General features: G+C 31.6%; 6 non-coding genes across 6 annotated transcripts; 1 reads left to right on the top strand and 5 right to left on the bottom strand.

Moving 5' to 3' along the window:
- Positions 1 to 30,073: 30,073 nt before the first annotated feature.
- On the bottom strand, positions 30,074 to 30,155 carry TRNAS-UGA (transfer RNA serine (anticodon UGA)). Its single transcript has one exon. It is a non-coding gene; the product is annotated as a tRNA-Ser (tRNA).
- A 3,765-nt stretch (positions 30,156 to 33,920) lies between these two features.
- TRNAG-UCC (transfer RNA glycine (anticodon UCC)) lies at positions 33,921 to 33,992 on the bottom strand. The gene has a single exon. It is a non-coding gene; the product is annotated as a tRNA-Gly (tRNA).
- Positions 33,993 to 35,712: 1,720 nt separating this feature from the next.
- On the top strand, positions 35,713 to 35,784 carry TRNAG-UCC (transfer RNA glycine (anticodon UCC)). Its single transcript has one exon. It is a non-coding gene; the product is annotated as a tRNA-Gly (tRNA).
- Positions 35,785 to 35,913: 129 nt separating this feature from the next.
- TRNAG-UCC (transfer RNA glycine (anticodon UCC)) lies at positions 35,914 to 35,985 on the bottom strand. The gene has a single exon. It is a non-coding gene; the product is annotated as a tRNA-Gly (tRNA).
- A 673-nt stretch (positions 35,986 to 36,658) lies between these two features.
- On the bottom strand, positions 36,659 to 36,730 carry TRNAG-UCC (transfer RNA glycine (anticodon UCC)). The gene has a single exon. It is a non-coding gene; the product is annotated as a tRNA-Gly (tRNA).
- A 1,347-nt stretch (positions 36,731 to 38,077) lies between these two features.
- On the bottom strand, positions 38,078 to 38,149 carry TRNAG-UCC (transfer RNA glycine (anticodon UCC)). The gene has a single exon. It is a non-coding gene; the product is annotated as a tRNA-Gly (tRNA).
- Between the last annotated feature and the right edge of the window lie 33,940 nt (positions 38,150 to 72,089).

Below are 72,089 nucleotides of genomic sequence, written 5' to 3'. Positions count from 1 at the left end.
CCCATTTCCAATTCGTATTTTCTTATTAATTTATTAATAATTTATTTCTTATAATTTCAATTTATTCAATTTTCAATTTCGGTTTTTTTTCATTTCATTGGATGAAAAAGTTTGTTTTTCATTTCTAAATTTTGAATTTTTCGGTTTTAGGCCTTGAAAAACCGCGGTTTCGGTTTTGGTTTCGTTTAAAACCGAACACGAAACTCTAGTGACTAGAGATGCTAATCGGGACTGATTTTTGAAAATCCCGGGGATCGGGATTTGGTAAAGATTTTCGGGAAATTTAAAATCCCGAAAATTATAAGAAAGAAACGTACATAATTATGTATTTAAAAAAAAAAGAAATTTTTTTATTTAGCAATTAATTTTTATTAGACACTAAAAAACATACTATTGCATCTATGGTTTCGTCTGCTGCTGCCGAATAACATCTTTCATATTGGCAAAACCATTTGCAAATACTTATAACAAATCTGCAAGTATTTTCCTCTTGTTCCTTCAGAAATAAAGTGATCTATTTCTTTTACAAGTTGCAAATCTACATTATAACTTTGTTTCGTTATTGTTATTTGGGTTTTTTACATTTATTAATAATGTCTTTTAGCCTTTGGGCAATCGAAATATTTTCATTTTGTTCGAGCTCCTCACCTGAGATAAAATCAATTTCGTTTGAAGAGGATTTAAATTGAGTTTTGTTAGATAACTTACAAAAAAAATGTGAAGAATTGATTTTCCAGAGCCCCACTCTAGGAAAACCAAAAATACCGCTTCCTTTATTAACTACTAGTTGACCGCCCCGGCTTCGCCCGGTAGCATTTACTAATGTTAGTTCTTCAACTTTCTCGAACCCACATACGCCTGTTCTTATATATTTGCAAATAAAATATCTAAATTTGTACTGCATACTTTAGGGAACTTTTTTATTACTGTTTACTGGACTCAAAAGAATAAATTTCGAGTTTTACCTGGAATTTTTGATTTTTTTTTCTTTACAAACCATCTCCTGAAAATTTCGAATCGAATAAAAAAAAATTAGCCAAATCGCTCCAGCCGTTCTCACGTGATATAGAAGATAGATGTTGTAGCAGGAGTTGAGCTTAACAACTATGCTGAACATAACTTTGCGATATTCGGACATGTAGAATGTCAAAATGCATAAAAAGGCACACAAAAATTACAATTTCCCCTACATATTTATGAAAAACGGGATTTGGAAAATCCCGAAAATCTCGAGATTTAAAATTAAAAAATCCCGGGCTTCGGGGTTTAAGAAATCCCGAAAACCCCGGGATTTTCGGGAACGGGATTCCCCGTTTGGCATCTCTACTCTAGTCCCAACTATTCTCTCTATGTAAATTATTCTGTATTCTCAAACTTAGGTGGGGTACAGGGTGTGGCTGCAAGCAATCAGTTATCTTACAGATCCACATGTCAGCTATTCTTAAGAGAATTTTTCAGAAATACAGACAACTTACGAACTTAGATGTTGAACATACCTCTCGTATATCTTTTGTATGTTTGTCTAAAATTTCATTGGATTGGCCTATAAATTGATCTGATATAGTAGCAGTTATTTTAGCACAACATCCCGGTTTTACGAAGCACATTTTTTCATAAAATCCGAAAAATATTTAAGATTCGAATATAACACTTTAACTTGTATAGCTTTAAATGTACGTGCAGTTATTTTGTTATTGTTTTCATTTTACTAATTTTCACAATAAATAGTTTTAATACATTATCCAACAATAACATTTTATTTAGAGATCAAATGAATAAAACAAAAGAAGGAAGAATACTAATACAACGGAAGTTATAATTTAGTTTTATTTTTGGTGGCGATTGGAACGAATATTAAGTGAGCTTTAACGGGGGGAAAAATATTACTTTTTTCCGTATCTCTGATACTTTCGAATATTTCGATACTGCTCATTTCATATTTTCAATACCAAACAAACCTTCTTTTACACAGAGAGTATTTGTGTAAAATTTCGGACAGTTAGATCTTTTCGTTTAAGCCCTTTTCAAATGACAGACGGGCGGTCACAGCTAGATCGTCTTAGATTCTTTTGAGGACCCAGAATATATATAGTACTAATGTGGGTCTGAGACAAATATTGCATATTGTTGCAAACATAATGACAAAACCAACTTTTTTGATGGTGGATATAAAAATTTAAAGCGTTTCAAACAACCAGAACAATTTAATAGAACGTCATCCGCTATTGCAGGACAATAAAACGAAACAATGGAAATTGCAATTATTTTTGGGTTGCACCCAAAATAATATGACTGTAAAGGGAAGTCACTTAAGAGAATAAAATAGAATTACCATATCAAATTTTTGTTATTTTGTTTTCTATTATTGCTTTGTTTCTTGGCTTAAATATATTATTTACAATAGTTTTGAATTATTTAGTTTTAGAAAATTGGCATGTTTTTCGAAAAATAAAAAAAAAAACATAAACCAACCCAAACGCTGAACATTAGAGGAAAAATTAAAAGAAAATGATGACGATGTTTGAATACAAGTGCTGTAAACGCCATAATTGAGGTGGGGGTGGGGGCTTAGGGGGTTTATTTGTTGGAAAAGAAGCAGCAAAAGTTGTGAGTGATATTATTATTGTCAATTTAAGTATGTAATTGTATAATTGTAGTTTTGTTATTTTGGCAGACATTTGCTTTCCAACTCCCTTTAGCCGTTTAATTTGAATTTGTACGAAATGAAACAAAAACAAAAAAACACTAGATAATTTCAGTTGTTATTTTATTGGGGCGGAATATTATTGTTACTAATATTATTGTTGTTGTTGTTCTTGTTGTTTGAGTATAAATGGCTGATTATTTCTTTTAAACTAATCAACTGAATTACAATGTAAACTTATAGTCTTAGATAATGGCCACCAACCCCCCTAACTAAGAATTCAATTTTCGTACAACAATTTTGATGGCTCAACATGAAATATTAATGTTTTCTATAAGTGGAAACAATTGATATAGTGGCATGTTCAATTTTGTTAAATAGAAAATAATGGTTTGCTATTCCTTTAAATAGTAACAATAATAAATGTTGCATTTAAAATTCTAGCGTATGTGTTTTTTTTTCAATATTCTATAACAGTTTCGAAATTTGAAAAAAATTATATTTTCATAAGATCCCTGCGGGAAATTGGGGTCTAAATATGTAAAAAAGTTTACAATTTATCAATCAATTGATTAATTGTGTAGCACCTGACATGTCACAGAGTAATTGAGAGGTAGCTCTATCCCCTCAATAACAAACCTGCGGGAAATGGAACCGTATCTGTGTCATTTCTTTTCCTTCTAGGGACATAATAAAATTGATTTCTAGGGGTTTAAGCAAGATAAGCTAACGTTATCTCTAAGCTATCGTTAGTTAGACAAATAAATTACCAATTCTATAACCACATGTTCTATAACCCCAAAGCAGGGATCAAAACACGGAAATCAGATTTGGAAACCTTGATGTGTTCGCTATTTATCTCCAAAGTATTTTCCTAGCCCCGAAGGAAATGTGAACCCTACAGGAATTGCGGGATTCCCTTTGACCTTTTGAAAATTGAAAATATCATTAAGTTTTGTTAATAAATAAAGAATCTATTAGATATTATATATTTATATTTTATTATTTTAAAACTAAAATTTGTATCAAAATTTTAATATGATTGCAAATATTAGGAACAAATTGATTAACATTTATTCCTAATTGTTTTTTGTGTAGATAAGTTAATTTTTGGTCTTACAAAAAAAATTTCAAGTCAATATCTCAATTAAAAACAAGTAAGAAAATATGGTCGGTCATGCCCGACCATATAAGTAAAAGAGCAAAAACATTTTTCTTTTAAAATTTCAATAATTTATATTTTTGAGTGATTTTCGGAAGTGGGCCTTATATGGGAGCTATGACCAATTATGGACCGATCACCATGAAATTAGGTCTTGTCATTTATGTCTATACTAAAGTCAACTATGTTGAATTTTGTGTGTATACCAACATTTTTAAGGGATTTATGCACGTTAAAGTGATTTTCGGAAGCGGGTCTATATGGGAGCTATGACTAATTATGGACCGATCGAAACAAAATTTGGTGACATGAATTTTGTATATATAAAACTTATTTGGAGCGGAATTTGTGGAGATACATAAATAAATTTAACATTTATGACCGATAAAGTCCAATTTTGGAAGGTCATTTGTATGGAGGCTAAATAATGGACCGATTTCAGCCAGTTTCCGATCACCATGGAATTAGGACCGATCACCATGGAATTAGATCGTGTGATTTGTGTCTATATGAAAGTTTACTATGGTGAATTTTGTGAGTATACCAACATTTTTAAGGGATTTATGCACGTTAAAGTGATTTTCGGAAGCGGGTCTATATGGGAGCTATGACTAATTATGGACCGATCGTAACAAAATTTGGTGACATGAATTTTCTATATATAAAACTTATTTGGAGCGCAATTTGTGGAGATACATTTATAAATTAAATATTTATGACCGATAAAGTCCAATTTCGGAAGGACATTTGTATGGGGGCTAGGTGAAATAATGCACCGATTTCAACCAGTTTCAATAGGAAACAAACAGTTTCGTCCTATTGAAACAAAAATAATATGTACCAAATTTGATCGAAATATCTTCAAAATTGCGACCTGTACTCTGCGTACAAGGTTTACATGGACAGCCAGCCGACCAGACGGACGGACGGACATCGTTTAATCGACTCAGAAAGTGATTCTAAGTCGATCGGTATACTTTAAGGTGGGTGTTAGACTAATATTTTTGGGCGTTACAAACATCTGCACAAACACCCCACTATGGTGCTGTAGGGTATACAAATTTGTATAAAAAAAAGTCTGAACCAATCACTTGTTGTTGAATAAAATCTTAAGAAAATGTATACAAAAAAAATTAAAAAGTGCAATATTTTTAAAGGACTGAGTTTTAAAAAGTGTCATATTTTTGAATCTAATTGAGATATTGATTTGACATTTTTTTTATCCCGATCGGACCAGCCGTTTAGAAATGTCAGATTTATTTCCAAAACATTTTGATTCTGCCCCACTGTGGTTTATTAAAATCTACAGAACATGTAATAAATTACCATTTTTGTCAACGTATTTTTGAATTTTATAAATTTAATTCAGGTTGAAATTGCCGTTACCAAAGTTACAGCAAATACCGCTATGGAAATAGGCCTCACCCTCAAGCATATTTTCGATTTTTTAGGGCAACATTATTTGAAAATAACACGTTATACGCTTATAAATTTTTAATTATAACGCAATTTTCAATGGTTAAACCTAGAGTGGACAAACCGGTTTTTGAATTATTCAAAAAACCGATTTTTTTTTCCAATTTTCCGGTATTTACAAATGGACGGTTTTTAAGTTTTTTTGCCTTCGACTATTTTAGGTCTCATTATACCCTTCACCTTCGTGAGAAGGGTATATATAAGTTTGTCATTCCGTTTGTAATTTCTACATTTTTCATTTCCCACCCTATAAAGTATATATATTCTGGATCCTTATAGATAGCAGAGTCAATTAAGCCATGTCCGTCTGTCTGTTGAAATCAATTTTCTGAAGACCCAATCTTCAGTAATTCAGTCAGACATGCTTTCGAGAAGTTTGCTATTTAAAATCAGCAAAATCGGTCCATAAATAACGGAGATATGAGCAAAAAACCGGGACAGCCTGTTTAAATTTCATTGTTAACAATTTAAATGATTTATTAACACAACACAACTTAATAAAATGTCCAACAAATTAAGACTTTTTGATTGGAACAGAATAGCGACCCTATAATTCTGAAAGGGCATTTTGAGTAGATCATTTTTGTAGAATAAACTTATAGTTTGTACACATGACACAACAATGTAAGGTACACTCGGTAGAAAATAAATTCTCAATTATACAATTCTTGTAAAGTCAAACAAAATAAAATATGGAAAAATATGAAAAAAATCAAAATCAAAGTTTGAAGTTATGGGGGTTAATTCATGAAAGAATTTTTATTGTTATATTGTGAAATTCTATTGTTATATTGTGGAATTTTATGTTGATAATTTTTGCTCCTCTTTTAGAGATCAATTTGAAATTTTTTTTCGAGAAAATCCAAAAAAAAAGTCCTTTTAAAAAGGATTAATATATTAAAAAATCCATTTATGCTCCGAATGAGCTGAAATTTAAAATATAAATAGTCCTTCAGAAGATCTGTAAAAAGTACCCTTATATCTTTTAGTTGAAGAGGCATTTAGGTTTATTTTTTTTTTTTTGCTTGATTTTTTTTTTCGTTTTTTAGATATGGCGGGCCTACGGATGGTCGAAATTTTTTTAGAATATCAACTATATTGATTATAAATTTCCGAATAAAACAAAAACAACTTGCTAACAGTTATCTCGTCCCTATAAAAAGTGACACGAATACAAAATTTGAAAATATTGGGCCATATTTTTACGTTTTTCCCAAAAACAGTCCCTTTATTTTTTTATTTTGAAAATTTTTTTAAAAAAGTGTTAGGTTTGAGTAAATAATTATAAAAAACAAAAAGCACTGGTAGTCGAAAAACCTCCATAATTGTATAGCTCTATATGTTACTGAATTAAATGTTTTTACTATCAAACTGTAAATAACGTAACATTGTACTGTGAAAAACAATCTTTAGGGAGATTCAATAAACAAAAGTTGGCAAAAAATAAAAACTGTATTCCTCTGTACCAAATCCATGATTTAGGTATATTTTCCGGTAAAGATTAAAAGCATATTTTTTGCTAAAACATTTTTGGATATAAAAAATTAGTTTATAAAAAAATTTTAAAAATAAATATAAAATTAGAACAATTTATTAACAAAGGCAAAATATGCTATATAAAGGGCAATATGCTCTTAAAAGTCAAAATAAATATGCTGTCAAAACTAATAAATGCACAAATATGGTCTTAACCCTTAAATGCATGATTTTTACTTTTATTTTTCTATAAATTATCAAATATTTAGTTGATTTTTATTTATTATATTGAGTTTAGCTTTAGGTTGATTTAGAATTTCTTTAACTGAAACTTTTCGTACTCCATTTGATTTTGCTGAACTAGAATCTGAATTAGTATCAAGGTTATATTCGTCTCAAATTAATTGGAACTGGAATGTAGAGAATTGACAACAATATGCATTAAAGGGTTAAAAAATGTGCGCTAACAAATATATGCCAACATTCTTAAAATATGCTGAAACGGTCTTTGGATAAAAACATGCATTTGCAGGATTCCGGTGTTATTAACACTTTATAACTTCAACGATTCACCACTTATGTTTATAATTTACCACCAAAAACCATGCAACTTATACAAATGTATATTGAACACCACATGAAGTAAAAATCTTCCAACTTCAATCTTAATACTTTTCCAAATTTATTTTCCGTCGGCAAAAGTGTTTACTATCTTGCCTTTAATAAATGCATTTTCAATTTCCGACGGTAAGTTTTTCTTTAACTCAAACTTAAGGAAATCCATAAAAGCAAAAGAAAAAAAAATACAGGAAACATTAAAAAAGAAAACACAAAAAAGCACCGGCAAATCTCAATGCAACCAAATGAACGAAAATTGTACAGAAAACTCTCATTAAATGCGTGACCAAAAAAAACAAAAACATGGAAACAAACACAATGAAATTGAATGAAAAACAAAGAAAATTCAAGAAAAACTCACTGCAAATGCAGAAGAAACTTTGTACAAGAAAAGAGCACCACTGCACAAATTTAATGTGCAGTTTTATGAGGCAGAGTAAAAACTGCATACTAAAATACTCATTTGAAAATGAGTATTGAGTACATATTTGATTTGACTGTTTGTAAGAGAAAACCATGCAGGAAATTAAGCTTAATAAGAGTATTAAAGGCAGAGCACATGGTAAACAAACCTTGCAGATTTTGATGTAAAAGAGTAAGACACAAATAATGAGTAGCTGAACAGTGTGCAGTGAGAAATGTTGGACTCACTGTAGGGTTTTGCAGCTCTGCTGCACTACTGTCCATCACTATTTGAGCTTTATAGTTTAGGGTCTTGGAGAGCTGCAACTGTTGGTATTTACCATGAGTTATTTAAGGTGCAAAAGGGGCATTTTTGTGTTTGCCGCACAACAACAATGTGTGTAATTTTGGCTGATAAAATAAACATACGCATTTGTAATGAAGTAAAATCAAAAAAGCTACGACCTAGACCACGCCTACCCTACACTTGTGCAGAAGAACACCCACGCAGCTTTTTTTTAAGCTTAATTTCCGATTGGCTATTTTGAGTTAAATTTTTGATAGATTTGAGGGCCACAACACACTACATGCACTGGTGAGAAGGGAGTTCAGGGGGAACGAGGTTGGTGGTAAGTTTTGAGTCATTTTACAAATGCGTTGGTGTCATACGTAGCAAATGAAAACAAAAACAAAACCAAACACTGGGGCCAAGTGCAGGGAAAGGAAAGTTATCCTTAGTGGACTGCAACGCAGCAAAATACTATTTCATGTAGCCGTCTTTCTTTCTATAATGCTTCTTTAGGTTTTTATTTCATTTTCATGCTTTCTTTTTATTTTTTTGTTCTGTTGTTGGCCAAAAACGCAGTCGACCTTTGTAAACTCTGTGTGTGTGTGTGTTTTCTTTTTTTTTGGGGTAACGAAATACAAAATGCAAAGAAAAAAAATTCAGGATTATTGATGGCAGCACAAATACATTTATATCCGTCTTTTAGGAACAAACAACATAAAATTCTGAAAAAAACACACAAAAAATAAAATAAAACTAAGAAGGACAAAACAAAGAAAAAAAATGCAACTCATAGAATCGGAGCAAGAGGACTCTAAAGGCCTTAGATGTACGTACATATATACTCTGCCGACCAGGCAGGCAGGCAGTCAGGCTGTTAGACAAACGGTAGAGAAGAAAGAACGTAAGCCAGGAGGGAAGTTAGATGGACAGAGGGAATATATTTACAGGCAACATAAGGCAGCAATATGATATTTCAAAATAAAAGATTTAAAAACGATGGCAATGATGATGTTTTGCCAAAGGTAGAGGAGCTAAGAGAGAGGGCCATCACACACTATTGAAGTGAAAAAATAAAATAAAAACAGGCAACTAAAAAAGTAGTTTACGTATGTGTGCTGTTTTTGGTAAGAGATTGCGTGTGCACGTTAAAACACACACACACACAAATACATTTTTACACAACAACAATAGCAACAAAACTATATTGATGAAGGATATTTAGAGGATTTTTTTGTTAAAAGTTGAAGTAGCAGGCAGCACAACATTGGAAAATGTAAGTCTACGAGTACAGTTACTAACTACAATATTAGGGTTATACATACTTTTACATACTTACATTAGGATAGCCCCGTTTTTAGCGAGGGCAAAAAGCTATAGATGTTCCTATCGAATGAAAGTTTAGATTGTTTGAGGAGAACATCTTTTAAAATGTTTATCCTGCCTTTATTATCCTTGACCTGATTGACCTTGTCCCATCTTTCTGACAACATATGGATTCCGAGCCAAAAAAAATCATCTTTTTAGGCCAAGATCGAATCAAAACAATTTCGGATACTCTGTTCCAAAGTGAAGCATATCACAGAGATAGAGTTCTGCATAGATCGAAAGAAATATTAGTCGGACGGGGCATGGTCTGGACTATAAAGCGACTGAGGCAAAAAAGTTTGAAGACCAAGAATTGGAGACATTACTTCATGAAGATTGTTGTCAAACTCAGCAAGAGCTTGCGAATCAATTGGGAACAATTTCAAGCAGCAATTTCAAAACGTTTACGAGCAGCAGGATTAATCCAAAAGCAGGGAAATTGGACACCTTGAAACACGATTTTGCATGTCCGACACGATGCTTGAACGCTATAAAAGAAAATAATTTTTGCATAGAATCATTACTTGCGATGAAAAATGGATCCATTACGATAACCCGAAGCGTAGGAGATCGTATGTGAAGCTCGACCAACCAGACGAGTCGACATCAAAGTCAAATAAAGTCTTTGTATATGGTGGGAGCAAAAGGGTCCTATCTATCATGAGGTGCTGAAATTTGACCAGACCATCACGAGGAAACTGTATCGAATGCAACTGATTATCGAATGTAACTGATTAAGCGAGCATTTGCCGAAAAATATCCAGAATATGAGGCAGGACATGAAACCGTAATATTCCATCATGACAACGCTAGGCCACATATTACAATACCTGTTAAACACTATTTAGAATGAGATTGGTTGGGAAGTTTTGCCTCACTCGCTTTATAGTTCAGACCGTGCTCCGTCCGACAGATACAGAGGATCAATATTGCTACATGCATTATTGCTCCATAACCATCTGATAAAAAGTTATATGGTGCTAAATTTTGAACCCAACAATTTGGTGATTTTAATTTTTTGACGAGTGTATCAAAATCAGACCCAAAGCCAACTGTTCGCTTTTGGATGAATCCAAACGTTTTGAAATTGCTGCTTGAGTAGGTCCCAATGATTTTGCAAGCTGTTTTTGGGTTTGACAACAATCTTCATGCTGTAATTCCTCCAATTCTAGGTCTTCAAACTTTTTTTGGCTGGCCTGAGCGATCATTGTCTTCCGTGTCAAAATCAGCAATTCTAACCCCCACACAAAACCTCGCTCGAACGTCAAAGCCGATGGAACACAGTTGCCATAAGCTTTGGTGAGTAACCAGTGTGCTTCAATGGCACTTTTATTCAAATTAAAGAAGAACAATCTTCATGGAGTAATACTTCCAATTCTTGGTCTTCAAACATTTTTGGCTAGCGATCTTTGTCTTCGGTGTCAAAATCAGCACTTCTCGTATGATGAAACCAATGGAACACATTCACCATAAGCTTTGGTTAGCAATCGGTGTGCTTGAGCGGCACTTGTTTTTATACCCTTCACCTTCGTGAGAAGGGTTTGTCATTCCGTTTGTAATTTCTACATTTTTCATTTCCGACCCTATAAAGTATATATATTCTGGATCCTTATAGATAGCGGATTCGATTAAGCCATGTCCGTCTGTCTGTCTGTCTGTCCGTCTGTTAGTTGAAATCAATTTTCTGAAGACCCAGATATCTTCGGGATCCAAATCTTCAATAATTCTGTCAGACATGCTTTCAAGAAGTTTGCTATTTAAAATCAGCAAAATTCGACCATAAATAACGGAGATATGAGCAAAAAACCGGGACAACCTCGATTATTGACCTATTTTTGATCTATATATGGATTACTAAATCATTAATATAGACAATATGGATATCTAATGATAGATGTTTCAAAGTCCATTGCAACGATGTAGATAAGGCTACAGTAAGATTGACCTACAATGGGTCAAAATCGGGAAAAATATATTTTAACCCGAATTTTTTTTTCATCAAAAAATATTTTTTTTAATAAATTTTTTTTCCAAAAAAAAAAAAAAATTAAAAAAAATTTTAAAAATATTTGAAAAAAACTTTTTTTTTAAAAAAAATTAAAAAACAATTTCGAAAAAAAAAATTTGAAAAACAATTAAAAAAAAATTAAATTTTGTTTACCTAAAAATATTTAAAAAAATTTATTTTAAAGTATAATTTGGTGAAGGGTATATAAGATTTGGCACAGCCGAATATAGCTCTCTTACTTGTTCAAATTACTTCCCGCATATGACGATTCGTTGGCACAAAATTTAACATTTTCAAAGCAAACATTTTTAATAACTAAGTGAGAATAAATGACAGATATGTATGTACCCTTCAGATATGTACTAATTATGTTGTGATAAATCAGCTACGATTCAAGACTTAGGAGCCAATATAACTCGCGTAAATGAGGAAAGAGTGATTGAAAATTAAAACTTCCAAATGGACTATCTACAACGAAGTCGCAGCCAACAGGAATGACATGAATGAAATTGTTCTTTAAAAAGTAAATATGAAAGATTGTTTTTTCGAGTCATATTAAAAATCCATTATTTATTCATAATGAATTTTTTATTTTATCAAAATCAAATATTTATAAAACCAATTTTCTGTGGAATTTTCGTTTTATAAATCTTTTATAAAATTAAAAATTTATTATGAATAAGGAGGTAAGTGCTTTATTTAAAATTAAAAAAATTCTAAATGAATCACATACATATATCCACAACATGTCAATATTTGCTAAATTGAAAGCTATGGTTTTTCAAATTTTTTTTCATATTCCTGAAATATTGGAAACACTGCCTAATTAGCTTATGACTAACCTTGATGCAATGTTAACTGCTTAACTACAAGTAATCACAAATATTTGTTGTTGAATTTAAATTCATTTAAAATGCAAAAAAGTCACGTATATCTTTATTGCGTTATTTAGCATTTGAAATTTTCAAAATATTAAGAATTTACAAAACAAATTTAACAAATTAATATACTGCATCATTCGATACTTTTAGTTAAGTTAAAAGGGGTAGATCTATTTCTATATTGATTTCTAAGAGAGTTTGTAGATACACAGTGCCATTGTGCTTTGAGCTCCAAATAGTGCAGGGCATTGATAAAAAATCCGAGCGAAATCTTTGTAATATCCAGTAATTACTTCTCAATGATTACTTCATACCATTAGCATTACTAAGAAGCAGTTTAGTAATGACTGACATGTAATAAAATATTTGGGTTTAAAATATTAAATTTCATTATTTTTTTGAAAAAGGTGCCGCTCACATTGATTGCTCACCAAAGCTTATGGTGTTCCATCGGTTTCAACGTGCGAGAGATGGTTTGTTCGATTAAGAAGTTTGTAATTTTGACATGGAAGACAAATATCGCCCAAGCCAGCCAAAAATGTTTGAAGACCCACAATTGCAGGCATTACTCAATGAAGATTTTAGTAAATCCCAAAAAGTTCTTGCAAAATATTTGGGAGTTACTCATGCAGCAATCTCAAAACGTTTGAACGTAGCAGTACTCATACGAATTGAAGCCGAGTGACCTTGAAAAACGATTTCGCATGTCCGAAATGATGCTTGAATGATATAAAAGAAAATCATTTCGGCACTGAATTATTACTTGAGATGAAAAATGGATACCGGCCAGAAAATCGACCCCAAAGCCAAATATCAATGTCGCTAAGGCAATTCTCTGTATTTGGTGGGAGCAAAAGTGTCATATCTATTAAGAGCTGCTGAGATCTGATGAGACCATCACAGGGAAGCGAGCATTGGCAGAAAAACGGTCAGAATATGCTGTTAGACATGAAACCATAATATTCCATCATCACATCGCTACGCTACATGCTGCAATACCTGTTAAAAACTATTTAAATACAAGTAAGAGAGCTATATTCGGCTGTGCCGAATCTTATATACCCTTCACCAAATTATACTTTAAAATACAAATTTTAAATATTTTAAGTAACCAAACTTAAGAATTTTTTTTCAAAATTTATTTTTGAAATTGTTTTCAAAATTTTTTTTTTAATTTTTCATAATTTATTTAGACTTTGAAATATCTATCATTATATATCCATATTGTCTATATTAATAACATATTAATCCAGATATAGATCAAAAATCGAGGTTTTATCGGATTTTTTCTTATATCTCAGCTAGAGATGCCAAACGGGGAATCTTGTTCCCGAAAATCCCGGGGTTTTCGGGATTTCTTAAACCCCTAAGCCCGGGATTTTTTAATTTTAAATCCCGGGATTTTCCAAATCCCGTTTTTTCATAAATAAATAGGGGAAATTTTAATTTTTGTGTACCTTTTTATGCATTTTGACATTCTACATGTCCGAATATCGCAAAGTTGTTAAGCTCAACTGCTGCTACAACATAGTTAATAAAAGAAAACGGTATTTTTGGTTATTTTTGGGGCTCTGGAAAATCAATTCTTCACATTTTTTTGTAAGTTATCTAACAAAACTCAATTTAAATCCTCTTCAAACGAAATTGATTTTATCTCAGATTGCTAAAAGGCTAAAAGATATTATTAATAACTTGCAAAAGAAATAGATCACTTTATTTCTGAAGGAACAATAGGAAAATACTTGTAGATTTGTTGTAAGTATTTGCAAACGGTTTTGCCAATATGAAAGATGTTTTTCGGCAGCAGCATATGTCGGAAACAAAATTCGGTCCAGAATGGCTGACGAAACCATAGATGAAATAGTATGCTTTTTAGTGTCTAATACAAATTAATTGCTAAATAAACATGTAAGAAAGTATGGTCGGTCAAGCCCGACCATATAATAACCTACACTAAGTAAAAGAGCAAAAAAAATTTTCTTTTAAAATTTCAATAATTTATATTTTTGAGTGATTTTCGGAAGTAGGGTTAAATGGGGGCTATGACCAATTATGGACCGATCACCATGAAATTAGGTCATGTGATTTATGTCTATATTAAAGTTAACTATGTGGAATTTTGTGTGTTTACCAACATTTTTAAGCGATTTATGCACGTTAAAGTGATTTTCGGAAGCGGTTCTATATGGGAGCTATGACTAATTATGGACCGATCGTAACATAATTTGGTGACATGAATTTTATGTATATAAAACTTATTTGGAGCGGAATTTGTGGAGATACATTTATAAATTAAACATTTATGACCGATAAAGTCCAATTTCGGGAGGACATTCGTATGGGGGCTAGGTGAAATAGTGGACCGATTTCAGCCAGTTTCAATAGGCTTGGTCCTTGAGCCGAAAAAATAATATGTACCAAATTTGATCGAAATATCTTCAAAATTGCGACCTGTACTCTGCGCACAAGGTTTACATGGACAGCCAGCCAGCCAGCAAGCCAACCAGACGGACGGACGGACATCGCTTAATCGACTCAGAAAGTGATTCTAAGTCGATCGGTATACTTTAAGGTGGGTGTTAGACTAATATTTTTGGGCGTTACAAACATCTGCACAAACGCATTATACCCTCCTCACTATGGTGGTGTAGGGTATAAAAATTTACTTTCAATTGTAAAGACATAATTATGTACGTTTCTTTCTTATAATTTTCGGGATTTTAAATTTCCCGAAAATCCCGAAACCCCGGATCGGGACTCCGGGATTCTTTACAAAATTTCGATCCCCGGGATTTTTAAAACTCAGTCCCGATTAGCATGTCTAACCTCAGCCATTTTTGGGCCGATTTTAATTTTTTTAAAAATTTGTTTTAAACTTTTTTTGGACTATCTATCATTAGATATCCATATTGTCTATATTAATAACCAGGGAAACCAAAATATGCAAATGCATGTTTTTTCTGGTGAGTCTAATGAGCACATGGATAAGATATTTACACGTTTCAGAACTATTTAAGAATTTTGGCATCGATTTGTTAGTGCATATTTTTGCATATTTTACCCTTAAATATATATTTTTGCATATATTTATTTTAAGAGCATATTTATGTCATATTTTGCGTTTTTAGAGCATATTTTACTGTTTAATAGCATATTTTGAGTTTATCAAAAACAAATTTTGTCTTACTTATTTTTCGCTGTTGTGTTACAGGTTTTTACTTCGTTTGTTTTAAATTCAAAATTGAAAAATAGATGGCTTTTCACCAAAAAAAAAAAATTAAAAAAACAGAAATTTTTTTTTTAAATTTAAAATAACAATTCGAAAAATTTTTTTATCCAAAAAATGAAAAAACTGAAAAAAAATTTTTGTTCAGCTAAAAATATTAAAATTTTTTATTTTGAAGTATAATTAGGTGAAGGGTATATAAGATTCGGCACAGCCGAATATAGCTCTCTTACTTGTTTTAATATAAAATAAGCACTATTTTAATAATAGCTCCATCTAAATATCAAATTTTAGTTCTAATTCAAACTTAACCGTTCTAAGTGTTAAAGAAATATTGTCTTTTAAATTTGCTCCTGTAACATCAGTTAATGTCGAAAGAACATTTTCTATGTTTAAAAATGTTTTCAGATCCAATAGACAACGATTTTTATTTGAAAATTTAAGTAAATTTTTTTTGGTTAAAAATTATGTAAAAGTTTGTTTTTTAAGAGCATATTTTTTAAATTTTAAGAGCATATTTTAAAGTTTTTACTGCATATTTAGAGCGCCTAAAACGCTTTTTTTAGAGCATATTTCCGGTTTCCCTGTTAATAACTTATTAATCCAAATTTAGATAAAAAATAGGGCAAAAATCGAGGTTGTCCCGGATTTTTTCTTATATCTAAGCCATTTGTGGGTCGATTATATATTGATGTATCAATCATGTTTGTATGTTATTTGAGGACTATAGAAAGTTGATTTCAACATACAGATGGACAGACAGACATGGTTATATCGACTTCGCTATCTATAACGATGAAACTCATGGTGAAGGGTATAATGAGTTTTATCACGATATTAATTATTATAAGACAATTAATTATGAATGTTCAAGTGATTTTCTGAGGGGGACCTTGTATAGGGAAAAATTTTATCAGGTTTTCCGCATAATCAACATTTTTATGACTGCTCAAACAGTATTTTAGGTGAAATCATGGACCTATATTGCCTATTTTCAATACATAACAAACGGTATTTGTGAAAAATTTCCTTTCGTTTGAGACTAATTGTGTTTTCAACAGACAGACAGACGGACGGACGGATATAGCCAGATCATCTTATAATCTTATGAGGACCCAGACTATATATACTTTTTGATTCTACGATATGTTACAATCGGAATGACAAAATCAATACATTATTTTAATGGTGGGTATAAAAATCGATATTGAGATATATACCTAAATCCTTCTACCAAATATTTTGAGTATCGGTCCATAATTGGTTAAGCTCGCATATAAAGTCCACTTCTGTAAAATATGTACTTAAAAGCTAGTAAATATGCTTAAGTTTTTAGTTGAGCTTCATATAATTAAAAATCAGGTCGATAATCAGGTCTCATATCAGGAGCAAATCCGAAAATAATTTCAAAGCCCTGACTTATCAAATCTATCTATCAAATCTAATCTATGTATTACCCTAATTTATTCCTAAATAAAAAGGCACAAAAACATCCAACAAACACATATTCCAAAATAAAAATAAAAATAAAAAAATATCATGAAAAATGTATCATCATGCACAAGCACCAGGCAATTTTTCTTTTCGATCTGTGTGTGCTGTTCGGCTGGCTATTTTCTCCACAATTTTCCTGGTCTACTATATAGATGTCGGTCGGTCGGTAAGTAAGTGGTTGTGAGTTTGGGTAAGTAAGTGAGTGAGTGAAAGAGAGTGTGTTTGTGTGTTGATGTGCGTGTGAATATGAATGTTGCATGTCCTGATGTTTTGTAGCAGGATTTTTGTTTTTTACAAAAAATTTTGTTTTTGTTGATGTTAGTTATTTTTCTAGTTTTTTGTTGTTATTAAGTAAGCTTGCGTAAAGGATTATAGATGTGTGTGAGTAAGTAAGTGAGCGAGTGAGTAAGAGTGTGTTGCATGTGTACGTTGTACATGAATGTCCTGCTGCATTGTATGTATGTGGAAATGTAAGAGTTTTCATAAGCCCACTCGTAACTTTATAGTTGTGTATAGAATTTTTTTGTTTTTCAAATATTCATTTATAATTTTTTTATCCTTATATTTTTATCATCGTTAGTCTAAAATTTTGTTTAGTTTTTCTTCTTTTTTTTTTTTGTTGTTAGTAGATGTTGTTATTATTTTCGGATTTCTTTTCTCTTTCATATAGAGTGTGTTTAGTTTAAGGTTTGTTTTTGTTGTAGTAGGTGGTATGTTTGTGTTTATGTGCAACATATTTATGTATTTTTGTATATGCTACTTATATGTACATAAGTATATGTGTACTGGTCATAACGACATAAATGAGGCTTTAAGCTTGTTAACGTTTTTTTGTTGTTTTGTTGCAGTATCATTTGTTTTCGTATATTTTTGTAAGCGCCCTCACCCCCCAAAACAACCAAATATGGCTTGGAATCTTCAGTAACGAATATTTATGATTTTCTAAAAGTATTTTATTGTATTTACGAGTATTATGTGTGTTTTTTTTCTATATCCTGGTGTGTATTTTTTTTTTCTCTTTTGAAGAATTAAATTTATGGCCAACATTATGTGTATTGTTTTTTGCTTTCTGTTTTAATACTATTTTAGAAAGATTTTATAATTTTTCAAAAATATTTATTAAATATTTGTCTAACTAATTGGGGCTTATTTATGTATGTTTGCTCAAAGATGAATTCCAATGCAAAGATGAGTTTCAATTTGACAACCAAATAATTTCTAACAAAAATGGTTAAATTAAGATTCATTAGCTTTAATATTAGATCAATAATGATACCATCTTAGCAATTTTGTTTAAGTTAAACCTTTACACAATTTTTAACTTCTGAAGAACTTTTAAATCAAAAATCAATTTTTCCATCGAAATTTGGGATTGTTACGATCCCAGCAAAAATGTTTGTGTATATTGGTAATGGCAACTAGTTACCACATACATTACTTTGTAATGAGTGGTAGTTACCCAAATCATTATTTTATTTAGTAGATTAGGTACTTATTATACTATTCGCCATTAGTGGCGAAGTTTGTCATTCCGTTTGTAATTTCTACATTTTTCATTTGCGACCCTACAAAGTATTTTGGATCGTTATAGATAGCGAAGTCGATATAGCCATGTCCGTCTGTCTGTCCGTCTGTATGTATATTGAAATCAACTTTCCGTAGCCCCCAAATAACTTACATACATTATTCAAAATCGGTCCATAAATGGCTGAGATATAAGGAAAAAACCGGGACAACCTCGATTTTTGCCCTATTTTTGATCCATATCTACTAAATCACTAATATAGACAATATGGATATCTAATGATAGATATTTCAAAGTAAATTTCAACGATGTATATAAGGCTTTAGTAAGTTTGACTTACAATCGGTCCAAATCGGCAAAAATATTTTTAACCCGAATTTTTTGTCATAAATTAAATTTTCAAAAAAAAAATTGCAAAAAACTTTTGTAAAAAAAAACAAATAAGAAAGTATGGTCGGTCAAGCCCGACCATATAATACCCTACACCAAGTAAATGAGTAAAAATATTTTTCTTTTAAAATATCAATAATTTATATTCATGAGTGATTTTCGGAAGTGGACCTTATATGGGAGCTATGACCAATTATGGACCGATCACCATAAAATTAGGTCGTGTGATTTATGTCTATATGAAAGTTATTTATTTTGAATTTTGTGTCTATACCAACATTTTTAAGCGATTTAAGCACGTTAAAGTGATTTTCGGAAGCGGGTCTATATGGGAGCTATGACTAATTTTGAACCGATAGTAACAAAATTTGGTGACATGCATTTTGTGTATATAAAACTTATTTGGAACGAAATTTGTATAGATACATATATAAATTAAAAATTTATGACCGATAAAGTCCAATTTCGAGAGGACATTTGTATGGGGGCTAGGTGAAATAATGGACCGATTTCAGCCAGTTTCAATAGGCTTATTTGGAGCGAAATTTGTATAGATACATAGATAAATTAAACATTTATGACCGATAAAGTCCAATTTCGAGGGGACATTTGTATGGGGGCGAGGTGAAATAATGGACCGATTTCAGCCAGTTTCAATAGGCTTCGTCCTTGGGCCGAAAAAATTATATGTACCAAATTTTATCGAAATATCTTCAAAATTGCGACGTGTACTCTGCGCACAAGGTTTACATGGACAGCCAGCCAGACGGACGGACATCGTTTAATCGACTCAGTGTGATTCTAAGTCGATCGGTATACTTTAAGGTGGGTGCTAGACCAATATTTTTGGGCGTTACACACATCTGCACAAACGCATAATACCCTCCCCACTATGATGGTGTAGGGTATAATGAAATACAACTTGGAAAAAAATTGTTTTTTTAATTTTGTTTAAATAATATTTAAAAAATATATATTTTTAAGTATAATTTGGTGAAGGTTATATAAGATTCGGCACAGCCGAATTTAGCTCTCTTACTTGTTGTTCATATTGGATGTATGAATTAAAAATGCCTGATTTTGCCATTGTTAGCAATGAACTTTTCCTATCTTTCTGGCAACATATGGATTCCGAGCCAAAAGAACAGCTCATCTTTTTAGACCAAGAACGAAATCTGTCAATAATGGATACTCTGTTTGAAAGTGAAGCGAATCCCAGTCGGGATGGGCACGGTCTGGACTATAAAGTGGGTGAGGGAAAACTTCCCAACCACTTCATTATAAATACTTTTTAACAGATATTGCAACATTGGGCCGAGTGTTGTCATGAAGGAATATTACGGTTTCATATCTGGCCACATATTCTGATCGTTTTTCGGCGAATGCTCACTTAAAACGAATCAGTTCGGTACAGGTTCCTTGTGATAATAGATAGGACCCATTTTGCTTATTTCAAATACAGAGAATTACCTTAGCGCCATGGATATTTGGCTTTGGTGTCGAATCGGCTGGTTTGCCGGGCTTTACATACTATCGCGTACGCTTCGGGTTATCATAATGGATCCATTTTTCGTCGCAAGTAATGATTCGGTGCAAAAATGATTTTCTTTTATAGAGTTCAACCATCATTTCGGACATGTGAAATCTTTCAAGGTCTCTCGGCTTCAATTCGTATAGTACAAAATTTCCCTGCTTTTGGATGAGTTCTGCTACTGGTTTTGAAATTGCTGCTTGAGTAGTTTCCAATGATTTGGCAAGCTCTTGTTGAGTTTTACAACAGTCTTCAAGGAGTAATGCCTCTTATTTTTAGTCTTGAAACTTTTTTGACCTGGGCGTACTTTGTCTTGAAACTGATGCGACGCATTCGCCATAAGCTTTGGTATGCTTCAGCGGCACTTTTTTCAAATCAAACAAATAAAGCAAAACTTCTCGCATATGACGATTAGTTGGTCCAAATTTGACATTTTCGAAGCAAAATAAAACCTTAGTGTTAACAAAAAGGTTTTATTTTGCTTCGAAAATATTCAATAACCATGTGAGAATAAATGACAGATATGTACGCATCAAAATGACATATAAATTATTAAAAACAAAAATCGCGTTCAAAAGATAGGCCACCTATTGTAAATCCAGCATTTTTAAGTCATAGATTAAATATTTTAAAGCTTTCCTTGTGCAGTTACCCTTCTAAAATTTATAAAAATATTATAAGTTCTTCAAAATTTGTTTTTCTAGGAAAGTTCAACATTATGGGTTCGTAACATTCATTGCTTTAAAACCTCAGGCATTTGTATCGACTCCGCTATCTATAGATATCCAGAATATGGAATAATATACATAAATATATGGGCATTTCCATAATGGCGTGAATATCACGTCAACCGAAAATATGTTAAAAAAAAATAATGAAAAAGTCAAATTTGCAAAAAGTGTTTATATTTGCAAATTAATTAAGTACCACTTTATTCAGAAAAAATATTGCAACAATTGACCCTAAGGAGTTGAAGATATTAGAAAAAATATGCGATTGTGGACGTTACCAAAAACAGGGCTTGATTTGCATTACTGTGCGAATTGTATAAAACCTTTTGTACAAGGTGGCGCAAAACTAATCCTCATATCAGAAAATGCTATAAATTTTGCGATTGGCCCCTAATGTCAGTTCTGTTTTGACATTTATGTAGTAAACACATGCGAAATACACGTTAATAAACAATGTTACGCTACACTGCTCAAGAACGCGGAATATTGCTGACTATTTATTTGACCAATAATCGGTCGGTGACTTCATCAAAAATATTCATGAGTGATGAGGCCCATTTCCATCTTAGCGGGTACGTAAATTAGCAAAATGTACGCTTCTGGGGCACTGAAAATCCGCGTGTAACCCACGAAGAGTCATTACACCCGCTCAAAGACACTGTATGGTGTGCTGTTTTCGCTGGAGGAGTCATCGGACCTTTTTTCTTCGAAGACGTCGCGGGCCAAACTGTTACTGTGAATAGTGAGCGCTACAGAACAATGATCAACGAGTTCTTTTTGCCGCAACTTGATGAATTGGGATTGGAAAACATGTGGTTCCAACAGGACGGTGGAACGGCGCACACTGCACGTGCCACAACCGATATGCTGAATGATGCATTTCCCGGGCGCCTAATCTCCCGTTTTGGCGATTTGCACTGGCCAGTGGGGCTTTTTGAAGTCGCGGGTTTATGTCAACAAGCCTCAGACTCTTGCAGCTCTTAAAGACAATATCCGTCAAGAATGTGAGGACCTATCGCCGGAAGTTTTGGCCAAAGTGATGGAAAATGCCATAAAAAGGGCTAAAATGACAATCAACTGTGGCGGCGACCATTTACATGACATCATATTCTCGACTTGATGTAAAAAAAATTAAAAGACCAAATAAAAATAATCCACAAGAAGAATCAAAGTTTTTAATTTTTTTTTTAATATTACAGCCAAAAAACATCGGATGTTTACTTTTGCGCCACCTTGTAGTAGGATTTGAAATAATTTATGTACATTTTTTTCCAAATTATAAAATTTAAAAATCTTTCTTCGTTTTGTATTTGTTAGCTTAGTATCTGACGTAACGTTACTTTACTTGAATTTCCATTTCATATATTTTTTGTTTAAGAAATAAGAAAAAGAAAACAAGTAAGAAAGTATGGTCGGTCAACCCTACACTGAGAAACATTTTTTTTTAATTTCAATAATTTATTTTCGTAAATGATTTTCGATTTCGCTATGACCAATTATACCAATGACCAATTACCGATCGCCATGAAATTAGGTCTCGTAATTTTATGTGGATACCAACATTTTTAAGAGATTTACTTATTACTTATTAGGGAGTTATGACTAATTATTTACATATCATTATAAAATTACGTGACATGACATGACTTCCATATAAATAAAACTTATTTGGAGCAAAATTTGATTTGAATTGATTAACTTTTAATTTTTCAGTCTGGGTGGACTTATCGGTGGAAATGCCCATATATATCTTACCACTTGCGGTGAAGATTTTCATATTTATCATAGCAATTTATCAAAATTCTTTCGAGTACAGTTATGCTGTCTAAGTAATTGTAAAAATATGTTGCATACTAAACAATAAAACTACCTACCTAACTTAAACAACAAAAAAAAACTAATAATCCTATGTGAAAAAGGTAAGAAAATTGAACACCCCCAGCACACCAACAGCCTACTACAACTAACAACAGACTAAAAGTTGGTAAAATTCTAATAGAAATGAAAATATATAATCAATAACTTCCTATAACTCTGGCTAGAGAGAAAAACCAATCATGCAACAAAAAAGAAACACACACTCGCATCCACATGCAAAATGTTGTTTGTGCGCACAACAAAATTTTTTTTTTTTTTGGTTCAATTCCTGGGAGTGTGTGTATGATTGGTTTCCTCGTTTTCCTATTTTTTGCATTAAACACTGGACGCACTAAAATCCAGCAGCACCTACGAACGAAGTATATTGGGGAGCAGCACAAATAAAGGTAAAAACTCATCAGAAAAATGAAAACAAACAAACCAATATGCAGATATTGACACTAGAAAGAGAGAGAACTATGAAAAATACCACACACATCCATATACAGACTCTCAGGCCAGGAAGCAAAAGATCCTTGAGTTTGGTAGGCTTTTTATTGCACATACCCAGATACACTCATACAGGTTAGTCAAGCATGTAAACTATACAGTTGAAGAGTGAGTGTGTGTGTTTCAGAACTGACCCTTTGAAAAGTATTTCGACTCCCACCAAAAGTACCAGCCAGGATGCATGTGCACAACATATTAATGTGGTTGTTGTATTCACAGTGCCACATGTGTGTACGTATTTGTATCCAAAGGCAGCAAAGTTCAAAATGAATTCGACAGAAGGAAAAAAAATTCTCCAAATAAAAAAATACAAAATAAAAGAAACTTGTATAAAACAAGGACTATAGTCCTTTTATTATTTCATTACTTTTTATTTTTTGTTTGTTGCCAATACACGAAAGAGATAGTAATACCAGCAATGGTCAGTTTTAGACCCCATACTACTCAGCTATACAGTCCAAAGCATCCTACATTTCCTCACACTCACCACATACCAAACACACATGTGTTAATTAATAAAAAAAAACATATAAATGGAGACAAGGAAATGGAAAAAATTGCAACCTCTAACTGCAAGTAAGGTAAGGAGGGCAACAATATATTGAAAACTACCAGCAGATTTTAGTAAAAGTATGAGTGCTGCAGTGAATTTCCAATTGCGTAGCCATGGCAGTGTTAAATTTTGGGTGTAGTCAATGAATTGAATGTCCTTATAAAACAGTTTTTGTTTTGTTATCTGTTTTTTTTTTTGTATTTTTGTTCATGGAATTGTGTAAAATTGATGAAAACTTAATACCAATTGAATGAATGGTAGGACCATTAAAAGGATTTCAAATGTCATTAGCATTAAGTCTTCTATGAAATACGTTTTGTAATTTTCTTTTTATAGAGAAATGTCGAGTGTAAAGGAGGAGAGAGAGGGAATTTAAAAAAAACAAGTAAGAGAGCTATATCCGAATTTTATATACCCTTCACCAAAATATACTTTAAAATAAAAATTTTAAATATTTTTAGTTAAACAAAATTTAATTTTTTTCCAGTTGTTTTTTTTAAATTTTTAATTTTAAATTTTTTTTTAAATTTAATAATTTTTTTTTTTAGTTTTTAAATTTTTTTTTTTTTAATATTTAGTGAATTTTTTCCGATTTTGACCCATTGTAGGTCCAACTTACTATGGTCTTATATACGTCGTTGCACAGGTCTTTGAAATATCTATCATTAGATATCCATATTGTCTATATTAATGATTTAGTAATCCAGATATGGGTCAGAAATCGAGGTTGTCCTGGTTTTTTCCTTATATATCAGATATCTCCTTATATCTGTGGACCGATTTTCTCGATTTTAAATAGCAACCGAGCCGGAAGAATTTCGGAGATATTGATGTATCATTCGTGTATGTAAGTTATTTGGGGGCTTCAGAAAGTTGATTTAACACACAGACGGACAGACGGACATGGCTATATCGACTCCGCTATCTATAACGATTAAGAATATATATACTTTGTGGGGTCGCAAATGAAAAATGTAGAAATTACAAACGGAATGACAAACTTATATATACCCTTGCCACTCATGGTGAAGGGTATAAAAACTTTAGTTAAATATTCATTTTAAATAAAGAAATTATCAATTCTTTGTATCATTGGAAATACTACTGGTCTTATGGTCTGCGATCATAGAGGGATCTTTTGATAGCATATCTACATCTACATTAGGATTGACCTTATTTTTCGATTCTCGATGGTCCCAAGGTCTAAAATTGTTCTTCGCCAAGCAAAAACAAGTACGAAAGTATTGTCGGTCAGCCCAACCATATAATACCCTACACTGAGTAAATAGCAAAACATTTTAAAACCCTTCACCTTCGTGAGAAGGGTATATATAAGTTTGTCATTCGGTTTGTAATTTCTACATTTTTCATTTCCGACCCTATAAAGTATATATATTCTGGATCCTTATAGATAGTGGAGTCGATTAAGCCATGTCCGTCTGTCTGTTGAAATCAATTTTCTGAAGACCCCAGATATCATAGAAATCCAAATCTTCAACAATTCTGTCAGACATTCTTTCGAGAAGTTTACTATTTAAAATCAGAAAAATCGGTCCACAAATGGCTGAGATATGATGAAAAAACCAGAACAACCTTGATTTTTTACCTATTTTTGACATATATCTGGATTACTAAGTCATTAATATAGACAATATGGATATCTAATGATAGATATTTCAAAGACCTCTGCAATGACGTATATAAAACCATAGTAAGTTGGACCTACAAATGGTCAAAATCGGAAAAAATATTTTTTAAACCGATTTTTTTTTTACCAAAAGTTTTTTTTCGCTAAATATTAAAAAAAAATTTAAAAAACAAAAAAAAAAAATTTAAAAACTATTCAAAAAACTTTCTTTTTCCAAAAAAATTAAAAAATTGCAAACAAAAATTTTTTTACCTAAAAATATTTAAAATTTTTATTTTGAAGTATAATTTGGTGAAGGGTATATAAGATTCGGCACATAAGATTTCAATAATTTATTTCCATGAATGATTTTTGGAATTTGGCCTTATAAGGCAGCAATGACTAATTATGGACCGATCGCCATGAATTAGTTCGTGTGATTTATATCTATATTAAATTTATTTCTATTGAATTTTATGTGGATACCAACATTTTTAAGAGATTTATGCTCGTTAAAGTGATTTTCGGAAGCGAGCTATGACTAGTTATATACCGATCATCATAATATTACGTGACATGACTATGAACAATAGGTAATAAGTTGAGAATATGGATGAGAAAAAACACCAGCTAGCCCAAAATGTCAAATTTGACCCCAGAGAGTTCTTCAACGATCTTGTTGAATTAGTATCCAATAGAACTAACCTTGGTGTAAATTTCATCCCGATGGGGAGACATCGATTTCAAAAGTTGGTTCACTTGATATGAAATCCCCCATATATAAAACTTATTTGGGGGAAATTTGTGTAGATACCTATATAAATTGATGAGTTATGACCGATAAAGTTCAATTTCGTTAGGACATTTGTATGGCGCACAGTGGCTTAGAAACATTTTTTTTTTTGAAATAGTTCGGTATCTCGGGATCTATTGGAGATATTGTTATGAAATTTCACATGGTTGGAACTGAAGTATTTTCGAATTGATTTACAGTCGTTCAGCATTGTAGGGGTTACAAAGCCAGTACATGCATGAAATATATGAAAAAACGTTAACGTTTTTCAAAGGAGGCATAATTTGTGAAACCTGTGAAGAGTAAATATAATCAATTTATATAAGTATTTGGTATTGTTGAAAAGCCTAGGACTTAGAGATTAATATTTTGGTGAAACGAAAAATTTTAATAATTTTTCGGACGTCATTTAACCTAAAAACTAAAAAAAATTATAATATGATGATTTTCCATAAAGAAAAATATAAAATTTGAATTAATGTAAAATTGTGACAGTTAAAAGATATCATAACAAAATTTGAAACTAATGTAGATCCAAGTGTCCTTAAATCAATGGCATTCTGATTTTTAACAGTTTTTATTTACAAATACCGAAATTCCTAAAACGGGGAAAATGTGTTCCAAAAACTGATTTTTTTTAGAAAAGTGCCTACTGTGACGTTATTTATCGAGTGATAGTAAAAAAAACTTTGCAGATATTTAAGAAGCATATAGGGTTATACAAATATGAAGCTTTTTCGAGGATCGCCACATTGCCTTTTTTTAATTTTTTACACAAACCTAATTTTTTTTTAAAAAATCTTCCAAGTTTGGATAGGTCTGAGGGGTTTCGTGTCCGCTTAAGTGAGCCAAAATTAACTTTACACGCTTTTGCATTAAATTGTCTTTCCGGATCATATAAAAATTGTATATAGTCCCGAAGAAAATTTTTTTCTACAAAAGAAAAAATATATGGGACTTTTATGGAAAAAAACTGAAAAAATGCGGCACTTTTTACAGATTCCAACTTTGGATGCGTAGGTCCACCATATCTAAAAAACCAAAAAAAGATCGATCAAAATTAAAAAAAACAAGTAAGAGTGCTATATTCGGCTATGCCGAATCTTATATACCCTTCACCTTTGTTGTGGATGCATTATTACTTTTTATAATTAGTATATATGTATGTACCACTTTCAGCGTACAGCATCCTAAATTTATCAAGAACACAAAAAACAACAACAACGCCAAACGAAACAAAACACCAAAAGAAAAAACAAAAACAAAATACGCAAGGCAATGAAACCAACACACATCCAAACATACGTTTAATTGTATAAAAAACAACAACAACGACAAAAGAAACAAAATACGCAAAGCATGCACATTCAAACATACGATTTGTTGTTTTTTTGTCAAAAAAACCAACACACAACCAAACTAAACTTTAGTTGTATAAAAAACAACAACAACGCCAAAAGAAACAAAACACAAAAAAAAAACAAAATACACAAAGCTTGCACATCCAAGCATACGTTTTGTTGTTTTTTTGTCAAAGCATGCAATACATTGTGTTTTTTGATGAAATTTTCAGAGGTTGTCTCGGATTTTTGCTCATATCTCCGTTATTTATGGACGGATTTTGCTGATTTTAAATAGCAAAATTCTCGAAAGTATGTCTGACAGAATTGTTGAAGATTTGGATCCCGAAGATATCTGGGGCCTTCAGAAAATTGATTTCAACAGACAGACAGACGGACAGACAGACAGACAGACAGACAGACAGACGGACATGGCTTAATCGACTCCGCTATCTATAAGGATCCAGAATATATATACTTTATAGGGTCGGAAATGAAAAATGTAGAAATTACAAACGGAATGACAAACTTATATATACCCTTCTCACGAAGCTGAAGGGTATAAAAATTAATTCAACAAATAGATATCTATCAGAGCTTAGTTACTTATGGAGTAAAAATATTTGGTAATTTTTACCCTTGGATATTGATTTGAAATTAATGTGAAGTTACCTTTTAGGTAAATTTATCTGCTGGGTATTTTACACCGTAGATATCTATTTGTTGAAGTTACGGGCATAAGAGAGATAACCTACACATGTAAGCATATTTTTAGTAGACCTTCTCATGGACTATTTATATATTAAATTTCAGCTCATTCAGGAAGCTGAACAACTGTAAATCAATTCGAAAACACTTCAGCTCCATCCAAAAAAATGTTTCTAAACCACTATGCAATGGCCAAGACTTTGAATAAATTTATATTGTACAAATTCAAATTTTACGGATTTCGAGGAAATTTAGTTTTTAGTTAATTTGTTAAAATTATGTCTTAAAATTACATTTTGTAGCTTTTTTCAAAAATTTAATTTCAGATTGCTATATTGAATTGTTTTAAAAAACATAGAGCCAAAATTTAAACTTAAAATAAAATGTGAAACAACTAAATCATCATGTAATCTTTATCGTAATTAGACAAAAGTTCGTATCAGAGCTTTTATGAATCTAAAATAACTACAAATACTCTTGCATTAGAAATTGTCCCAACATTAAAACAATTTGTGTTGCTTCTTATTTAAATGTTTCGAAACTCATAATTATCACTAATAAGAATCGCTCCATAATTTCTCCCAGCCCCCATAATTTCTTTTCGGAAAATGGATCTATATACATAAATAACTAGCAAATTTTTCTATCAATTATCACTTTTTATACCCACCACCTTAAATATCATTTCGCAATATTGGTCATAGAACAAAATAGTATATATAATCTAAATTCTTATAAAAATTCTAAGACGATCTAGCAATGTCCGTCTGTTGTTAGAAAGATAGGGACTCTAGACAAATAATATTTGTTGATCGGAAATGTTTTGTGTTGAAAATGGGCAAAATCAGTCATGTAGAACCGGAGGTATGAACCAAAATGTGAGACAACTTCTAAAATAGTTTAAAGAATAAGTTCTTTCAGCTACAATATAAAAAAAAATCATTCAAAGGGCAGTTACATAAAACTAGCACCTTGAAGTTATTTTGCTCCATTTAATCTTGATTTCGTATAATAATTATAAATAGTAATCAATTATTTTAAATATAAATAATAAACATACCTTAAGGGCCCATTGATACTTAGAAGTCCATATCTTCACCAAAATGACAAAAAAAAATATTAAAGAAGCAGCATAATTATTCTGTTTTGAGGCCTTCCACAACATAAAATAAATATTCTAACTTCAATAGTTATTATATTTTATTCTAAATTAATTTATTAACAAATTAACTTTCCTGTTTCTTTAAACATTATTCATAAAATAAAAAACTCTACTAGAAAAACTCTACTCAATTGATCACTTTTATTTACAATTTACAAAATGTAACTAAAAGCAGAATAATGCTAAAATATTCATATTGCTTGTAAAAAAATATTCATATTGCAAGAAAATGTTTCTTTTAATCTCTTTTTAAAGTTCGGAAAATTCCCTTTATTTAAATAAAAAAAAAATTAAAAAAAAGTTCTCGCTGCGGACAGGATTCGAACCTGTGCGGGTAGAACCCAATGGATTTCAAGTCCATCTCCTTAACCACTCGGACACCGCAGCTGTTGTGAACTGTTTGCTAAAATATGATTTTATTACTGGAGAGTAACATTTAATTCTCACTCTCTTGCTCTTTCTATACAACACTCGCACACGAACACACAAAAAGCACATTTTGGAATAATAACAACAACAAACACACTCATATAAAAAACCTAATGATTCATGTTTTTGCTGTTTTTTCTAAACCAGAGATGGAAAATTGAGTACTCTTAAACTTTTTCCACTAACAGCTACAAATAAAAAACTTTTGTGAATAAAAAACCAGTAATAATTATATTTGGGTAACATAAAATATAATAAGGGCTGAGATTGAAAAATTCTTAACACACGTTTTTAATTAAAACTTTTAACACAAGTATTATTTGATTTTTTTTTATCAAGTTACCTTTGTAAAGCATGTCAGTTATTATAATAACTGACATGCTTTACAAAGGTAGGATAATTAAGATTATACATATATGGTAAAAAAAACAATAATATGGTATTTGTACCAGGAGAGGCCAATCGTCCAAATTGCCTGGTGCTGATGAGATATTGGGCTCTTGATAAATGAGAATTGAAGAGCACAAAAAGGTGTCCAAAAGTGTGGTAGATTTTAAACGGAGATGGACTACCTGTTCGAACAAATACCATAAAAACCTTAATGGAAGTGTTTCCGGAAAAATTTCGAAAATTCATCACTAGTGATTAGACTATAAAATTTTGTTTTGTAAATTGTAATAATAATTTCAATCAAATAAAAACAAGTAAGAGAGCTATATTCGGCTGTGCCGAATCGTATATACCCTCCACCAAATTATACTTCAAAATAAAAATTTTAAATATTTTTAGGTAAACAAAATTTGTTCTTTTTTTCCAAAGTTGTTTTTTTTTCATTTTTTGGATTTTTTTTTAAAATTGTTATTTTTTTTAATTTTTTTTTTGGTGAAAAAAGTTCGTGGTAAAAAATGTTTTTTCCGATTTTGACCCTTTGTATGTCCAACTTACTATGGTCTTATATACGTCGTTGCAAAGGTCTTTGAAATATCTATCATTAGATATCCATATTGTCTATATTAATGACTTAGTAATCCTGATATAGGTCAAAAATAGGTAAAAAATCGATGTTGTCCTGGTTTTTTCCTCATATCTCAGCCATTTGTGGACCGATTTTGCTGATTTTAAATAGGAAACTTCTCGGCTTCTGTTCTGATTTCAACAGACAGACAGACGGACATGGCTTAATTGACTCTATAAGGATCCAGAATATATATACTTTATAGGGTCGGAAAATTATATTGTGGAAATTACAAACGGAATTACAAACTTATATATGTATACCATTCTCACGAAGGTGAAGAGTATAAAAATCAAAACTCTAAGTTTAGTTGTTTCATTTTTATTAACACTTATGAATTTTTCGATCTTAGTCCTTAATCGTTTTTCATTTATTGTTTTAAGTATTTTAATTTAATTCCAAACTTAGCATAAAGTTTTTTAAACTACTTACAATTGCATTCAGTTTTGAAAACTTTCACTAGTCTATTAACATTTTAAAATCTCTCTTTTCCAAGCCTGATTAAGAGCATGCAAAATAATGTTTACATTTTCAATTTAATATATTAAACCACTGTAAATATTATTAAAAGCAAACTGATTGGTTTCTGAATTTATAAATTCTCCAGAATAGAAATATGTACATTTAAATTTTAATTTCAAAGTGATCAGTCAGCGAATAACAATTTCAGAGAATTTATCACATAATATATAAAATTGGAAAGAAAACACGTAGTTAAAAAAATAAACGAACGTTTGCATTGATAAACAAGTAAGAAAGTATGGTCGGTCAAGCCCGACCATATAATACCCTACACTAAGTAAAAGAGCAAAAACATTTTTCTTTTAAAATATCAATAATTTATATTCGTGAGTGATTTTCGGAAGTTGGCCTTATATGGGGGCTATGACCAATTATGGACTGATCACCATGAAATTAGGTCGTGTGATTTATGTCTATATGAAAGTTATTTATGTTGAATTTTGTGTATATACCAATATTTTTAAGTGATTTAAGCACGTTAAAGTGATTTTCGGAAGCGGGTCTATATGGGAGCTATGACTAATTATAGACCAAAATTTGGTGAGATGAATTTTATATATATAAAACTTATTTGGAGCGAAATTTGTGTAGATACATATATAAATTAAACATTTATGACCGATAAAGTCCAATTTCTTGAGGACATTTGTATGGTGGCTAGGTGAAATAATGGACCGATTTCAGCCAGTTTCAATAGACTTCGTCCTTGGGCCGAAACAATTATATGTACTCTGCGCTCAAGGTTTACATGGACAGCCAATTAATCGACTCAGAAAGTGATTCTAAGTCGATCGGTATACTTTAGACCAATATTTTTGGGCGTTACAAACATCTGCACAAACGCATTATACCCTCCCCACTATGGTGGTGTAGGGTATAAATATTTGATGAAAATACGTAAACACAAATGTTTATTTGATTTTGCATGTGTTTTATAATAGCAAAGTCAAACAATATAATCATGTTTTTTGGAATAAATATTTGTTGAAAGAAAATATAAATATGTATCGATCTTTTAGTGGTGGTGATTTTTCGTCAAATATTTCAACAATGAAAACGTACACTAAAAGTTATTAAAATAAATTTTGTATTCCCATAAATAATGTATGAAGAAAACATTTTTAAATGTTAGGGAATTGAAACGTATTTGTATCTAAAGGGAATTTATTTATTTTCTTGATGCAATTCCGAACATACAAATTAGTCACTGAGTTCACATGATCCAAATCGGATAATTAATATATATGTAAATTATAGCTATTTTAAAATTCAGATATTTACACACATATCGATGGCTTAATATAGAAAGTTTGTATCTCATCTTTTAGTTACTTTACAAGAGAAGGAAAAAAATTCAATAAAATCTGAAAGTGAAAAAAAGAAATAAAAATTTGTAATACAGTAGTTTTGACTTACCTGCCTTTCATTTAAGAGCATTTTGCATATAAGTGCACAAAACTTGTGTTTTGTATATTTATTTATCAAACTCCATACAAATTCGTTAATTTAAGTGCATTGTTTATACCTGCACATTTAAGATAATACTTTTGGAAGCTATAACTGGTTTTCATGAAAAAAATTTCATTTAGCTGCTTAATATAAAATTAAATCAAAACAAAATAAGAAAAATACGATTTTGAATAAAAAATTGTGTTGTAAACTTCTTAATAATTTTAAAAATAGTTAAAATACCAAATTTGTCGTTATTTAAAGGGAAACATCACAAAACTTCATGTAAATTATTTGCCGTTAGCTGCTTTTTTGGGCAGTAAACTTAAATGCACTTACCAGCATCAATGAGCAGTTATGTTAACTGATGTTAACTGCTCTTTTAACTTACCTGCACAAAATATCGTGCAAAGTTGTGCAGGTAAGTCAAAATTACTGTATATCAAAAAATACTTTTAGAGAAGTTGTTTGTTTTAATAAAAACCAAAAAATATGCATTCAACATTAAATGAGTTAAATGAGGGCTTTATTTTAATTACTATAATTACTGTTATTCGTCAACATAGGAAACTGAATTTTTTAAGAGAGGTGAACTTGAGTTTTGTCTACCAGAATATATAAAAAACCCGATTTTGAAAAAAAACGAGATACCACCTTTCCATATTAAGCTATCGATATGTAAATAGTGACATAGCTAGGGTTAAATGGAACCACAGAACTTTTTTCCAAAAATAGTGTGCGTCGGCCGGGAATCGAACCCGGATCAACTGCTTGGAAGGCAACTATGCTGACCATTACACCACCGACGCCTCTGACTCGCTGATGTTCATTATGTGATTTATCATATGGCCTTAAGAAAGACTACAAATACAGGGGTTAAACAGTGCTTCAAAATCTATATTTTAATTATTAAATTATTTATTATAAAAGTAGTATTTAAGAAAACATTCGAGAAAATCAACTACTATTTTGAAAAATGTACCAAAAGTGTAGGAAATGCTTTTAAAAGACATACACGCAATTTACACGATGATTTTTTTTTCATGTTTGCCCAGACGACTGTTTTCATGTTTGTCGATGATTGTAGGTGCGCGGGGTAGAGAAGAATGGGGGTGGGGTAAGAAAACAAACATGATTTCGGGTTTTCATGTTTCTTTTTGACATTCCTCTTTACACTCATTCGTATTCTTCTTATTATGTTACATAATTTTTCGTTTGTTGAAATGAAAACATCATTTATATTAAAATAGAAATTTTTTTAAAGTTAAATCAAACATTTCCTCAATTATTTCACCACACATTTTGAATTTACTTTTAAAAAACAATTTAAAAAATTGTCCAATTTATTTTCCACAATCAAATAAGATGTTTTCGTTTAAAAAAAAATATTACGAATAAAGAACTAAAGAGAATCAACAATTAAATGTCAAAAACAAGACAAACATATTTTGTAAAAAAGTACTAGCTAAATCAACTACAAATAAATACCAAACGTGTAAAAATTATGTAATTTATATTGAAAAAACTAGTACATATTCATATTTTTTTCAAAAAGTATTAAATATACATAGTACTAAATGTATTAAGTCTACTACTTTTTTAGAAAAGTACCAAACTTGTAAAAATACGTTTGAAAATTATTTTTTAATAAAAGTATAGCAAAGAAAACGTGTTTTGAAAAAGTACTAAATCTACTACTTTTTATACCATTCACCATGAGTGGCAAGGATTTGCAGTTTCCACATTTTTGAATTGTTATAAATAGCGCAGTTGATATAGTCATGTATGTCTGTCTGCATGTTGAAATCAACATTCTGAAGCCACTAAATAACTTACATTATTGCTATTTAAAATTGGGCCCCAAATGACTAAATTTTTCATCCAAATTTAAAAAATTTCACCAAATTTTTTACCCAATTTTTACAATAATTTTTTCATACATTTTTTTTCAACATTTGACTATTAAATAAACTACGCAAATAAAAATATTGCAATTAGAAAAAAATGCCGCATAAACAGTGAATTAATTTTTTATTTGCGAATAGCTAACTCACGAAAACAACTCCTGATTAACGACACTATTTGCAAATAAGATTTTAAGCAATGCCATATGTTTTAACGCTTTTAGTTTATTAAGACGATTTTTAAATAGTTCATTGCGTTTTTGAATTACTTGGATTGCAAGACGGACAAGAATTTTTGATTTTATAATTTTTACATTTAAAAAAATAAAAAATGTATCATATTTTATTCAATAAAAGAGCTACCAAATAATTAAATTTTACCATCCGGCATCTCATAAAAACAAGAATTTTCCGTAACCAATGTGACATATAAACACTGAGTTAGTTAATTGCAAATAATTTTTATTTGCGAATAGGCTACGTATGTATGTATAAACGTAGTATATGTAATATGTATGAAAAATCTTCTATTTTTAATATAGATCCTTTTTTAACTTAAAGGATTGTTTTAAGACGTGATTAAGGCCTTACGATGAATCAAATAATGAACAGTGTCAAATCAGAGGCGTCGGTGGTGTAATGGTCAGCATAGTTGCCTTCCAAGCAGTTGATCCGGGTTCGATTCCCGGCCGACGCACACTATTTTTGGTAAAATCTTCTGAGTTTCCATTTGACTATTTATTAATTAAATGAAATTTTGTAAAATTATGTATTTAAATAAATACAAGTTAAGGTAAACTTCCCTCTTGGTTTGTAAAAAGTAGTGTGCGTCGGCCGGGAATCGAACCCGGATCAACTGCTTGGAAGGCAACTATGCTGACCATTACACCACCGACGCCTCTGTTTATCTGCATACCATATTCATTATTTATATTTAGCCCCACCCCAGGATTTGTTTGTGGCTAAGGCTGACGAGGATCCAGGGTGGTGAAAAAAGGAAATTACCCCCCTCCCCACCACAAGAAAACCGAAAATTTTTAATATAAAAAAGGAAAAATGTAAAATAAATTTTAATTTATTTCCCCCTCTAATTGGTTGGCCAGGATCCACGCCTTTGCTCAGGAAATCTCCATATCAAACAGATTTAAGGAAGCTTGTACATATCAGGAAAATTCTATATTATTTTAGATAAATAAATTTTGATTTAATGTCTATGGCCATAGAGAAACATAGAGCGGAAACTAGAAAAAAAATGAAATAAAAAAATTACTCAAAATAATCGCACATACGAGTGTTGTTTTTGTTTTCACATAGTTTTTTCTACTAATACATTCTCACCCCTTAGGTTTCTGACAACTGAGTTAGGTCTTTCACAGGAGAGTTTCCGCTCTATGTCTATTCTCTATGCCTATGGCTTTAAATTAATAACATTTGCCAACACATATTCGAACTCTGGACCAATGCAAACTTTTGTGATAAATTCTGAAAAATTAGTTTTCTTGTTATTACAATTAAATACAAAAAATTTCTTTCGTAAAAAAAACAAATAAAATATTTTATAAAAAATAGTGTGCGTCGGCCGGGAATCGAACCCGGATCAACTGCTTGGAAGGCAACTATGCTGACCATTACACCACCGACGCCTCTGTTTTTATTGATTCATTAAGACTTATTTAAAATTAGGGGATGTTATTGTAGAATAATTTTTGTTCTATATTTAGAATTGATTATACATAATATGTATGTATGTATATTAATTAGTTAAGAACAATGATTTTGTTAATTATTAACACATTTTGAGTATAAACCACAATGGAATTTAAATGTTCCCAAATGATCATATTAATATGTATTAATACATATTAATATGATCATTTGGGAATAATTATTAATCGTAATGCGATCGCTAGAGTTCTCAGTTTTTAAAAGTCGTAGCTACTTAGAACTTTTCATCTTATATTCTGGATACTTATATGTAGAAAAGTCGATATAGAATGTCAGTATGTTGTTTGAAATAATTATCGGAAGCCACGAGATACCGAAAATCAGCTGAGCTATAGCAAAAAACCTTGACTACTTCGATTTTTGAGAAATTTTTCTTTAAATCTGGATGTTCACAAGTGAAAACAATTCTCTATAAAATAAAAATGATGAAGAACCAAATACAATAAAGAAAATATTGGAAGAGTTTTTATTCATTTTTCTATTATGATGTTTGAATTTCTCTCTCAATGTTATGAAGATATCATTACAGTCTTCTAAAAAAGTTTTCGATCTTACGGAATTTAAATTGCAATAAACAAGTATCTGCTAAAACAAATTCAACCATGTATTAAATTTATGCACGCATTACTTCACTAAAAATTAATCAATCATAATTGCCAGTTATGTTTATATAAACTTGGTTTGGCCTTTCTTTCATTACGTTTTAAATAATAATAATAATAATGCCTCCCCTACATGTGCTTCATTTAAAAAGACATTAAAACTGAAACCTCCTTTATTTTAAATCAAAAGTAATTATAAACATTTCATTTCGCCATAAGATTCCTCCCTAAAATAAGTTGTTTTCATGAAATTATTAACTAAACACACTAACTTACAGACAGCAAACAAAAGCCAAACCAAACGTTTCTTTAAATAATTGCAATTTGAAATCCATATAAAGAAAAAAAATCTTAATAGAAATCTGCAAATTGCAGCAGATTTTCTTTCTACACGTTAAAATGAAATTATAATTGTTTTAAATGCAAAGAAATCTGACGGGAATAATGAAAACACTATACGCACACAATGGTGATCAGTAACGTAGCAGCAGTTATTAATTTGTTTTGTTGGATCTCTGGATATAATTTTGATGAAGTGTCTTTTAAAGCCTCTACAGTTTCATCTGACTTTAGATCTTCAAAATAGTACTGATTTCAGCTATAAATTAAAAAGTTGTTTAAGATAGAAAAACGGAAAATTTCCTTATGGTGTAAAAAGTAGCGTGCGTCGGCCGGGAATCAAACCCGGATCAACTGCTTGGAAGGCAACTATGCTGACCATTACACCACCGACGCCCCTGAGCGATAGTGTTTTCTAACGCCCCAATATGCTATCAAAAATGTTTCATAGTGTCCTTGGACAGCTAAAGTAAAGTCCAGGAGCTGCAATGAGTCAGGATATTAAATAAAAACATAATTTAGCAAAGATATTCAAGAGAGTTTAAAACTTCTAAATATGACAGAAGGCTGATTATAGAGGAAGTATAACTGGAATACTTCCTACAACATTGTTATAGTCGGTTAAAATTGACTAAAGGAATGAATCACCTGTAGCCTTAGTCCATGAATACTATGATACTTTTTAATCTGCCATTCCGTACTTGGACGTTCTGAAACGAGATATAGGAAGCAGAAATAAATCAATTAACATTGTTTGGCAGTCTGAATTACACGAATTTGTATTGGAACTATCGATTTAAACCAGGGAAAGGCAACCTATACTATTGCATTTTACGATTGTATTAGTTATACACTCTCTCCGCTCTCACCACGAATCGGTGTTGCCAGTAAACTTTCGACTCTTTTCCCCAATTAAAAATGTAAAATCTCATATTGTTCATCATACATCTTTAAAAGTTGGGACATTTTTATTTTTCACTGGCAACGCTGATTTTTAAATTGTGCGATAAAAAAACGATACACAACCTGCTTGTTTGAGTTCTCAAGCTAGACTGATTAAAAGTTGTTTATTTCTCTACAATGGGTGTGCACACGTACGTAAGAGAAGAGTAAATGAAAAACGCGGCGCCCATGTTTTGCCTTTCCCTGATTTAAACCGAAATTGCATTATTTTGAATATCACAATTTGTGTTTCAATCTGGCAGTCCTAAAGTTTCTATCAAAACTTAACATTTAAGGTCTCTAGTGGTTACATCTTGTCGAGGTGTTGGGATCATGGAAACATATTAAAGCTTATAATAATTGCCAACGGAAATTTACACTTTTTCATAATGATCACTGCCGTAGTTACTGATAATACGGAATCTGCATTTAATTCTTTATGTGACCATTGAGAGCTTCACGAAACTTTCGATTGCTCGATCAGCTTTTTGCTGAAGTATGAGTTCAAGATTGCTTACTGATTTTAAATCATGAACGAAAATAATGCTCGTATATTGATATTCAAATTAATGCTAAATAAAGGGATATTCATTTGTTTTTTTTACAGATCACACGTGACTGTGATCTTATTTTTATTCAGTATTGATTGACAATTCATCATGAAAAGACACACACCGCAATAACGTCTCTAAATTATTTAGCTGTATTACTATAATCAGTGTTCCGTGAGAAATGTTTTGGTGCTCTTCGAGCTACATATGGTTTGCATCGGCCTTCGCTAATTTCGAGTTCTGAACCTGTCAACTAGATCATGTGATATCACACCTCGGGAAGTCAAAATTCTTCGTCGATAAGCCAGCTACGATTCAAAACTTAGAAGCCAACATTGCGAGTTACTGGTAGCAACGCTGAAAAAAGTGATCGAAAATTGGACCTTCCGAATGAAAAAGCTAAAGCTTAGGCGGCGTCAGCAGTTTAATGAAATTATCTTGAAAAAGCAAACTCGAGTGTTTTTCATTCACCGAAGATTCATCATCGACAACTCTGCCAAGCAGTATAGGTTGTCTGCCGCGATCTAATAGTGGCTAGGGCCGGAAAGTAACAGCATAGATAATTGAACAACATTTACAATAATCGTTGAACCTTAGATACATCATTCGTTCTTATAATACTGTGTTACTATTTAGTTGATTTGTCAGGCCAATACATTAACCATTGCCAGAATGTCTCGCTATCTTATTCAGAGACATCAGGCATTCCACGGTTAGAACACACATCGATATCGACAAGAGACCTGCTGTTCCATTAACGGCCATCTTACTATCAAGAGAAATGTAAATATGACCAGATATTTGATAAGACTTGTAAAGCCAGTTAAAAGCTTATTTGAAATCATAACTTTTCGACTGAAGAACAGTACCAAAATCAGGATAACGTCACATATGCTTCCCTGGAAACACCACGAGCATCCAATTATTCCTTTTGAAGGCATCAGTGCCGACCCTAATAAAATCCACAGGTGGTCAGCAGAGACATTAGGCTCTTCAAACCAATTTCCATCTATACGACCTCAAAATTGGACAGTCGGCCGCGAACTTATAGTGGCCAGGGCCGGAAAGTAACAGCCTAGCTAATTCAACAAGATTTACAATAATCGTCGAATCCTAGACCTAGTCATGCAGCATTCGTTCTTATGATTTTGTGATACTAGTTGATACATTAGGATTCTCTGTTCATGCTACCAGCATCAAATATAGGCCAAATCGACTTCGCAGTCGTACAGTCTGTGCAAATCCATACAGTTTCTGTTGGCCAAGCATTTTATAGTTCGCAAGAGAAATGCTAGGATAGATATCAATATCATAATTGTCCACAGAACCCCATTACCATAGCCAGAATGTCTCGCTATCTCATTCAGAGACATCAGATATTTGCCTGTTCTATTATCGACCCATTGCTATCAATAGAAATGAAAAGATTACTAGATATTTGACAATACTTGTAAACTGGCTTTACAAGTATTGTCAAATATCTAGGGTCCTCATTTAATAACAGACATTATCGACTGAAGAGCTGTACAAAAGACAGGTAGCCTGAAAGAAGATACTGACCCATATGCCTGCTTGAAAACACCAACAACTCTATTCTCCCTTTTGGAGCCATCTCACAGTGGGTTGAATGGTACCCAAAGTGGCGATTAATTCATAGAAGCCGTAGTTTTAAAATATTATATTTTTTTATTGATGAGTTATTATAAGCACATAAAAAAACACAGCATTTTAGAAAAAAAAGGTTAAACAAAATTTTTTTAACCCTTTAAGCGCATTATTGTTTTTTGGAAAAAAATACCTTTTTTCACAATTTATGCTGTAACTTTGGAATGGAAAGCGATAAATTATTGAATAAAATTGGAAATTAAAGCATACTTAATGTGCTATTAAAAAATTCAAAATATAAATTTATTGTATGTATTTATATTAGTATAAATTTAATTTAAAATCTAATTTTTGTTTTTCACAAAATTGTATAAATTTACAAATTTTTTCAAAAAAGTCATAAAAGAGAATATTATAATTTTTTAGTACTGAATAATCATAAATCCAAAAAAACACAGCACTTTAGAAAAAATAAAGTTTAAAAAATTTTTTTTTTTAACCCGTTAAATGCATTATTGGTTTTTGGAAAAAAAGACCTTAGCTCACAATTTATGCTATAACTTTGGAATGGAAAGCGATAAATTAATGAATAAAATTGGAAATTATAGCATACTTCATGTGCTACTAAAAAAATAAAATTATAAATTTATTATATGTATTTATATTAGTATAAATTTAATTTAAAATCCAATTTTTGTTTTACACAAAATTTTATAAATGTACAAATTTTTTTAAAAAAGTCACAAAAGACAATATTATAATTTTTTCGTAATGAATAATCATAAATACATAAAAACACAGCATTTAAAATAAAAAAAAATTAAAAAAAAAAAAATTTAACCCGTTAAGCGCATTATTGTTTTTTTTGGAAAAAAAGACCTTAGTTCACAATTTATGCTGTAACTTTGGAATGGAAAGCGATAAATTAATGAATTAAATTGGAAATAAAAGCATACTTAATATGCTATTAAAAAAATAAAATTATAAATTTATTATATGTATTTAAATTAGCATAAATTTAATTTAAAATCTAATTTTTGTTTTTCACAAAATTTTATAAATGTAAAAATTTTTTTAAAAAAAAGCAACAAAAGACCATATTATAAATTTTTGTAATGAACAATCATAAATACATAAAAACACAACTTTAAAAAAAATGTAAAAAAAAAATAGTTTAACCTATTTTGTATCAGAATATGTTTTTTTAGCAAGAGGAGTTCTTTCACTATAACTTAAATAAGTAAAAAACCTCAATAAACCCGCACGATTTTTTTCTGTATATAGAAGTTGAAAATTCATATTTTAAGAGCATTTAATGGAATTTACCCGATCTCGTCCTGATTTTTTTTAAACTCAATCTATATATCGAAAAAACCCCAATAATGGAGAACTTTAAAAAAAAATCTTAAAAAATATTTTCAAAACATTTATCTAAACAAAAATTATTTATTTATGTTCTCAAATAGCTGAAGTTGATGGTTCCATTTTAATATTTCTACTTTTAACAGATTTAACAAAAAATATAAGCTCTCGAAATATCACAATTATCAATTTTAACCACAGCACGCAAAATTTGTAAAAATTATTTGATTTTGACCGCTCACTGCCAATACAGTAAGTTACTCACAACTGTAATTTTAGCAGTTAGTGATGTATTATTTAATGCACTTTAACCCAATACCAAACATGACTGAAACAGATAAAGTTCAGCTTTTGAATTAATCGCCACTTTTGGTACATTTCAACCCTCTGTGCATCTGTTCAAATTGGACAGTCACAAACTAAGTATCATTGGAAAATCGGCACAGTTTTGTCTTGGGTTAGGTGGAGAATTCTATATCAATGAAAGTTCTTGGTGTACAGAAGTCGACATTTCTTTGTAAAGCCTCATATCATTATAAAACCCTGGAGTTTTCCGAGTCTTTACCAGACTATCCTCACCACAGAGTTGCGAATCATGTATGATGATCGATAATCACTGCTAATTATTTCCTCACATCTGTTACTTCACAGCCAAACATTTCTTTACTCGTACTATTATACAGACTTTATAGTATAGAAAATACACACATTTAGAGAGAGAGAGAAAAAAAAGATAATAATTAGTCTTTAAATTTGAAATGCTTGGACAGCAACAATTTTTCCACATATCATCATTAAATTGCAATTTTTCACAATTTTCAAATTGTTTAAATAACAAACACTCTGATTTTTTTCTTCTTCTTCACTTCATTCCAACATACGTTTTGTTGCATGTAGTACATTTCCAATGCCGCAAAAAAAGAACACAAGTGCATAAGAGGAGGAGGGAGGGAGGGAGGGGAAACAACAACAGCATAGAATTGCATGAATGAGTGAATGGTATGAAAATCTATTTTATGTTTGAATATGATGGACGAGAGTGTAGCCAGTGTATTTAGTTGTATAGAACCAACAAAATAAAAAAAAAAGAATAAGAAAACATTTAATAAGCAACATCAAACAAGGAAGTTAAAAAAGTTAAAGTTTATACATATTAAGACAGCTAAAGAAGAATGAAGAATACGAGGCTCAACTAAAAGTATTAATCTTAACAAATGTAATATATTTGCCAAATTAGAACAACCCTCGTTTAGTTGACTTGCGATTTTTATGTAGAAACATTGGTTTTTTTAAATGCCTCTAACATACCACGTACAATAAGTAAGAGTTTGTATTTGTTAACGTCTTATTCTATTTATGAGTCTGTATTAAATTGTACTGTGTGTGCACTGCGCAAACGCGCGTGCACTTTCTTTTCCACACATCACATACACTGCCTGACTTACTTACTAACTTATCTATCTTATGTGTGAAATTTAAGTATGCAGTGTTAGCAAAACTATTTGAATTGCCAACAAAACTGACAGCCTACAAGCAACGAGAATGTTTAGTTCTTTCTATCTTCTTTGTTGTTCTTACATTTTTAATAGTTTGCCTCACACATAATTATAGGAGTCAAGGTCCCAGCAGTTTTTCAAGCTGACAATGTATCCCTTTTTCAGAGTAATATTCGCTAAAGTATAATTGATGGGATGACTCCAATTTATATAGTTTTGCTCTTCGTAATGCAAAGAGTAGTCAATTTAGTGTCTCTTAGTAATCTAGGGTGTAGTCACTTTGAACATTTATTTTGTACTGTATTTGAGAAAGATCTTGGAAAGTCAATTGTCACTAAGTGTCCCTTTGTAATCTGAAGTGTAGTCTGTTAACAGACTGGTATGTGGTTGGGTTTAGTACTAGGAGATGTCAATTTGATTGACTATTTTGGGGTCAATAAGTTCTCACCTAGGACAAGTACATGTTAAAATAATTAGTTTGGTAGATGGTAAGGTAACCGACTCTATAAACTGATATAAGTATTTTCAATATTTTGGATCAGACAGTCTATTTGATGTAGTGTATGTAGGGTTAAGAGTGCAATGCTTAGGATTATATTAAAATAACTAGTAACGGAACTAGTTAGATACAGACAGACACCCAGAACTGCTGGATTGTTTCGGTGTGTTTTATGTATGTGTAATAATTAATAACTCAATCCAAGCGGAAATGCAAGAGCCATCAACTAGCTACATTAACTGCTGGCCGCGAAATGCCACTTGTTTATGCTGTGTTCTTTGAAAGATCGATGGTAGACAGTAGAAAGAGAACAATATTTGAAATTACGCGCATTTTGAACAATAGCAAAGAGAAAGGTTTTCTAAGGAAAATTATTAATGAATTGGTTAAATGGGAAATCAATGAAGATTTATTACATAATACATTCGATAGTTTCTTATTACTATTTGAATTGGGATTATTAGTTAGAAATCTTATAATGTTAGGGTATTATATATAGTGGCTTTATGAACTAGAACATTTTGTGCAGCCCTAAACTTCAACGGAACAGGCCCCCACTTCATATGAATTCAATTCTCCTGTGTGATAAGAGACCAAAAATATCTACAGGAGACATAGAAGAGCCCCATAACAAAGGTCTCATCGTATATCTCTCTAAATTGTTTTGTCTCAATACTGTATTATAGCCCTGTAAGTATTCTCAGACTTTTTTCGGAGTGATAGACAATATTGGTACTTTTCCCTAGACAGAGTAATGACTCCATGGCCTGTCTGAGTCCAGATAAGTGACCTTATTGTTGGAAGAATTCTGATTCCAGCCAACAAAGAAATATTTCCCTGAAGTATCCCAGCAGGCAATAGAAAATGTTGGTACTTTCGTCTTGGTAGAGTAATAAATCGTTAGCCTGTCTGAGTCCAGATAAGTGACCCTGTTTTCGGAAATATTCTGAATCCAGCAAAGAAAGAAATATTTCTCTGGTGTATCCCAGCTGTCTGCCGAATAAAGGTTCAAATACTATATAAGCGCACACAACAATCCACTCAACATTACAGTCAACCCCTTGTACGGACCGAGTTTTTCCAGAGTTGTAGCGCTGACCTGACCTTACCTCATAAGAAGACAAGGTGCATCCTGGATATCTGACATCATAAAAATCCTTAAGCCTCTCAATATCCTTTACAAACACTTACCAGCATAAATGAAAATGATGTAAATCTTCACCTGACAGATGGACGAATAGTCGCCCAAAGGAATACTCCTTTAAGAATAGGAACATAAATAACCTCCGCAGTCTTAACGTTGACATATTTGTGATAAAATCGGTTTGTTTGTTACCATCATGGCACTCATGACCTGGATAACTGTCATTCAAGCAATTTCGTGTACAGATTTCGTTCAGAGATGTAATACTGTCGCGATCTTACCTCATCAGTAGATAAGACCCTGACATTCAAGCCATTTCGTGTACCGATTTCGTCCAGAGATGTAATGCTGTCTCGACTTTAACTCATCAGTATATAAGACCTTAAGTGCAGCCTGAAATTCTCCAGCTACTCAATCTTGTTTTCGAACACTTACCAGCACAGATGAAGATGACGAAAATCTTCGCCCAACAGATGGACGAATAATCGCCCAAAAGAATACTTCTTTAAGAATATGGACATAAATAACCTCCGCTGTAGTAATATTGACCTATTTATGACCACATCTAATAAAAGCGCGTAAAACAATCGTTTGGTTCATGTATAGAGTTCGTTCAGATATGTTATGCTGTTCCAACCTTACCTCATAATTAGATAAGACCCTAAGTGCAGCCTGGATATATGAAATCACAAAAATTCTCCAGCTATTCAATCTCCTTTTCAAACAGTTACCAGCACACATGAAGATGAAATAAATCTCCGCCCGACAGATGGGGGAATAAGCACCTATAGGAATACTCCTTTAAGAATGGGAACATGGACACCCTCTTCAGTCTTACCATTGACCATATTTGATCGCTTGATCTCATCACTGATCCTTTCCGACCATAGCTCATAAATACATAAGACTCAAAATGCAGCCTAGATATCCGAAATCACAAAAATTCTCCACCCCCAGTCTCATCATTGAACTGTTTAGAACCATCGGTGAAACATATCTGATCGCCATTATCAAGTCTGCATTTTGAAGAGATTGATAATCAATCCCTTTTGCCTGATCTCTTGGTGGTTAAATTAAGAGCAAGCTGCATCCATTCCCATATGGTTACGTCTTCCCACCCATAAGTTTAGTTTATATGGATCGTCGTATGGATTCTCGTTCTAAGAAGGTGATGAATTAATACAACCTTTAACTCCTATAACCAGCTCTCAACATAAAGATCATACCAGATCCAATCACTTTGACATGAATATTAAATTACAGTATTTAAACGTTAGAAGCATTTGCTCCAATTCCTTCAAAATAAAGACAGTTAAGCTACAAGTTATAATGGAAGATCACATACATGCCTCCACTCTGATATCACATTTCATATTTGTACTAAGATGTCTGGGTATTATTTTATGAATCGATTTCTTCCAGAGTCTGCCCATTTATTTATACTACTTGACTAATGAATGTATCGATCACATACGATAGTTGAGCAAAGTAATGAGATCTGATTTAGAGCTATTCGTCTTACAATCATTTGCCATTTCGGGTTCATGGATAAATTGTTTATATTTCCCTGTACAAATTAATAAATGTTCTTTTCGAACATTATGAATGCCAAGACATAATTACAAGAGAGAAATTTGCAATTTTTGAGCCAGTGATGATTAAATCCATTATCCATGTTTAGTTAGGTTAGGCTCGCAAATTATCGAATTCATTTGGAGGGCTTATGGTCCATTAAAATCCTTAGAAATGTTCACGTAAACTGTGAATTATATATGAAATAGAGCCATGTTATATTTAGAAATTTTAATTGCTCTAAAATTACTGCAATACAACGAGTCCATTTATTGCCACTAATCAATATTAATGAATAATAGAAAAATGGTGTGTTTAAAGTTCTATAACAATTTTTCTCAATTCAAAGCAAACTCCTTTCCATAAACATCATTCAGTCAATGAATTTTATTATGAAAATGTTGTCACCTTGTAAGATACACCATAATCGTAAAAACGAATGAGTTTTGTTTCCTTTTCTTTTAAAACTAAACTTGAAAAAACAACATCTGCATTTTGGTACACAGTCAGCCAGCCATTCAGCCAACAGCAGAAAGTAATAGCAGCAGTAACTGCTGCAGCTACAGCTACAGCAACCATGACATTAATTGTTAAATGTGTGACATTATTTTACACGTTAAAAATTCTGCGTAATCTAAAATTTTTAACGATTAATCGTAAACGAATTCACAATTTAACGCAGAAAAACGTGCAAACAACAAATGAAATCAAGCAGCCAGCAACTGTTGCCAAAAACCAAAAACATTAAAAATAAAAATAACGAAACAAACTAACAACAAACAATATCGAGACCAAAATAACAACACGCGTTCAATATAAAAAGCGTTAATGAACACGACAGACACTCACCAAAAACGTACAACAAAAAATAAAAACGAATATTAACCGGGGGAGCCAATCTAGCAAAACTGACTTTAGAATACTGAAATACAGACAAACATGCGGAAGGACTGACAGACGGAGAGACAAAATGATGTTCATACGAATATTGTATGGCAACAAGGTGGTCATACAGGTGAATACGACTGAATTGATATGGAAAACCGTTGCTTTAAAAGGACCCTAGTGTGTATTTTTGTGTCTCTTTTCGTAAAAAAGAACGTTGTTTAAGTAAATTGTATGGCATGCGCAAATTTACACATAAACACACGCACACATCAATGGTACCTGTAAGATCTTCCTTCATCAGCTTTCAAATTAATGATTTCTTTAAGGAAACTAATGCAGAACTTAAAATAAATCTCAGGGGAAAAATTTCAAGCAAATACTAGAAACTCTTAGCTGATCTTTCCTTCATGTCGTCGATATATTAACTTGATAAATAACACAAGAATCATAGAGTCTTTATAAGATCTTAGCTATTTCCGAATAAAGATATCACTGCTAACGTATTATTTTTGAAGCCTTCAGACGAGATTTGCCAAGACTCCCAATGAACTGAACTATTTTCGCTTTATCCTTGAAAAATATTGTACAAATTCCGGAAACCTTTAGCTGATATTTCTTTTTTGTCTTCGATATTTTAACATGATGAATATGGATACATGTATCTGGATTAGATATGCTAATCGGGACTGATTTTTGAAAAGAAAGAAAAAGAAAGAATCCCGAAATCCCGACCCGAGGCACACAAAAATTACAATTTCCCCATTTATTTATGAAAAACGGGATTTGGAAAATCCCGGGATTTAAAATTTAAAAATCCCGGGCTTCGGGGTTTAAGAAATCCCGAAAACCCCGGGATTTTCGGGAACGGGATACCCCGTTTGGCATCTCTAATCTGGATGTAGTCTGTAGTCTTTACGAGAAATTAGTTCCATATTTTTCAATATAGATATCATTGCCAAAGTGTTATATTGGAACCCTTCATAACTCTCAGATTTACTGTAGTTACAATAAGATTTGGCAAGACTGCCATGACTCCTTTCGCCTTATATGTGGTATATGAGTCAATTTCCCTAATTTTGGCAGAACACATTCCATTGTATGCTCAATAGAACAGGGAATCAGAACCAACATTGCGATGTGATGCAGTGATTCAATAGAGAAGGATACCATACTCTCACCGATAATCCCCTTGGACTTCACTTTTTATCGAATGCAGTACATTATGATAGAACTTGGAAAATAGGTTGTGGGATAGAGGATAGAAGAATTATATTTTATGGATATTTAATTTGAACTTTCCCATATTGAAAGTGACAGGAAGTATATGGATCAAGTTCATTAATTTTAGCAGAACACATACCATTGTATACTCGATAGAAAAGTGCATCACAACCCACATTGTGACGGCGATCCTTTGAATCAATAGAGAAATGTACCCTACTCTCACCACTAAGCGCTATCGGCATCTCTTTTACTCGATCAGAAAACTCCAAAATAGGCCTTGAATGAATTTGTTCAATTCAGTTTTGTTTGCTGCTAACGTTATCAGTTTCATTGACGATTTCATAGTGCTTACTCACACACATCAAGTTAACTTGTGTAAGGCTTGAGTTTGCAGAAGAGAGAGGATAGAAGAAAAAGGAAAAAATCTCTCCAATCTCATCTCTTCTATCTTATACACCTACTTCTAGTGGTAAGAGCTTTCGATTTCCATTTCACTCGACCGAGAAATTCCAAAATAGGCTTTGAACAGGATTGTTTGTTGTTATCGTTTTCAGTTTGTTTCAAGATTTCATAGTGCTGATTCACACTAATCAAGTTAACAAGTCTTGAGTTTATAGAAGAGAGAGGATAGAAGAAAAAGAGGGAAATCTATCTAATCTCCTCTCCTCTATCTTCTACAAGCTCAAGACATCAACAATTACACTTCATGTGTATGAATCTGCACATATATTTCACCGTTTTGGAATCAAGTTGTCGTCGTCAAATATGGCTAAGGCGTCTATTTCTTCTGTAGCCTCGACTGTTCCAATCGATGGCGATTCTGGTTATACCATTAGTTTCTTTGAGGTGCTTGCTGTTGATTAATAATGATTAATAGTGGTTGGGTTTTTGTGGCGTTCAGTCCCGTAGCCTTGGTTTTCGAAATTTTTATTTCAAGAATAAAGGTTTTTCTCCTGTATTTCTGAGTAACTGTGTTTAAATAGTCAAATATCGTCTGCATATCTCGTGATACCTCATCGTTCGTATGTTGCATGTTTCATCACAAACTCGATAGCCAAGTGGACTGAGTGAGAGATATTAGTTTCCCTGGTATCGCCTTACATTTAAGGGAGTTCTATACCATTGTTTGAGTGATGGTTTTCAAAATCGACAAAAGTTAGATATAGAGGTGGTCACAAGATTGTCCCGTTATTATTCGCGCACTAATAATTTGGTCAATATTTGGTAAAAGTGCCTCAGATAGTCGCTTTTCCAATATACCCGCTATAACCTTATTCACCATAGATAGGAGTGTTATTCCCCTAAATCGGTCACATCGTCTTTTCTTTAATATTCATGATCATTTCCTCTTATAGTTCATCATCCAGGATATCAATTAGCTATGATATCCATGATGAATTGTAGGCATTATAAGTTGGGTACTTGTGTTCGTGCCGGCAGTGAAATGTTCTGGGGATGTTGTCCAGTGCGGATGCCTTCGCCATCCGTGATATCAGTTAGCTATGATATCCATGATGAACTTTGTGCATTAAAAGTTGAGTACTTGTGTTCGTGCCGGCAATGAGAAGTTCTGGGGAGATATTGAACAGTTCAGATGCCTTGTTGTTATTAAGACCATTGATACATTAGGTACATTATTGATATCCAGAATATCGGTTGGTATATTACTCCGTTCATGATGAATAGAATATGAATAGATGGTGTTCGTTGTCTATGATAAAACGTTTAAAAGTTACTAAGTTAAGATATTAAGTTGTTCAGTTTTGGAGCTTTTGTATTCTCCTTGTGTTCAATGATTTTCCGAAAGATAGTCTGTTATTGCCAAACTTTCTCAAGGCTCTATAAAGTTCCCGACTTCTATGCAATTCAGATGCTGACTGCGCTTCCTTGACAAATTCTTCCGGCCATCGTTATTTGTTCCTACGAGCACTACGTTAAATGGTTGTGTTTATTGAAAATCGAATATATTTCAACACTTGTTACCCCAACTCCTTTAAATCTCTGAACATCATTCAGCTCACAGATCATGATGAACAACATTAAGCATGTGCAAGTTGGTAGCAGGCACATGCAAAAAAAGTTGTTCATTTGTTTATTTTTTTTTTATTTCAATATTGAAATGATCCCCAGACAGATCTATCTCCATTCATGTTGATGCACTTACTGGCCACGTACAAACAAACATACATTGCAACTCAGAAAACAGAAATTGTGCGAATAATGTTTGATTTGTGATTTCACAGAAACCGAAACAGAAACACTCCAGCACACACACTAAAGAACAGAAGCAAACTCAAGCCAAGTCAGGCAAACAGAAGTCAAGCCTAAAGAAGACCTACCGACCGTCAGATAGACAGACAAACAAACGGACCCCCTTTTTCTGTTTCTTTTTTTTTAACTGGCTTACGAGAATTTGTTTGTTCTCTGGTGATTTTGTTTTCGTTCTTCCTGAAATGAAGAGTGTTTAAATAAATTAAGCGAGTGTTGCTGTGCGCCAAAGCAGTTGTAGTTGCCCCTGCGTTTCTTTTCACAGAGTTTTAAAACAATTTTTCATATTTCTGGTTGCTGTTATTCATACATTGTGTGTATTTAGCAGGCATCAACATCGTCATCATCATGCACTAACAAACTAAAAATTATTAAAAATGAACAACAAATAAATACAAAAAAAAAAAAACTTGTTGCATACAACTGTATGCATGATGCATGTCTGCCAACGCAGTTTTTCTTCAGCTTTGTGTTGTTTTTTTTATTTTCAAAACAAAAACTAAATACAAGTAGATGGTAATTTTTATTGAATTTATGAACAACTTAATTACATTCGTTCAATTAAACTTGGGAAAAGCAATTAATCAAAAAAAAAAATAAAAAAATCTTGTAGAGCACGATATTTATATGCAAAATGCTGCATGAACTGGCCAACCAGTTGGATGAACAGACACAGAACTATTGTTGCAACATCAGCTGTTTATGATATTACTTATGTATAAGAATAAGTTGTATTAAAATTTAAATTAAATTTGGGAACTAATTTAATGATCTGCTGTTCAAATAAATTTGTTGTAATTTGTCAATAAATGATCAAGCTTGCAGGAATGTAATTCAGATAGAAATCTGATCTATTTCAGTTAAATTTTCTCGCGAACAACTAAATTAGGACTACTTATGGGATCTTTTTATACCCTTCACCATGAGTGGCAAGGGTTTATATAAGTTTGTCATTCCGTTTGTAATTTCTACATTTTTCATTTGCGACCCCATAAAGTATATATATTCTGAATAGTTATAGATAGCGGAGTCGACATAGCCATGTCCGCCTGTCCGTCTGTGTGTTGAAATCAACTTTCTGAAGCCCCCAAATAACTTAGATACACGAATGATACATCAATATCTCCGAAATTCTTCCGGCTCAGTTGCTATCGAGAAAATCGGTCCACAAATGGCTGAGATATAAGGAAAAAACCAGGATAACCTCGATTTTTGACCCATACCTGGATTACTAAATCATTAATATAGACAATATGGATATCTAATGATAGATATTTCAAAGACCTGTGCAACGACGTATATAAGACCATAGTAAGTTGGACCTACAATGAGTCAAAATCGGAAAAAATATTTTTTAATCCGAATTTTTTTTTTCGCCAAAATTTTTTTCACTAAATATTAAAAAAAAGAATTTAAAAACTAAAAAAAAAAAATTTTTAAATTAAAAAAAAAATTATAAATCTTAAAAAAAAATTATAAAACAATTTCGAAAAAACAACTGGAAAAAAATTTAAATTCTGTTTACCTAAAAATATTTATAATTTTTATTTTAAAGTATAATTTGGTGAAGGGTATATAAGATTCGGCACAGCCGAATATAGCTCTCTTACTTGTTTGTATTGGCTTTGATTAATAGAAGAAAAGTAATCCATATAGGGAACTGCTAAAGTTAGTGTATGTTCTTCAAATTAATTTTTATGGATGTTAGTTATAGATGATCTGTTTAGAATGCAGTTCAATGATTTGAACGAAGAAAACTTTTGTACTGCATATACAAATATTTCACTTTGAATGGAAAACTTTATTTATTTTAAAAACATATCGTCCCCTTAATAAAACAGTAGTGTATAATTTTTTTGCCATTTCGAAATAATTGAGTTTAAAATTTTTGTTTTATAAGACATCTAGAACAAAAGTAATATTTCAATTGATCTTTTGACCCACTTTGTGGAAGTAGAATTTGGATACAAAATTTTGACCACATATAGAATCAGTTATGTAGATTCTTATTATGCAATAAAAAAATAATGGTGTACATATATGCTTATACACTATTTACCAAAGCAGACTTGAAAAAAAAATTTAAAAAAATAATTTTTTTTGAAAATAAAATTTGTTGATGAAAAAATTTTTTTTCGAAAAAAATTTGTTAATTCGGATCACTTTATGATAGCAAATGTAATGGTGTAAATAAATGTACGATTTTGGAAAATAAAATCCTCCAATTAGAAATAAACAAACAGCAAATCTCAATTTTCATATTTTTTGGAATTTTGCCGATAAAGTTCACATGTGATCCGAGGCTGGTAAAAGAATAATCTAAAATGTTTGCCCGTATCAGAACACCAGCTTTAGGATTTCAGAATACTTAGCCTAAGTTAAAAATGTTGACAACAAATAGGTTGAATTCGGAAAATCCAGTTGTTATGCTTAGAAACTTTCTAGGAATTGTAGTATTAATGGGTTTTTGGTAAAGAAATATGGAAATTCAACATTTTCTCAATTTAGCTTTGAAAGTTGTTTATTAAGATTTCTTTGTTTATTGAATAAGAGGAAAAATTATAATGAAATTGTTCTTAAGTTGTGTCCAAATTAAACCAAATGTATGACGAATGTTTAACTGAACTCTCGAGATAACAGCTGGTACCAATTTTTTATTTAGGAAAATCAATAAGGTGGTTCGTCTACTTAATGATCTTTTCCATTATCAGAAACTCGAAAACTTTTTACTTATAAATAAGATTTAGATATTTATTTGAAAATATCTTAACTGTTTAAAATAATTTTTTTTTTTTCATCAGATGAAAAAAGATAAAAATAACAAGCGGGAACCCAGTTTTTTAAATTTTTTTTTTTTAGTTTTTAAATTTTTTGGAAAAAAAAATGTATGACAAACAAATTTTTTGATGAAAAAAAAATTCGGGTTAAAAAATATTTTTCCCGATTTTGACCCATTGTAAGTCCAACTTACTATAGCCTTATCTACATCGTTGCAATGGAGTTTGAAATATCTATCATTAGATATCCATATTGTCTATATTAATGACTTAGTAATCCAGATATAGATCAAAAATAGGTCAAAAATCGAGGTTGTCCCGGTTTTTCGCTCATATCTCCGTTATTTATGGACCGATTTTGCTGATTTTAAATAGCAAACTTCTCGAAAGCATGTCTGACAGAATTATTGAAGATTTGGATCCCGCAGATATCTGGGGTCGTCAGAAAATTGATTTCAACAGACAGACAGACAGACGGACATGGCTTAATCGACTCCGCTATCTATAAGGATCCAGAATATATACACTTTATAGGGTCGGAAATGAAAAATGTAGAAATTACAAACGGAATGACAAACTTATATAAACCCTTCTCACGAAGGTGAAGGGTATAAAAACCGAAATTCCACAATAAAATTACCTTTACGTAAGGCTTAACATGTCTATAATATTCGCTGTCTTTTTAGAAATATAAATTTTTTTGGTAAAAAAAAAATAATTTTTGAGCAAAATTGGAATTTTTTTTTTTGGCGTAAAAAATATTTTTTTTGCAAAAAACAAATGTATATTTCTAATACGATTTCGAAGATTGAAAACATGTTAAGCCTTGCTTAAAAGTAATTTTATTGCAACCTCCTCCATTTTCGAAATAATGGTATATCTCGAAAAAACAAGTTACCCTAAAAAAAACGGTTAGCACCACTAAATTCAGCGTTTCCGAATTAGTTTAAGCCGCTGGGTGCCCCTTTTGACAGAAAAATAAGATGTCAATTTCGTGCACAGTGTAATTATCAACATTTAAGGTAGTACTTAAAGTTTATCTAACTAATTTCTTTACTGGTTTGCTGGAGACTGTAAATTCATCTGGATTCTGTGGTTTTAGTTGGCCTTAACCAACTTACGTGGTCTGACCACAGAATGATTAACTGATGAATCACTGGTTTCGGGATTGCTGTTATCCGGAGTATCATGGTTATATGTGAGCTGTCTTAACTTGTTTGTTGGAAGTTATCACTCCACTGTGACTCATCTGTGGTCTAATGTGGCATAACACGACCTACGAGTTGTGACCTCAAAATGTCTATCAGAGGAATCAATAAATAGTCTGGTTTTGGAACAACTTGATGATTCTGGGACTTTAGGTCAGGTTGGAAGAGGACCACATGAACTGAAAGGACAACACTGCACTTGTCAACAGGCATCTTTCAAAAGTAGAACAAGCTATGTCATTTAGTTTGTGTTTGACAGCCACGTGATTTGAGGAGAAACGTGACATGGAAAAAAACCATTACCAAGGTTAAGCTTGATAAATACTTGAGAACTCTGCACCATTAATTTCATTGTTAAAAAAAGTGGTTTGAATTTCGTTGTGGTCGTACAAGAACCGAAGATGAGGAACGTTCTGGACGCCCAGTTTAGGCGATCGGAGATTGAAAGTGCGAGAGATTCTAAAAACCTCAGGCATCTCATAAGGCTCAGTGGTTTAAATTTTGAATGATCACTTGGGTATGAGAAAGGTTTCCGCCAGATAACTGCCGCGTTTGCTCACAATCGGATGCACACATGTGCAGTTTCCATTGAAAAAATCCATGAATTAGGCTCCCTCATCCAAACTATTCTCTGGATTTGGCCTCGAGTGACTTTTTCTTGTTTCCAAAACAGAAGAAATGGCTGGGCGAAAAGAGATTTGACTTTAACTATGAAATAATCTCACAAACAAATACCTATTTTGATGACCTCGACAAATCCGATATTTCGGAAGGGATAAAAAAAATTGGAGAAACGCTGGACAAAGCGTATACAGCTCAAAGGAGACTATGTTGAAATATAAAACGATTTTTTGTTATCCCAAAAAAATCCGCCTTAATTTAAAGATTCAAAAAATTTAAAGCGATATATCGCAATAGCGAGAATGTATTTTCTTGAGGAGATATCTCAATTCATAACGTTTCCTTAAGAATATCATTATTAGCAACATATGTACATATCTAAAATAATTTCCCGAAACCATAATCACAAACATTTTAACCCTCAAATCTTATGTTACCGATGAAAATCCTGTTCCAATTGCTTGCACAAAATGCCTCCACCATTTTATAGGCAACAGAAGCAAAAATATTAAACTTCCCTTAAATTTGTTTTCCTAAATTTTAAGTTGTTTATATCGTTTTTCATCAAATTGCTTCTAGTATTTTTTTTGTGCTGCGCTGGACAAGCGCAGGCTTTTCAGTTGCACCCAACACAGCATGCAAGAAAAGCAAAACTAATTCGATTAATCAACAGCCTCCCTGTATCTTTGCTTTGCTCGATTTTGCATTTTTTTTTATTGCCGTGTCAGATAAGAAAAAACGAAAAATATTTTACAACTGACAGCCTTTTTTCGGAGTTTAAAAAAAATACATACAAATTCAACAAAACAACATTTATAACGAGTAACTGCATGCAGCATGCATATATGACTCCTTCTAATCCTTTATACAAAATGAAATGAATAGAAAAACAAATCCTAGCTAGCAGCATCTAAACACATTCATTCAGGCAGGCAGGACAGCCAGCCAGCCTGCCTTTACTTTGTTTGGTCATTTATAATCATTTTTTGTTCATCCATTCTTGTTTTTTTATTTTTCTGTTTTCTCTAGTTCATGTCAAAGTTTTTATGCGTTTTTTCAGTTTGTTGTTTTCGTCAGGTTCTTTTGTAAGCCCAATGGGAAAAAATATAGCAGTAAAAAGAGAGAATTTTTGTTTTAAATGGAATTTTTTTTTCTTGGTAGTATAAATCCGTTTTTTTGGTTGTAAGGCCACATATATGCACACAAGGGTTGCTTATGTCCTTTTGCTGTGTTCACAGTGTAAATTGGTTTGACGTTTTTTTTTTTTATTTTATATTTTACTTTTACAGTTTTTGCATCATACGCATTTGTTGGCTTTTAGTTTTGTTATTTCGTATGCTGTTTGTCCCTGGTTGTATCCTTGCATTACTATCGACAATTTGTTTGGCTATTTTCCTAGTCCTTTTGAGATGTCATGATAAAAATAAAAATAAACCAAACAAAAATGTTAAATTATCATACATTCAGTTTGACCAATGCCCAAGAGACAAATGCAATGTTTTACGTAGCATCAGCAGTAGTGGGATGCATGGTTGGAGTTTATTTTTGGGTTTTATTTTAGTTTTATCATACGTTTTACACATAAATTGTCTGAATGTGTACGGTCGTGTAAGGAAGAGTTTTTAGAGTCTAATTTGTATATATCTTGGTTTGGAAATTTACAGACATTTGAATTGGCTGCAATTTGTAAATGTTTAAACAGATATATTCATTTAGAATCCAGGATTTTATAGCTTTTTTTTGCTATTACTTGTAATCTCAAAGAGATGAAATACATCAGCCATCTTTTATTTTGTTCAATATATCTGAGAATTATATCCTTCGGGATAAAATTACCAAACAGATATCTTTTTTTCAAGATCATGGAATTTAGTTTTTCACTGATGACTCACAGACTTTATTATGGTCCCATTTGTGGAATGTAAAACCACTCCAAATCAACAGCATTTTTAAATTTCTCGCCTATTAACTGAAAGGGCAACACGGATCCTGTCAATAGGCATCTGTTAGTAGACTCCTGTGAAAATTGGAACAAACAGTGCACAGAGAAAACAGATTCGTGATAGCAACCGAATTTGTTGCCAATCGAATGATTCTATCTAAGTGACCGAATTTTACAATTGTGACTACAATATTTTGTAAGGGATAACTAAAGTTTGGTTTCCTCAACTGAAATTCTTCTTTATCAACTGACTTTCTGTCGTTAGAACTGAAAAATTCTATGTGTGCAATGGAATCATTCGATTGGCAACAAATTTGGTTGTTATCACGAATCTGTTTTCTCTGTGTGCCATTTAGTTTGTGTTTGACAGACATTGATAGCAGACTGTCGCGTGAAGTCTGGTATGGACTGCTGGACATCCTTAAATGAACTCGGCGCACACAATGAACTTACATTGTGCTGGGTACCTAGCCATGAAGGTCATGCTGGCAATGAACGCGCAGATTGTCTTCCCATCAGGCGCGCTCGGCGCTCGTTTATAGGTCCTGAACCGTTCTTTGGCATCCCACGTGGATACACTATGGAACGTATTCGTTCTTGGGTTTAATCGGAATTTGCCAGATTTTGGGGTAATTTACCAGGACTAAGACAGTCCAAATGATTCATCACCCTATCCAGACGTAGATCCCAGTCGTTGCTTTCGCTCGGAAAGGGTAACTTGAGGATACTTACTGGATTATTCACCGGACACTGTGGTTTAAAATATCACCTACCATAAGTTAGGTAACGTTGAGAATGAACAGTGCAGCTTTTGTGGACTTCATGCCAAAACCTCTGAACATGTTCTATGAGACTGCCCAATGCTGGCAATATGCAGAACTAAATGGCTCGGAAGGGCCTTATTGGCCCTGGGGGACGTTACTGATCTCTCACCTAATAGAATACTTGGGTTTATAAGTAGCCTTAATCTGTTAGGATGAAAAATCTAAGGCTGCACAAAAGATACATTGGGTCGCAGTGCGTAGATCCTCACTGATAATAATAAATAATAATAATCGCGCGACTTGAAAAAAACTGAATTTCATGTGATCATTAAGCATTATTTTTTGCGGAAAAAAAACATCACTTAAACCGAGGCTAAGCTTGTTAAATACTATGGGAACTCTGCACCATCAATTTCAATGGTAAAAAAATGGTTTACTGAATTTTGTTATGGCCGTACAAGAACTGAAGTTGCCGAACGTTCTCAACGCCCAGTTGAAGTCTCTACACCAGAAACAATTGACAATATATTATATGGTTTTGGCCGATGGGAGATTGAAAGTACGAAAGTGGTTTTAATTTTGAATTATAACTTGGCTATGAGAAAGCTTTCCGCAGGTGCAGCTGCAGCGTTTACTCGCAAACCTAAAGAAATGGCTCGTCGGAAAGAAACTTGACTACAACGATGAAATCATCTCACAAATGAATATCTATTTTTATGCCCTCTACAAATCTTGTTTTTTTTTTGAAGGAAATAACAAAATTGGAAAAACGTTGGATAAATTGTATAGAGCTCAAAAATAAATTTTTTTTACCCAAAAGCCTGTCTTCAAAAAGTCAAATTTTTACAATGTCTGTCTTCTATGAGCTAATTAACCACTATTTAGTTCTACATAGTGGCTTTAGTTCCTTTTGAAATCAAATCAAATATGGCTGGGCAATGTATTTCTTTATTTGCGATGATATTTGGATCTTCAGTGATGGCTCACAAACGGATAATGACAATGATTCAATAATCATTGCTGACGATATAGAACTCTCGTTATCCCTTTTATATATTTATTCACAGCTTATTCATTAATTTGGGATGAACAAATTTCGGAATTTTCTAATCGGTGACATGGTCGGTGTGTCGGTAATCATTTCTGATGATGTTGTTCTCTCGGTATCTGTCTAATTTTACATAATTTCCAAGGGAATTTCAATAGAACCTTCAATATTAAAATATCATCCAGATACTGCCTAAATTATTGCTTAATTTAGGTTGACAATATTTTGTTCTCTGCTGGATGCTTATTCTGTAGTCGTTTCTAATGATGTTGTCCTCTTGGTAACTGTCTGATTTCTCATCATCCCAACTGACTTTGATTTACGCTATTGTTATGGTTAGAAAACCATTACAGAATAATTTGTTAGAATTTTGGACTTTAAGTATTCCTTTGAAATCTTATATCGTATGTTGGGAATGATCGAATTACATTTCCTCTAAAAGGAATTCTGATGATTTTGTTCTCATCTTCGTGGAATTCAAGGTACTTAATTATTAATTAAGACCATATCTAATCATGTGGATTTAATCTCTGAAGACGATATTCAAAGGATCCAAGTACACTCAGGTCTCGTTTTATGCGATAGATGCGTTCCAAAAAATCGCATAAATTGAATTCGCATAAAACGATACTCTAGCTTCATACAAAAACTAATGATTCGTTCCAAAATTCTGAAAAACCGCATAAATTCAGATTTTAATTAAAAAATCAGAACAAAACCGCATAAAAAAAATCAAAAAAAATATATTTATTTAATTTACTTAAACAATAAAAATAAAATACGTTAAAAAAAATAAACAAAAATATTTATAATTACAGAAAAAGTGAAAATGATCCAAAAAAAGAAAGCTACGTCGTTTTTTAAGGAAATTCTGTAAATATACATGATTAATCTGAATCACTGAATAATTGTCTGCATCGGTTTGGAATTGGTTCAACGTCACTTTCATCACTATCATCTATAGATGATATAATCATATTGTCATCATATGGTAAAATATAATTTTAATCACTAGAATTAATCTAGTGAATAGGAGCTTCAACTGCTTCTTTTTTTGCAAAATAATTTGTCATTAAACTTTTCGATTTTGAATTTTTAAGTTGCTTATGCAACTCTTGATATCCGGAAAACAGATCAGGCAGCCCGCGATGAATCTTTAATTCTCTTTCCGTATCTGAATCTATATTAAGAATTTGATTTTGTAAAAAACATTATATCAGTGATGCAAAATTGGTTTAATTTAAAAATGGTAAAAAGGTAAGGCCCTTAAGGGCTCGGTTATGTAAATGAAGAATTAAAAAAAAGTTTTAAAAACCATCTAAAATTTCGAAATCTTTTAAAATTCTAAAAAAAAAATTTATTTAAAAATCGTATAAATTTGAATCCGCATAAAACGAGACCTGAGTGTATATGGTGGAATTTGTATTAATTTAGAGCAGACATCTGCTGATCTTCTTATAGTTCAGCGGCCAACTAGCCGAATCGATACCGAAGTCAAATATCCATGGCATTAAGATAATTGTCTGTATTTGGTGGAAAGTATGAAAAAATGGACCCATTACGTAAGAGATCGCATGTGAAGCTCGGCCAACTAGCCGAATCGACACCAAAGCAAATAACCATGAAGCCAAGGTAATTCCCTGTATTTGCTGGGAGCAAAAGGGTCCTATCTATTATGAGCAGCTGAATTCTATTCAGACTATCACAGGAACCTGTACCGAATGCAACTGATTCATTTGAAGGGAGCATTGGCCGAAAAACTTCCAGAATATCCCATCATGACAACACTGAGCCACATGTTGCAATACCTGTTAGAAAGTATTTATAATGAAGTGGTTGGAAAGATTTGCCGTTCCCTGTTCGACTGCTATGAGTTTCGAACGATGCAAAATGCTCTCTCTGGGATACACTTCACTTTGGAACAGAGTATCCGAAATTGGATTGATTCGTTCTTGGCCTCAAAAAATTAACAGTTATTTTGGCTCGAAATCCATATGTTGCCAGAAAGATGGGAAAATGTTTCTAAAAATTCCGCATTTTTAAGTCATACACCAATAATATTGTTATCTAAACTTTTATGGCTCCTTCCTATCCAGAATAGAACCAATGTATACAAAGAATGTGGTAGAAACTCGATTGTATTAGTTATATTACATACTGTTACGAAATTGTACTTGAATTCAAATGTAACGATTTTAACGGCTGATTTAAAAGTAGCAGAATGTTTTCAAATAGCAGTGCTGTAATAGCAAACTGTAACATATCTGTGGGCATTATTAACATTGAATAAATGCTTTCCGTTGACCATTGATCGTAAGTTGGCAACGCTGCTTGCTGCGACCGTATATTCGAATTCGAATATTCAGTTAAAGAACATTGTAGAAAGTACACCACAGATGGCGTATGTATTAGAAACCTCTAGACAGTTAAAGTGAAATCTAGAGTGCAGATGGCAGTGTTATAAATAGTGGCAGAGGTTGCAGTCGTGAGGGAGTTTATGAGAGACGCTATTTGTATAAACATCAACTGAGTGCCTTAAAGAGTGCTGTGTTTTTCAAGTGAATTCGTGTACATTATAAAGTGTGTCTGTATTTCTGAGAATTTATAAACGTGTATAAAATAAAACATTGAGTGACTATTTAATTCTGTTGTTGTACATTTTGAAATAAATAAAGAGTTGTTACAATTTTCAAACTACTAAACGGCTTTTATTTGCAATCAATAGAATCCGGTTTATTTAAAGGAAATAAACAAACGTTTTGAAAAGGTTAAAACGTAACAATACTTTAGACTTTATGGAAGAATTACTGTAGTTCAATACTTTTCCTCATGACAGATGGATCCAAGATTGAGATGAATCAGCATATCAAGTAACCTACTAATTATGTTTCTACAGCTTGACTAATCTGATGTGGTTTTATTGATGGATCCTTTTAAATTTAAATCTAAGATCATATACAGAAGTCTTTGTATTTAAAACACTTACATTTTAGTTATAAACTGCATCATTGATATACCCATAGTGCATCATCGACTACTCTATATTTCCATTTTCTTAATGTTTCTAGTTCTAATCATAGCAAAAACCTTTTAACGTATACTTAACAAGGATTAACACAAAAAACTATTTAATTTCATATCACTCATACTACCTGCTGGCACCACCAGCTCAAAAAGAATTTCTCAAAAAAAAAACACCAAAAAAACTAAGATGCTTTTCAGTCTTGCTATTTTCCATTATAGTTGCATCTAATGAAGATTCATGTTTTAAGAATAGGAAAAACCTATGGAACACAAACAAAAAATCTTTCATCAATTAAGAACAAATTAGAAACAATGCTATACCAACTAAGTATATAGTATATTCATACATCTTAGCCTGCTCCTATTGCTGGTTATAGCCAACAAAAAAAAACAAGACATCATTCTAAGCTTCATTCCATTTAACAACGTCCATTGATATTAAAATCTTTCATATTAATGGATGCTAGAAGAAGCTGACACTTTTTCGTCATTATAGTAAATGAAAGACGAAACCATAATTTTTGGAGAACAAAAAAATAAAAAAACTCACAATGAATGCACAAAAAAATATTTGCAAATAGAATGGAAAACAACACAAAACGTTAGTAACCGAAAAACGAAAGGAATGAATAAAGAAAATTTTTAGGAAAAAAAAACACAACAGCAGTTGCATGAGTATGAGTTTTATCTGCAGTTTTGTTCCCTGCCTTTAGAGTTCATTAAAATGGGAAGAATGTTTGATATTTGGGAAGGTTTGTTGCATAAAGTAAAAGTTGAAATTAAGACAAATCTGGAGTTGGTAGCAACAATCTGCCCATAGTGTAGGAGTTTTGCTATGTAGCCGAATTGAGTATCAGGAGGATCAGATCCTTAACATCTTGTTAAGGATAGACAATTTATATTGAGTTTAATGTATCAAAATTACAGCATTTGCTAAATATTCACCATTAACTTAACTGATTCTAAGCTGACTTGAGTTAAGGCTGGAAGTAACCTCGACAACTCATTTGAAATAGTTGACCGCAAAGCTCATTCCGAATTCGCTTTCACCCCGCCATAAATGTTCCTTTCATAAGGCTTAACATTTTCTGTGAGTTTAGGTTTTTTTCCATCGTTAGATTGTATATGAAAAAAAAAGCTGATGGTGCCAGCAGCATCTTTAGTAATATAAACCATTTTACTTGATGCTCCAACCGTGGCAACAACCAAAATATTAACAACAACAACAAAAAAAGTAAACCCCTTCATATACTCGTAGTTTTTGCATGAATTTTAAACATTTTCTGTGGATAAATAAATGTATGTAAGTATGTGTGTCTGGTTGTTTTTTTTTTACGTATTTTCGTTATATTTTTGTACACTTCCATTTCGTTTAAGTTTTTGGCAAAGATTGATGAATTTTGTTGATGGTGATGACGATGTTGATGCTTTTCTTAGTAACCCTCCCTTTAAAAAAAAATAAAAATAATGTTGCACTTACCAAATAAAGGGAACGAAGAAAAAAACTTGTGTTTAACTCACAAGAAAAGTAACAAAAATCTTCTAGTTTCTTCCCCCTTTTTTTCTGCAGGTTTTTTCCCTATATGCATGAGTGTAAGATCCTTAGTATGCATCCTTGAAATAACCTTAATCCGTGCTGCGGCGTAAAATGAATGATGTTTATAAGAATTCACAACGCGCTGGCAGTTATAGAACAAATAGCAACAACAACAGCAGCAGCATCATAGAGCAGCAGCACTAACCAACAACTGCATTCCTTATATAAACATTAGGTTGGCCCTTATTTTGCACTTTACCAAAAAATAAAATTAAATCTTGAAATCAACATGCGAGTGATGGTGTGAGTGGTTCAGAAGTAGTGATTTTGACACGGAAGACAGAGATGGCCCAGGCCAGCCAAAAAAGTTTTAAGACCAAGAATTGGAGGTATTACAACATGAAGATTGTTGTAAAACTCAACGAGAGCTTGCAGAATCATTGGAAGCTACTCAATCAGCAATTTCAAAACGTTTTCAAGCGGCAGGATTCATCCAAAAGCAGGAAAATTGGGTACCATACGAATTGAAGCTGAGAGACATTGAAAGACGATATTGCATGTTTTGAAATTCGACAAGCGCCAAGAGGAAGTGTCGTTGAGTTTAAGTTTTGAATTTCGACCTCAAGGGCCCACCAGGGGGGTCCTCAAAGTAGGACACCTAGCGTATGTTACATTTTTAGTGTTAGGTGAATTCTCTTCGTAATGTTAAGATTTCCCTAAGTAATTTGCCACTTAAAAAATAAGTTACACAGAAAAAACTATATCTTAAACCATTTCAATTCAAATATTTGTCACATATTGAACTGGTTTCAATTATTTCATAATTAAATCAAGTATTCATTTGCTCAAAAACAAAATTTCTTGATATTGTTACGTTTTAACCGGATACTTTTGATTGCAAATAAAAGCCGTTTAGTAGTTTAAAAATTGTAACAACTCTTTATTTATTCAAAATGTACAACAACCACAGAATTAAGTAGCCACTCAATGTTTTTTATACACGTTTATAAATTCTCAGAAATACAGACACAATTTATAATGTACACGAATTTACTTGAAAACACAACACACTTTAAGGCACTCAGTTGATGTTTATTCGAAAAGCGTCTCTGATAAACTCACTCACGACTGCAACCTCTGCCACTATTTATAACACTGCCATCTGAACTCTAGATTGCTCTTTAACTGTCAAAGTTCGAATATTCTAGATCATACGCCATCTGTGGTGTACTTTCTACAATGTTCTTTAACTGAATATTCGAATTCAAACAGTGTTGCCAACTAACGATCAATGGTCAACTGAAAGCTTTTATTTAATAATGCCCACAGATATGTTACAGTTTGCTATTATAGCACTGTTATTTGAAAGCATTATGCTACTTTTAAATCAGCCCTTAAAATCGTTATATTTGAATTCAAGTACAATTTCGTAACAATATTTTCTATTGAATTTTGAGTTTTGAATTTGATTATTTTGACAATTGAATATGCAATTTTCGTTATTGGTTGAATTTCAAATACAAAAATTATCTATTCAATAATTTTTGTATTTGAAATTCAACCAATAACGAAAATTGCATATTCAATTGTCAAAATAATCAAATTTAAAACTCAAAATTCAATAGAAAATATCAAGAAATTTAGTTTTTGAGCAAATGAATACTTGATTTAATTATGAAATAATTGAAACCAGTTCAATATGTGACAAATATTTGAATTGAAACGGTTTAAGAAATAGTTTTTTCTGTGTAGACATGTTATATATCAATGGATAGATAATTTTATCTACTTTCAAAAATATATACAACTTTTGATAATTCAATAACTCGTTGAATACTTTTTAGAAAAATATGACAAAAAATGCCTTTTATTGTGTTTTTCAAAGTGAAATAAAATTTTTTTTTTATGAATATTTTTTAATGAAATTTTACAGTTATACAGACATCTCAATTGAAAACTTAAAAATATAAAAAAAATTGCAATTTGTTATCAGGAATGCCGTGGTTATTGGAACCATTTACACAATAATCACATTTTGGGGCATCTAAAATGGGTTACTATAGTCTGATATCGACTATGCGATTTGAGAATTGTTTCCCCAAATTTTAATTTTTCATAAAAAATACAAATTTTTTAAAAAATTTAAATTTTTTTTTCATTTAAAATATTTATTATATTTTCAACAGCTATATAAATTCCTTATACATCTTCATAGACATTTTTTAGAAAACTTAAAACGAAAAAAATTATTTTTTTCCAAAAAAAATGGCAAAAATCGCGTTTTTAAAATTTTTTAAATTCAAATGCCAATAACCGGAGTCCGTCAAGATTAAAAATGTTCAGTAAATTCAAAAAAAAATTTTGAAATTTAAATTTTTACTTGAAGCCATTTTTAATATGCCACCATATTAAACTCTTAAGTTTACAAATTAGTTGAAATAAAATCAATCGCTTTCGAACTCTCTCAGTTTTATAAGTTTTTGTATGAAAACCTCAAAATTAATACAGTGAGGCCTCGATTATCCGTGATTCGATTATCCGACAACATCAATTATCCGTGAAAGAAAAAGAAACAAATTTTGGATCGATTTCAACTTTTTTGCATCGATTAAACATAATTACCTCAATTATCCGGGATTATAAGCAACATTTTTTTCGATTATTTTTGAACAACAAACACAATGTGAATAAAACGAAAAAGAGGAATTCCCCATTCGAAACTGAAAATATTTAAAGTCTGCTGAAGAACCAAAAGTTCCGGATTAATAGTGAATGAAAAGGCTAAAATATTCCACTCAAAATTAAACAAAAAAGCGGCATTGAATTCACAAACTTAGAACAAAAATCTTCAGCTGATTATATAGCTACCACAATTCATATCAATAGAATAGAAAAACTCAGCACTGAACGATGTATACAATTTTCCAAACCAAATGTAACGTCTTTGATCCAGCCGATGGATCAGGGTGCAATATGGAGCTTTAAATGTCATTATCGAAAAACTATAGTGCAAAAACTATTCACGTCAATCAATAGATAAGAATTTAAGAAAGCGTTTAACATCAAGAAATCACTGTTGTCAATTAATAATGCTTGAAACGCTGTTACTTCTGCAGTTTTGAAAAATGCGTAGAATAATTTACTCTGCCCAGAAAATGAAATGCTGTGGGCATATGTCCAAAATTTAATAAAATCCTTATATTATTTAAACATGTACATAAAATCCTTTAAAAACACTACTCAAAATTGGTACTCAATTAACCGGGAAAATTGATTATCCAGAATGCTTCCGGTCCCGACCAATACGGATAATCGAGGTTCCACTGTATTAATCATACTTTTAAATGGTAAAATTTCATTAAAAATTGTAACCAAAAAAATTTTTTTTTTTAAGATATTTTTTTTTTCAAATATGAAAATTAATTAATGTGATTATATTGAGTAATTTTTTTGTTTGGGTTTTTTTCTAGTTTCCGCTCTTTCCAACTCACTTAGTTGGATAACTTTTTCTATGAAAACCTCAAAACTAATATTAGTTATACGCAACTTAGAGCAAATTTTTAAATACTTGATGTTGTAATTAATAAAAGTATTTTTTAGAAAAAAAATTTTAGATTTTGTTTTTAAAAGATACCTAAATATTACTGTTACCCTTTGCGGAAGAAATATTTTACACTCTAATAAATTTTCATGTAAATTTCCTACATTAATAGTAGGAAACTTTTCTCCTTCTATAATCAGGGTAAAAATACATGTTGTGTGTAAATTCAAATATTTTTATACCCTTCACCTTCGTGAGAAGGGTATATATAAGTTTGTCATTCCGTTTGTAATTTCTACATTTTTCATTTCCGACCCTATAAAGTATATATATTCTGGATCCTTATAGATAGTGGAGTCGATTATGCCATGTCCGTCTGTCTGTCTGTTGAAATAAATTTACTGAAGACCCCAGATATCTTCGGGATCCAAATCTTCAATAATTCTGTCAGACATGCTTTCGAGAATTTTGCTATTTAAAATCAGCAAAATCGGTCCACAAATGGCTGAGATATGAGGAAAAAACCAAGACAACCTCGATTTTTGACCTATTTTTGACCTATATCTGGATTACTAAGACATTAATATAGACAATATGGATATCTAATGATAGATATTTCAAAGACATTTGCAACGACGTATATAAGACCATAGTAAGTTGGAACTACAATGGGTCAAAATCGGAAAAAAATGTTTAAACCGAATATTTTTTTTCAAAAAAAAAAAAAAATTAAAATTTAAAAAAAAAAAATTTTAATATTTAAAATTTTGAAGTATAATTTGGTGAAGGGTATATAAGATTCGGCACAGCCGAATATAGCGCGCTTACTTGTTTTTGATAACAAATGGTTTTTGTTTTTTTAGAAATAAAATGTTAACAATTTGTATATTAAACGTTTAAATTAGTTTACACATTTACACATAAAATGCCTATTATATTATAAAAATTTAAAATACAACATTTATTTTTGTATTTTTACTGAAAAAAGTATGTAATTGATTTTGATAAACATATTGTGCTTAAAGTTACGCATATTGTGTAATTTTACATGAAAACTTACTTACTTTATAGTAGTAGATTTACACGCATTTTTTAGAGTGTAATATTCCTAAAACTTTCAGTGAGATTATTTCAGCAATTCTTATTTTGTTCGCTAAATTAAAGAAATTCGAAAAATGTATGCCAAATTGTTAATACATTCTGCTGCAAATATACATATTTCTTTCCACATCACTTTATCGCCTCAATTATTTTACTATTTTCCCCTCCGATATTCTTTTCTAAAACTTTTAATTGATCATTTATTTTTCTATACCATTATATATAAATTTATATTGTAAAAAAGTTTTAAAATAAAAGCTAAAAATTTTAAAAAATTACGCATTTTTTAGTCATACACCCAATATAAAAACTATTTTTAATTTGATTTTTTTTTGAAACATTTGCTTATTTTGAAAATATTGAAACTTCTGTAACCTTTAAACATAATCTGATTTTGTTAAAATTTTCAGCATTTGGTTTTACATGACTTTAGAAAATAAGGACCACCTTAAGTCGTTAAAGTAAAAAATTAAATTGTGGTAAGTTTATAATGTTCACAGGACACCCTATTTAGCTTGCTTTAAAGTAGCTTATTTTGAGCCTAACTACTAACTACTTAAAAGGCTATTAAATAAATAAACGAATTGATCAATATATTGTACAAAGGTTATTACATATAGAGCTTTGGAGATCATCTGAAAATGTGGGCGAATATGGCAGGATATGGTCAGATAAGTGATATAGATACATCAAACCACATTTTAGTGTAGGGCATAAATAGACATACAACAGCATTTGGTAACATTTATGCATTCATTCATTCAATCTATTTTTCCTTTAGTTTAGTTATCCCTGTTACATTTATATATTTTTTGCCCCAGCTTTTCTTAAAGTAAACTGGGGTTCCTTTTAAATATACATACATATATATGTACATGGTGTTTTAAGTTTTCCTTGTAGTTTTTTTTATATTTTTATTTCCTTTTCCTTTAACTATGCGTATAAATGTTTATGTATGAGTATTTGTTTGTATGTATAAGTTTTATATACTGGTTGTGTACGTTTTTCCCCATTTTATGTTTTATGCATAGTAATGCGTTTCTTTCTTTATTTAACAAGACTATTTCATCTCTTATTTGAGGGTCCCCATTTTCTTTTTTTTTAATGTTATAAATGCTTTAAAATTTCATACAGTTTTATCAACATTCGTTTAGTATTAAGGGGACATTTGGTTAACCCTTAAGAGAATACAAGCTTACAATTATATATTATACTCGGAAACAGGGTAGCTATTTAGCTTCTTTTGTATGCACTATTTCTGGATATTGTAAATACCTATTTAGAAGTTTGTCATTCCATATTTGTTATCATAAGAAGTTTCTCCGAGATAAGACTTTCCAGAATCATTTCTTACTAAATTTAATCACTTCTTCCTGCATTACCTTGTACCAACATGTAATTTTAATGTGTTGAGTAAACCAGTATCGTTCAGAGCTTATTATGTTCTGCTGGCATTTAACCGAATATGCAAGAATGTCAAGAGGTCATGAGAGGTCGTGTCTATTTCCATCTATCAATACTGCTCGCCCGTTATATAGTCTCTTAGATTTAAGCCCGATATCCCTATCTGGAATCTTCAAATTGAATTTCTTACCAACAATAAATTATGTTGAAGTTGACAATCCGTAATTCCAAGAGGAAGGTGTTAGCACAAGAAACAGATTTCGGATAGTATTTTCTAGTGGCCCTTCCGCATTGGTCTCTATATATTTGAATCATACATACATATATAGTAAGTATAGATATATTTCCAGGATGATCGTATGGATTTGGGATTTATCTTATTTTGTTTCCAACAGAGACAAAAAATAACAAGTGACTACTGAGAGGTTAGGATTAGAGAGAATGAGCACACAACGTGTCACTGTTTGGTGCGGATTTTGGGTTGGAGGCTTCATTGGACCATACTTCTTCGAAAATGAGGCTACTTAAGCAGTGACTGTTCTCAACATGATAACAACAATTGCACAACCATTGCATTGCAGAAGGAAATTCAAAGCTGCATCAAAAAAAATTCAGTTACAAATATAAACAAGTAAGAGAGCTATATTTGGCTGTGCCGAATCTTAATACCCTTCACCAAATTATACTTCAAAATAAAAATTTTAAATATTTTTAGGTAAACAAAACTAATTTTTTTTGGAGTTTTTTTTTAATTTTTTGGAAAAAAAAATTTCGAATTGTTTTTTTTCTATTTTTTTTTTAATTTAAAAATTTTTTGTTTTTCGTTTTTTAAATTTTTTTTAAATATTTAGCAAAACAAAAATTCGAGTACATTTTTTTTTTTCCGATTTTGACCCATTGTAGGTCCAACTTACTATGGTCTTATATACGTCGTTGCAAAGGTCTTTGAAATATCTATCATTAGATATCCATCCACATTGTCTATATTAATGACTTAGTAATCCAGATATAGGTAAAAATCGAGGTTGTCTTGGTTTTTTCCTCATATCTCAGCCATTTGTTTACCGATTGCTGATTTTAAATAGCAAAATTCTCGAAAGCATGTCTGACAGAATTATTGAAGATTTGGATCCCGAAGATATCTGGGGTCTTCAGAAAATTGATTTCAACAGACGGACAGACAGACGGACATGGCTTAATCGACTCCGCAATCTATAAGGATCCAGATATATATACATTATAGGGTCGGAAATGCAAAATGTAGAAATTACAAACGGAATGACAAACTTATATATACCCTTCTCATGAAGGTAAAGGGTATACAAATAGTCATGGAAAATTAAAAAAAAAATGTTCGTGAAAAAATTATTTTAGTTAAAATGTGTATGTTCGGTGTATGACTTAAAAATGCGGGATTTTTTTTTTCAAATTTTTAGCTTTTATTTTGAAACATTTGTACAATATAAATTTATTCAAAGTATTGGCAATTGTTAGCTATGATATTTTCTCATCTTTCTGGCAACATATGGATTCAAAGCCAAAATAATTACACATCTTTTTGAGGCCAAGAACGAATCAAACCAATATCGGATACTCTGTTCTAAAGTGAAGCGTATCCCAGAGAGACCATTCTGCTTTGATCGAAACAAATAGTAGTCGGAAGGGGCAAGGTCTGTGCTATAAAGCGGGTGAGGCAAAACTTCCCAACCACTTCATTGTAAATAGTTTTTAACAGGTATGACAACATGTAGCCTAGCGTTGTCATGATGGAATATTACGGCTTCATGTCTATCCGCATATACTGGGCGTTTTTCGGCA

Source organism: Calliphora vicina, chromosome 4 (assembly GCF_958450345.1).
Source record: "Calliphora vicina chromosome 4, idCalVici1.1, whole genome shotgun sequence".
NCBI classification, from domain to species: domain Eukaryota; kingdom Metazoa; phylum Arthropoda; class Insecta; order Diptera; family Calliphoridae; genus Calliphora; species Calliphora vicina.
Note: the sequence above shows the minus strand (reverse complement) of the source record. Positions and strands in the feature narration are given on the sequence as shown.